Source organism: Canis lupus, chromosome 31 (genome assembly GCF_003254725.2).
Source record: "Canis lupus dingo isolate Sandy chromosome 31, ASM325472v2, whole genome shotgun sequence".
In the NCBI taxonomy this organism is placed as follows: Eukaryota; Metazoa; Chordata; class Mammalia; order Carnivora; family Canidae; genus Canis; species Canis lupus.
In genome coordinates, this window is record NC_064273.1 from 21060675 (window position 1) to 21130210 (window position 69536).

Genomic DNA, 69536 nt, shown 5'->3' on the forward strand with positions numbered 1-69536 from the left:
GAAATTTCAATCCATGCAACATCTCAGATCTGTGTTTCAGCCTCATAGATGACAGATTGCTTGAGTCTCTATCAGATCCAGTATTTTTCTCTCACATAGTTTAAATAATAGGTTGCTGCTTCAGATCAATATAGCAAGCAGATTAGGCTGTGAAGCTCAGAAAGATAAAGGCATTCTGGCGCTATCCATCTCATCACATAATCTTCCCACCATTGCTTCAAGAATTGAGTGCATGCCTTCATGAATATCAGATACATTCAATCATAAATTATGAGAATAATCGACAATATACTTAGGATTCTTCACTATTTGCTTTTTGGTACATTTGTTCACTTGTATCTTGTTTCATTCCTGTGATTTATATATTTCATAATGAATTACTGAATTTTTCTATTTTGACTAATATTACTAAGTATATACTATACAACAGCCATTATGTAAATGTTGGAATATAAGGATGAGGAAAAATTCGTACATGGAGAGAGATTAAAATCAAGAAGGGGCTGAGAAGCAAACATTAAATAAAAAATCATGTAAATAAAGGCAAAAATACAGTTCTGGTAAGTGCTAAAAGGACAATATAAGGTTCTGTAAATGCTCCTAACAGGGGGATCAGAATGATTCATGTAGCCAAGTGCAAAGTTTCCTGTCCTGATTGAATCGAGGGTTTAAAAAGGGGGATAAATGGTACATTAGTGTCTTCAGGCTACTACAACAAAGTGAGTGACTTAAAACAACAGAGATGTATTCCCTTACAGCTGTAGATGCTTAAAGTCTAAAATAATGTGTTGGCAGGGCCACCCTCCCTCTGAGTCCTCCTCCCTCGCCTCTTGCAACTTCCAGTGTTCCTTGAATTATTACAGCTTTACTTTCTGCCTTCCTCATCACATGGCATTCCCCCAGGTATCTCTATAGTCTCCTTACACTGTGCATGTTGTCTCTGTATCTGAATTTCCCCTTCTTGTAAGGACAGCAGTCATATTGGATGTGGGCCCATCCTAATGATCTCATCTTAACTATCTCTCCAAAGATCTTATTTCCAAAAAACAGATCACATTCACAGGTACTGGAGGTTAAGTTTTCAACATATCCTTTTGGAGGATACAATTCAACCCATAACAAATGAGGTAGACAGTATTTCAAGTGAAGGTTGTGGCTGGAGAGAACCAGATGCATTTGGGGAACTGAGGGAAGAGACTATATACTCAGATTAAGGAGAAACATGATGTGGTATAAATTTGCATGAAGTCACAGATCTGGAAGCCAAGAAAAATATAATCAAAGCATTTAAAAGGTTTAGAGAGCAGATGGCTTAATTTTTATATTACAAGGTAAGTTTGGCTTCAGTGCTTAGAAGACATAGGTGACTGGGTGTCTGGCCATGTTGGAGCATTTGATATGGAAAGGGTGAATTTGGGGAGACCAATTAGGAAATCATTAGAGTCATCCAGATGAGCAGCAGGTGGATGGGGTCAAGATACAGCTAGGAAGTAAATTTATAGATTTTAAGATGTATTGGTAAACTACATAAGGAAGATGGAGGTGTCAAGGTTGGCTGTCATATTTTTAAATTATGAAATAGAAATATGATAGTATTGTTTTGAGGTAGAGATTACTTTTTGGTAAACCATATTAAAGAGAAGATCATGAGTTAAAGTCTGGGTATATTAAATATGGAGCTTCTTGGAGAAAACCAAGAAGACATATCTTGTAGGCAGTTAACTAAATATGTGGAACTCAAAGGAAGTATCTGGAGTTTAATAAATTTTCAGGCAATCAGAATAACAAAGTAACAATTTTTATTTTCTATAGACAAGACTATGTTTGTCATTTGTTATTTAAGATTAATAACAATGGGGGCAACTGGGTGTCTGCCTTTGGCTCAGGTAATGATCTCAGGGTCCTGGGATCAAGCCCCATGTTGGGCTCCCTGCTCAATGAGGAGTCCACTGCTTCTCCCTCCTCCCCATTTCCGCTCCTCCCCCTGCTCATGCTCTTTCTCTCTTAAATAAATTGAATCTTTCAAAATATAATAACAATGTTATGAAAACCAATTAAAAACATTGTTAATTCATTTTTTATTGAAATAAAATTCATATGATATCAAATTAATAATTTTAAAATGTGCAGTTTGGTGGAATTAAGCACATTCACCATGTTGCACAGCACCTACTTCTATCTAGTCCCCAAATATTTTCATTTTCTCAGAGAAAACCCTGGACCATTCAGCAATTCTATACTCCTCTCTCTCCAACCCTTGGGAACCACCAATCCAATTTCTTTATCTATGGACTTAATTATCTGAATATTTCCCCAAAAGATCACATATTGTATGTTAATTTATATTTTGTGGTGTTTATTGTAAACACTAAGTAACCGTATTACAACTCAGAAAATAAAATTAACTTATAGCTTTTACAATCCCTAAAGGCTTGGTTTCATGTGAACTTAGATCAAATAAATCTAGTAAAAATAGTGTTACTTTATTTACAGCTAAGAACATACAGTTGAAAGACATCTCCTAGGGTGGAATTAGAAAGCGTCACCAAAATAAATCAGTTTAAAAATAAAATAAAACAAATCAGTTTAATTAGTTTCACAATATTCATATGATATATTTCACACTTAAGTAGTACTTACTATGACTCAATATTAAGTTCCTTACAAATATTAATCCTCCTGATCCTCATTTTTACCTTCTGAGAAAAGTACTATTATTTTCTATTTTATAGATGAGGAATCTAAGGTGTGAGGAGATTAAATAAATCACCTAATTTAACACAGCTATTCAGCAGAAAATCCCATCAGTCTGGCTCCAGAATCTATTGTTAGGGTGACATAACTGTTCTTATTTGCTGACTTCTCACTTTTTAAAAAGACTATCTATTACCAACAATTGCCATGGGACTTTTAGTGCACAGAAGTGATGAGAATACTTCCCGGTCCCAGTGACTTTTGGTTTGGCCTCATGACATATTTTGGTCCATGAAATGAGCAGATGTGATAACATGGTTCTGAGCACAGACTTTAAGACCCTCTCCATGTTTTTCCATCGGTTTTCTTTTTCTTGACACAAAATGTAATATTTGAAATGAGGGTGAGCTTTCAGCCTAGGGCTCATAACAAACAAACAAACAAACAAAAACATACAGAGGGGAAGAAAAAAACACGGCTTCTGACATGCAAAGTAAGAAATAAACAAAATGTTGTAATCTACCGTTGTTCATGGGCTTATTGTTCCTAACTAGCTAAGACTGACCATTGTATTTCTTGACCACTGTACTATACTTCCTTTCAAGTGTCTTGCTTATCTAGCAAAGATCAAAGTTATACTTATTTTTAAGTTATTTATTTATTTGAGAGAGAGATTGGGAGCACAAGTAGGGGGAGGGGCAGAGAAAGAGAATCCCAAACGGGCTCAAGCTGAACGTGGAGCCCAAGGCAGATCTGGATCCCACAACCATGAGATCATAACCTGAGCCAAAGCCAAGAGTTGGATGCTTAACTGACTGAGTCACCCAGGTGCCCCTCAAAGTTATACTTAAAACCCTGAACGATGCTTTAGTTCCACAGCATCATAACATCATTCCTTCTTGACAGTGGACATTGCTTCAGCCATTGCATTTTCTCATTAAAAAAATATTTATTTTCCAGATGCCTCGGTGGCTCAGGGGTTGGGCAGCTGCCTTTGCCTCAGGTCGTGATCCCAAGATCCAGAATTAAGTCTCACATCAGACTTCTGTGAAGAGCCTGCTTCTCCTCATCTTTCTGTGTCTCTCCATCTCTCTCTCTGTGTCTCTCATGAATAAATAAATAAATCTTTTAAAAACGTTTATTTTCAATGAACAACTGGGGTATTCTCTGACAATTTTAATGAAACTCCTTCATATAGAAGTCAGTCTTTCTTCAAAACTTCAATGTGCTTCAAATTTAATGGTGTTATATTTATTCTTAGATTTTATAAAGAATTTGAAAGTGGACTCTGTGATTTTATTATCCAAACCCAAATGTTTAGACAAAATCTTTCATTTTGCCCTGTCAATGGCATGCACAAGCAACTACGTTATTTATTAGGAATAGCTTATATTTTCTGTTTTTTGTTTTGTTTTGTTTTGTTTTTTCCTGTTCCTTTTCTTTCCCTTCAGAATTCTCTTTACTTTTTCTCAACAGTGGCAACCAGGGCAAGAACACTGTCTAAGACATAGTACAGATCCTGGCACATTGCAAGAATTTAATTGAGGTGTAAAGCATCGATTATTGAATTCTTTGTTAAATATATTAATACATAAATCAACTTATAAAAATGGGCAGGCACTAGGGGGCCTGAGTAACTGAGTTGGTTATGCAGATGACTTTTGATTTTGGTGCAGGTCATGATTTCAGGTTTCTGGGATCAAGCCCTGTATCAGGCTCTATGCTCAGTGGGGAGTCTGCTTGAGGATTGTCTCTCTCCATGTCATTTTGCCCCCTCATCTGCTCACCATATGTATGCTCTCTCTCTCTCTCTCTCTCTCAAATAAGTAAATAAATAAATCTTTTTTTTTTAATGGGCAGACATTCAGGAAATTTTATATTAAAATGGAAACTACAATGTGTGTCTGTCTCTTTTTGTTATTATACAAAATACTTATTCTCCACTCAGTTTCTCTTTTTCTTTCAGAATTTGTCTGCCTCCATTCTCTCATAGCTTTGCTTTTTCACAATCCCATTCGAATTAATACCCAAGGTGATCCACTTCCAGCATCCTTAATTTCTTCAGACTTCTGTGGTTTGGTTCTCATAGGGATCCATTTCTATTGACTCCTAAGTAAATGCTCAAGTACAGTCATTTTTAGTATTTTAGCTCTCCTGGGGGTGCGGGGAGGCTTTATTCCTTTTTCTAAAAAAAGTTTCCTCATCGATTACATATGTTTATTTTATTTTTTTAATAATTTTTTAATTTTTTTAAATTTTTATTTATTTATGATAGTCACACAGAGAGAGAGAGAGAGAGAGGCAGAGACACAGGCAGAGGGAGAAGCAGGCTCCCTGCACTGGGAGCCCGACGTGGGACTCGATCCTGGGTCTCCAGGATCGCGCCCTGGGCCAAAGGCAGGCGCTAAACCGCTGCGCCACCCAGGGTTCCCTACATATGTATATTAAATATCTATCGTAGACTAAGCTAAGTGCTTGGTTATTCTCAAAGGTATGTTTCTAGAACCTCTCTGGATTGTTGTAGTGCCATTTCTCTTGAAGGTTTCTACTTCCCATGATTCATGTAAATAACACTTTATGATTCATTAATGTTTGTTCATCTCGTGAGCTCCTTACCATCTTTAAAACTTCACTAGGAGGGGGAAAACAAACAAACAAACAAACAAACAAACAAACTTCACTAGGAGGAAGAGTTTTTTTTTAAGATTTTATTTATTCATTCATGGGAATGACAGACAGAGACACAGAGAGGCAGAGACACAGGCAGAGGGAGAAGCAGGCTCCATGCACTGGGAGCCCGACGTGGGACTCGATCCCGGGTCTCCAGGATCATGCCTTGAGCTGAAGGCAGCGCTAAGCCGCTAAACCGCTGCGCCACCCAGGGGTCCCGAGGTTTTTTGGTTGTTTTTCTTTAAAGAAAATTAATTACTGATTTCAAATTTAAAAACTTAATTTTTAAGAATTCCCAAACTAATGAAAGCATGAGTCACTAAGCAGAAATATAAATACAGTCTTCATTTTTTTTTTTATTTATGATAGTCACAGAGAGATAGAGAGAGAGAGAGAGGCAGAGACACAGGCAGAGGGAGAAGCAGGCTCCATGCACCGGGAGCCCGACGTGGGACTCGATCCCGGGTCTCCAGGATCGCGCCCTGGGCCAAAGGCAGGCGCTAACCGCTGCGCCACCCAGGGATCCCCCAGTCTTCATTTTTTTAAAGCCTGGGATATATAGAATGTTTGGTTTGGGTAGCTTAAAGGATAATGTTCTGAAGGAAGAGTTGAGTTGAAGGATAATATCTTGTTTGAACATTTTTTTATTACCTTGCCTCTAGATTAATACTGGGTACAATGTTTTTGAAATACCCAAAGTGAAAAGTGATTGCACCTTGCATTAAATAGTAAATATATACATGTGTGTGTTTAAATGTATATATATATGTATATATATGTAAATGTATATGTGTATGTATATATATGTAACTGAATTTATTTCTACACAACAATAAATTTTCCTAACCTCGCACTTTGTGGAAGAACAAATGTTCCTGGAATATTAGGTGAGTAAAAAATCATGTAGATATCTGAATTCTTTCTCAGTTGGTGACTTTTATTGCCATGTCTTATATGTTATGAAGTCTGAAAAGTACAAAGGAGCAAAGACTTAAGACTTAAAAGTGCAGTAAATGTGGCCTCTTGAGAGCGCAAAATGGTTACATGCTAGGTTTTGGCTCAATTCAGTATGATTTCTGCATACTCTCTAATATAGCTTCCTCTTAGAGAAATCTATGGTGCAGGAGTCATTCCTTTGTTACCTTGTTGCAGCAGAAGTTAAAACCACAAGTCTTTAACTATGACTGACTAATACGTACATTAAGAAAATCTAACTCCGGCCCTGGGTGGCTCGGTCATTTAGGAATATCACTTTTGATTTTGGTAGAGGTCATGATCTCAGGATCATGAGATTGAGTCCCGCAATGGACTTTATGCTGGATGTGGCACCCGCTTAAGATTCTCTCTCTCCCTCTCCCTCTGCCCCTTCTACCCCACAGGCCCTCACACTCTTTTGCTCTAAATCAATCAATCAATCAATCAATGAAACTCCAACGTTCAAGGAAAATGGTGTAGAAAGAGTGAAAAAGGAAATAAAGAAATCTGATTTATGAGACTTTCTTTTTATTTTCCTCTTCATTTATTTTCTATAAGAAATACATTCATTTTTCCTGTTGATCAGAACACTTGAATTCCCAGACTTCCTCCAATAACATTTTTTTTAATGATAGAATCTGCCAGGTTTTTCTCCATTTCTAAAATTATTGGCATTTTATTCCTACATAAAGACAAGCAAGTCATTAATTATCATCAACAGTGGATTATACTGAGAATAAACAAGCTTCCAATATGCAATCAAAGTCAGTCATCTATGTAGAATACAACCTATAATCAATCAGGACAGAGCCATTGTATAGAGCAGATCACAGACAAGTATAGCAGACATGTGTCAGGTCTATACAATACAATAATCTAAGATGTGCAGTATTAACTATTTTTTACCAAAGCCAATCCACTTACAGAAACAAAGGCAAATCTACTTTACCATATCATTTAAGTGATGACCCAGCTATAGAGCAGGGTGTGTACAAACCACTCAACCATTTCCAAAGACATCAGTAAGTCCCGAGGATATATATGCTCTGGAGGTGTCATGGTAGCACAGAAACTATTTAAGAATTGGTTTAGCCTTTTGATTTTCAGCCCTTGCTTTTATTAAGTACCACTTCAAACTGTAAGTTTCTCCTCTAAAGCTTATTGTCTGTTATGTTTTCTTTCCTCAATTTGATTTTATCTGCACGGTAGATTTGATTTATATTGAAAAAGATCTACAAAATTATAGAGGACCAAAAGTGTTTGGTTTATGAACTGTCTTGCAGGAACTCCCTCTTGCTTCTTTTGAATAATAATGATAACACAAAAGACAGATGGATTCTATAGTCCAGTGCTTTTGTTGTGTTGTATTTTATAGTCTCTGTACTGTACAATATATATAATGTTAGTAAACAATATTAACTCTCTAAATATTTGCATTCTTTATATTTAGCTTAAGTAGAGCTAGACAGCTGCTTTCTTCATTAACAACTACATTAGTGTTTCACAATTGTAGCCATGGAAATCAGCAAAGTACAAAATAACCCTTAGTTTGAAAAAAAATCCATACTACTTAAATATTAAAGGACTCTTAGATAACCTTTTTAATGAAGTATAGGATAAAAGTCAAAGAGGCAGATTTCCACAGCCCAATAAGAATGAATACAGTTATAATGTCTACAAAATCTTGGATTGAATATATGAGCGTATACTTCAACAAAATACTAGGAGTAAAATAAAATAACATTGTAAGAGTTTTCTCCACCCCACTTGGGTGTTAATGATTCTTTGTCCTATTGTTATTTGGGTTACCATGGCCATAAGCACCAGCTTTGTGGATGGGTGATCCCTTTATTCTGCTTATTCTAGAAAATTAACAGCATCCATCTCTCTTACATTTTAAAAATTAATCAGGGGAACATGCAATGATATTTTCAATAACTACAGTTATTTCCATCCCCTTCATACCTATGAACCTGAAAAATAATTATCCTGACCTATGAATCTGAAAAATAATTATCCTGACACCTGTACTAAAGCTATTTTTTTGAAGGCCAAAATCTCTTTCTCACTAACAAATCTACTAGTCTGAAGACCCATTGTACAGCTGTCATTCAGAGATGGGAGCACAGAGGTCTTGGTTATCTATGGAGACAGAAATGGGAGTTTGAAGCTACTGAGAACTGACTTGTCAGACAAGATACCAGAAAGAGGATACTCAGAGAAGGAGATCCAGAAATTTGTATGAAATCTGTGTAAAGCTCCGGCTAATCTTTAACTGATTATAAATATAAATACACAGGAAAAAACTTCATGAGACCAAGCAAAAACACCAAAACCAAAACCAAAACAGAACAAAAAAACTAAATTAAAAAAAAGAAATAACATCTTCTGAAATGGAGCTGGATAACTGTTAGACCTCACAAAAGTATGAAAGCTATTTATGTGCAAACTAACCAGCATGGAGAGAACACCTTCTACACCATAGATAATGAGTAATATTCCGCCTCACAATATTACACTGTTAGAGAATAAGAACTCCAGATCTAGAATAAAGGCAATTCTAGAACTGCCCTAACATGGCTGAAAAACAGGATTTTGAAAAGTATGGATTGTTTGTAAGTAAGGAAATGAACTGCCCATAAGAACCAAACTCATCACTTTATTAGATAAGGTGATCAAATGGAGATACTCCACATTAGGCATTCTTCATAGCTAACATGCAAAAATAAAAATTGTAAACATGGAGAAAATCAAGAAAATGGGACCAATGAATATGAAGTGGGGATAAATAGGGAATCTTAGTAAAAACATGAAAACTATAAAAGTTATCTGAATGGAAGTTCTACTGTTAAAATATGCATCATCTAAAGTGAAAAAAATTTTGGATGGATTTGACAACAGACTAAACCTGTAGAAATGAACTTGAAGTGACTTTGAAGATAGATCTTGAAAATATCCAACAGAAGCAAACAATGAAATGAAAGTTGGAAAATACTTGAACTTCTCCCCATCGATCTATGGGATATTATTAAGTGGCCTATGTGTGAATAGAATATCACAATGAGAGAGAAGAGAGCGAGAGAAATCATTAAAGAAACAGTGGCCAAAATTTTTCAAAGAATTGTGATAAACACCAGGCAACATAAACATACAAAGCCACCTCAAGGTCAATCATTTAAACTGCTAAGAACTAATGACTGAGAAAGAATATTGAATGTAGCCAAAGGAAAAATCTAGATCACATGCAGGGGGGAAATCATTAGGGATGACTCATAACTTCTTGTCAGGAACAATGGAAGCAAAACAAACAAACCAACAAACATTAGTAACAGCATCAAGTCCTGGAGAGGGAGGAGGAAGAGACTGACCTAGAATTCTATATCCATTCAAAATGGAAAAAACTCAACCTAAAATTCTATAGCCTTAAAAAAACAAAAGGCCAAAAAAAAATTTTCAAATAACAGATGCATGAGAGAATTTGGCACCAACAGACTTATTCTACAAAAAGTATTAAAGAAAGTTGTTCAGAGTGAAAAGAAATGGTATCAGATGGAAACGCCAAGAATAGCAGTGTATCAAAAATGATGAATATATTCAACTTAAATATCTTTCTCATTTTTTTAAAATTTTTAATATTTTATTTATTTATTCATGAGAGACACAGAGAGAGAGAGAGAAAGAGAGAGAGAGGCAGAGATACAGGCAGAGGGAGAAGCAGGCCCCATGCAGGGAGCCCGATGTGGGACTCGATCCTGGGTCCCCAGGATCAGGCCCCAGACTGAAGGTGGCTCTAAACCGCTGAGCCACCAGGGCTGCCCCTATCTTTCTCATTTTAAAAATTAATTTTTAAGTGACTCTTTAAAACAAATTAATAATGGCAAGTTTGGTGTTATAGAACACACACACAAAAAAAATACTTGGGAGAATGTCAGGACTAAAAAGGAGAATGACAATATGCTGTTGTAAGGATTTTATGTTGTATGTGAAGTGATAGATGATTTCAGTGGAGGTTGTGATAAGTTAAAGATATGTATTGAAAACTGTGCAGAAAGCGAAAAGAAAAAAAAAAAACTAAGGTGAAAGTATATACTAATAAGAGTAAACACATCAAATGTCCTGCTTGGCAGACCAACAGTTATTTGACTTTAAGATCTCAGAGGCATTCTACACACTAGCTTACCAGTAGGTGAATAAAACAAGTTTACCGGAGGCATCTGTTGGGCTTAACAAAGTTTTAAGAAAGGTTTTGAGGACACAAAACAAGTGGGAAAACAGAGAAACTAGATTCTGGAATCAAAAGCCTAGAAGCAATAAGAAGGATGTTTGTACCAATGCAACTGGAAGCCTTAAGGTTGTATTGCCTGACACCAAGAAGGAAAGTATCTGCCTCATGTAGGTAGTCAGAAATCAGAGTGTAGACTACCAGTTACACAGCTAATGAGTGAGTAGAAGAAAACCAGCAAGTTCTGGGACCGGCTGGCTGTGCTGAGAATAAAATGCTGGAGATAAGGTCAAGAGAATCTTAGGAAGGACTGAAGGTCATGGAATGCTATGTCTCTGGATACCACATTGTCTCTCAAACCAGAAATTTGACTAGAGAACAAGGTTATCTTCAGTTATAATTTTCAAAAAACAGATGCTCTCTTTCTCAGCCTTTCATACTGAAGTAATTACACAATGTTCTTTATATACAAAGAGCTACAAAGTATGAGCTCAGCGGAATTTCTTAAAAATTCATATGATTGGTGAGATAGGTCCTATTTTCCAAGATCATGTTTCCAAACTGTGGCTGAGAGTTTTCTGACTTCCTGAATCTGTCAATATGTGTGGGAAGGAATTGCACCTGGATTTTTTTTTTAAGTCCTCAGTAAACTGCTAAAGGAGCTGGTTCCAGAAATGGACTTCTTTTTTTTCCAGCTGAAGAATACATAAAGCACACTTTGGGAAAGAAGAAATATTTTAGAACTGAACATCAGCTGTACATGTTATTATAATAGAATGTAAAATTCATAATGCTTCTTTCATTCCAGAAAAAGAAAATGGCCTCTTGGCAAAAGAATGCATTTTGCAATCCTTAGAAAAGAGTTTGGCATAAAATATAATTCAACCACTATTTGAAAGACAAAAAAATCTCATTGAATATTGAGAAGTGATGAGAATATTAAGGTAAACCAATAGTAATACCACTTGTCTTTTCTAATTCCAGCAATCCTTGTGAAAGTCGGAAATATAACCTAACTTTGAACACATTATATTTAAGAAATCTGTTCTCATTCCTAAGATAAGTAGGGAGTACACAGGTAATCATTGTGCTTTGTTTTTATTAATCCTCAAATTTTATATGTATGTTTAATATGTTTAATATACTATCTTACATGAATGGCATTTTAAAATAAAACATCTTTAAAAATTAATATGCCAGAGGAACACCTGGGTGGCTCAGTCAGTTAAGTGTCTGCCTTCAGCTCAAGTCATGATCATGGAGTCTTGGGATCGAGCCCCGATTAAGGCTCCTTGGTCAGTAGGGAGCCTGCTTCTGCCTTTGCCTCTCCCCTCCACTCATGCTTTCACTCTCAATCTCTCTCAAATAAATAAATAAAACATTTAAAACAATTAATATGTCAGATATAAGGGTTATTTAGCAGATACAATTGGTAAGCTCTGCATGTTTCTTTTTTTTTTTAAGATTTTATTTATTCATGAGAGACAGAAAGAGACAGAAGCAGAGGGAGAAACAGGGTCCCTGCAGGGAGCCTGATGCGAGACTCAATCCCAGTACCCTGGGACCATGCCCTGAGCCAAAGGCAAATGCTCAACCCCTGAGCCACCCAGGTGCTCCTCTTTGCATGTTTCTTTTTTTTTTTTTTTTTTAATTTTATTTATTTATGATAGTCACATAGAGAGAGAGAGAGAGAGGCAGAGACACAGGCAGAGGGAGAAGCAGGCTCCATGCACCGGGAGCCCGATGTGGGATTCGATCCCGGGTCTCCAGGATCGCGCCCTGGGCCAAAGGCAGACGCCAAACCGCTGCGCCACCCAGGGATCCCTCTTTGCATGTTTCTGATGAAGGCTAGGAAGAGATTCATTATAAAAGGATCATCAAAAGTTATACACCTGCTTGCAGGGATATAAAGGAAACAAATTGGAGTTGTGACTCCTTTAGTGTAGAGCAGGTCTAGTATCCTGGCATGTGATACAATGTGAAACGGGCAGTTTCTGTGATGCAGGGAGGTGAGGTTGGCAACAACCAGTGGACTTCAGGGTGTGAGGGCATATCCTAGACGACCCCATCTCCCTCAGCAAGGATTCACAACACCTTCTGCATATTGTAACCCACATAAATGCTTCACTGAAGACTTAAGACTTTTCTAATACCCTGACCACTCCCTCCATCCTGTGTCCCTTCATTTTACTTTGTGTCTTTTGAGTTCAGACCTTATCAAGTGTATTTAGTTTATGTGTGTGCATGTATGTAAATTTTTTCTCTGGATATATTTTGAGTATTTAAAGTAATTTAGAAAAAAATAAAGGAATTTAGAAAGAAGATGAGTATCTAAGTAGTTTCTCTATCTCCAGTCCCCAGTGATAGATGTGTAAATGTGTACAAAGGAATTATCAGTGTAGCCCCTCATTATTCTTACCTTTTTTATTTCCTCTTCATGCCTGTCTTCCTTTCCTGGCAAGTTTTTTTTTTTTCTTTTTATCTTTTCAAATCCATCCTCCATGATGGCCCTCTCACAATTCTAATCCACAATGGCCACCCCTCTTCTGAAAAGCCTCTTGCAAAAATCCCTAATACCTTGTGTCTTAGCCCAGAGTGTTATAACAAATAACACAGATTGGGTCACTTAAATAACAGGTTTATTTATCTATCACAATTCTAGGACTTGGAAGTCCTAGATCAACGTGCTGACAGATTAGATTTCTGATGACAGCCTCTTCTTGACTTGTAGACAACCACATTCTCACTGTGTTCACATGTGGTAGTTCTTCCTCTCCTTATAAAAACACTAATACTGTGATGGGGACTCCACCCTCAGGACCCTATCCAAGCTTAATTGCTTCCAAAAGGCCCCATCTCCAAACGCTTTCACACAAGCATTCATGCTTCAATACATACATTTCAGAGAGCAGAAACATTCAAACCATAGCACCATGTAACGCACCACATGACACACAATATAAATATAACTGATAGTTAGAGATTAGAAGACATCTTTCCTCCTTTCACATGGGGCACTGGTAGTTGAGAGCACTCCAGTCATAGGCTCTCAGGCTGTTTGCTAATCCCAAGTCATGGTCTACGGCTGAGAGAAATATCATGCAGCAGGTTGTTTGGGTTTTTCTAATCACATATGAATTAATAATCTTGGCTCAAAATTTCCTCTTATTCTCAATGAGTGGATTTCTCTTAAGAAATACTTCACTGTAAAATTATTTCATGCAAGCTCACCCTAAAGAGATCTGTTCCCAATAGTTCTCTCCTTCTCATCTGTTCCACCCAATAACCAAAACAACAGAGATAGATGATAGATAGATGATAGATAGATAGGACATGTGTCTCTATAGCATTATGTTGTTCTACACTAGTAGTTACAGGCATACATATATGATTCCAATAGAGATGTGAATGAGCACTTTATGAAAATTATTAAAACATTCTGCAGAACTCAGATCTTGATAGGAGAAGGGGCAATCTAAAGAGATGTTTTTCATAATAAATTCTAAAATAGCACAAAGTAGAAAATCATGACCATTTCATCTCAATAATATTCTAGTAATTTGCAGTTGAAAAATCAGCCTCTCAGTCCCCACTGGTTTTTCCCCTGACTTTAGCTCTTGGCTAATACCATAGGCACAGTGGAGAATGCAACCCTCTGACCATTTCAAGACTCCATAATCACTTGGAAAAGAACTAATCCCTGAACTCAGCTTTTAGCGAGTAAATAGAAAAATCAATCTGTTTTAAAGGCTAAAAAACAACCATAATCTTTATGTGCTTTTCTCAACTTCAGCACAATTTCATTTATAATATGCTGGAAATTTCAGTGGAAAGGGTACACTTTATGAAGTAGAAAATTGTATTTTTTTATTTTCCCAGAATGCTCCTTCTATTACTAACCTCTGATTCTGTTAACCCCACTGTGATATTTGTCCTGCAATCGAGCCTATGAAAAGTATAATTTGGGGGGAATTTCATTAAGCCCAGCCCATGAACTGCCTCCTGACTTTTTCCTGCATGGATAGTGTTCCTTTCATCTTCTCTCCTCCTGGTGCTCACCTCCCATTATGTCTAAGGAGAGAAATTAGAATTGCAATGTTCTGGGCAGTGAAGAGGGAATTTTTTTTTTTTTCAAATTTCTCTTTCACACATTTGTGAATTATGCTGGGTTACCCCCAGACAAGGTTTTGAAGATTTTTTTTAATTCTGACTGTAGTTACATATAAGCAACTTTTATATAGAAAGGGAAAAGAATGATGATAGCCACTGCATTCCAATATGAAATTAAGAAATAAGGAATATATTCACTTTCTGTACTCTTGGAATAAAAATTGGGTTGGCATAGATTGTGATGATTTCACTAATGTGTACTTTCTCCAATCTCATCAGGTTGTATGTATTAAATATGTATGTTTTTTGTATGTCAGAATGTCATACAAAAGTTTTTTGAAATCCCCATCCCCAATTTATCTTCAATGATCTGGAGTCAAAGCCTCCCTACATCTGAGCCAAGGCCACCTCAATGTCTTGCTCAACTCATTAAAATAATAGTTTTCCCCCATGTGCCCTATTGGTTATGTTTTGTTTTCCAAGAGAAATTTAGTGACAACTCCCACACCCCACCTTTGGCTACCAGCTCACAGGCTTCCCTACCTACTTGGATGGCACAAGGCCTCAGAGAGGCTTCCCTCTAACCCATATGATTCCCCCAGACAGGCCCTACCCGGGCTGCTAGGAGTCTATATGTATGTTTGCTGAGGGTTGTACAAATCACGATGCTCAAACCATAAGCTTAGGAACTCAGTCCTTCCAGAAACCACCCAGACACCACTGGGGTCCAGCTCTTAGAGCCCTTGGGAGACTGACTGTGGGAGACATCAGATAATCCTTTGGTGGACTGTAACTCCTGTTACATGCAAAACTATCACCTAATGCCATAAACACTGTGTCCTCATCTGAATTCCTGGTTGTTTCCCTGCAGCCTGGCCAGGTCATGAAAGGTGATGAGACTCCAGGGAAGGAAAGATTTCTGTCTTGTTCCCACCCTTCATGTGCCATCAAAAATCTTGCTATTTTAAAAAAAAAAAAATCTTGCTATTGCTTATTCCTGTCAATTCAGCTATTGGCTAAATATAATTTCTACAAGTTCTTCCTGCCTGAACTGTTTAAATGCCATACCCATTTGGAACTCAGGCCCATTAAATCTCAGCTCTTCCTAATTCCCAAGCCTCATTTCTCACTACCTACCCTCATCATGCCATGCTCTTGTGCTCTCCTGTGGCCCCTCCTAGGTCCTCCTGTCTGCCAACTTTTTCTGGTTTCTGATCCCTGTGAAGGATGCTGTCCCTGCCCTGCTGGGGTAGCTCCATCTCACTCCTCTACAGGCATTACTTGAATCTTCACTTGCCTTGGAATGTCGGTTGGGAACCCTGAAACTTGTATGGGCTCCCATGCTATAAAATTCAAAGAACCCTACATTCCCATTATAAAACTCATTTTATTAACTTAATTGCCTATATTTTTGTGTGTGTTGTACTATAAGCTCCATAACAGATAGGACTGCATTTATTTTTCTTTGCTGTACTTTGATACTTAATTTAGTGTAATTTTATACTATACTGTTCAATGTATACTCGTTGAATGAACTGAAAGTGGCAAGGATTTTATTTATGTACCATTCTGCAAGAATTCAGCTAGGACGCAAACAAAAGTAATATGTACCTTCATTCCTGTGATATTTATTATCATAGTTCTAATTTATATTCCAGTGTTACTCTTCACACAAGCATGCTCTTCATACAAGCTGAGATATTGTTTGTCGAGTTTATCATCACATACCTCTCTGCTTACCAGTACCATCATGGAATACTCTAAAAATTACCAATCTTTTAAAATATGAAGTATGGCTGTCAGGGAGCCAAAAACTCCATAATTCCCACATCAGCTAGGATTCAAACAAGGAAGCAGAAGTTCTGAAAAGTGGGAAATGGGGAATGAGAGAAGTCACCAACCAATCAATCTGAGAAACCATATACAGTCATCCAGTGATAAGGAGCCATGAAGGATAATGTAAAACCTACATTACATTTACAATTCTTGTAAAACCCAAGAATTCTTTGGGACAGAACTGGCTGGTGAGCAGCAGGAAAGATGAGCTGGATACCAGAGCACTGAGATCTGAGGTTATGCTGGAATCTTCTGGGCTGTGTGAGTCTGTCACAACCATGTGACACCTTCAGAAATCAATGGGCAGTGCTTCACTTCTGCTTTCCAAATCTCACATGAGTATTTCTTCTGATCAACTCTGCCAAAACCACTTCAAAAAGGATGTTTATGGAAACATAGTTCCAAGTTGAAAGTATAATCATACAGCCTATCCTCTTTTATGATAGGTAAGTTTCAAGGTACACACACACACATTACACAAAGATTAGCTTGATAATCCTAAACAAAACAAACTTACAAACTTAGAAAAACTTTAATGACAAGTTAGCAGAACATTCACTGTTTAACATTGCTAAAATAGACATTTAATAAAATATTTTAAGTTGCTTATCTATGCTATCTGCTATTTCATACAAAACTACCCCAAAACTTGGTGACTTAAAAAAACAGCAATAATGTATTTGCTCACATTTCTGCAGTTTGGGCAGGGCTTGTTGGAATGTGGGAGTGTCAATCTGGGAAGCTCTACTGGGGCCAGAGAATCTACTTCCAAGACAGTTTACACACAGTGTTGGCTCTCAAGTAGAACTCAACCCAATGGGTGGTATTAGCCAGTACCTCAATTCTTTCACTATTTTGGCTTCTTCACAGCATGGCTGATGGGTTTCCTAAAGGGAGAATTTGAAGTACCAGTCCCTCAAAGATTTAAGCCTGCCACTGACACAAGTCAAATCTACTACATTCTATTGATTAAAGTAGTCACAGGTCCAGCTAAGATTCAAGAAGTTGAAGAAATAGATTCTAGCCACAGATGGATATTAGAGACAATCAGTAAACAATGGTGTAGGTATGCTTCCAAATCATAATATTTTCTCAATTTTATTAGGTAAGGATTAAATATATATATATGTATATATGTATATATATACATTCATGTATATATAGATATATATTATAGATATAGATAAACATATAAGTATATATATTATAGATATATATGTAAGTATATATGTATATGTATGTATGTATACATACATATGTATATATATACTTACATATACATAGATGTATATATATATTATAGATATGTGGTAATTAGTATTTCTCATCCAATAATTTCTAGAAAAATTCATGTGCACACTGGCCTTATACATGGCTATGCAGTTTTTCTGATTTCTGCTATAGTGGAAGGCAGAAAGGTGAAAAGGGTAAGAGTATGGACTCTGGGTGAGTCGTCCATGATTTGAAATCCAGATTTGACCTTAAACCAGATTTGACCTATCTGAGCCTCAGCTTCTTAGTTGTAAATGATGCTAATAATAGTACCTACCTCATATGCTTACTATCAGAATTAAATAAACTATACATAAATATACAGAAGTAGGGCAGCCCGGGTGGCTCAGCGGTTTAGCGCTGCCTTCAGCCCGGGGTGTGATCCTGGAGACCTGGGATCGAGTCCCACATCGGGCTCCCTGCATGGGGCCTGCTTCTCCCTCTGCCTGTGTCTCTGCCTCTCTCTCTCTCTCTCTCTCTCTCTCTCTCTCTCTCTCTCTTTCTCTCTGTATCTCATGAATAAATAAATAAAATCTTTAAAAAAATAATTTGCAAGTGCTATAAAAAGTATATATAAGTAAATAAGTAATATGTATATCATTAATAAGAATGCTTAACATACTACAAGCAGTATTTAGGCATTTGCTATCATTATTACTACTTCTTTTTTTTATTTATTTATTGAGACAGAGAGAGGCAGAGACATAGGCAGAGGGAGAAGCAGGCTCCATGCAGGGAGCCCAACGCAGTACTCGATCCCAGGTCTCCAGGATCACGCCCTGGGCTGCAGGCGGCGCTAAACAGCCGCACCACCGGGGCTGCCCATTACTGCCTCTTTCTATAAACCTTTCTTGAATTTGAGATAAATAATAATATGGCATGTTTATTAGGGAAATGTAATGGAAAAACAATATGACAAAAATGTTTTAATTCAAGTTAAATATCACTACATAGAAAAATCTAAAAACCTACAGAGACTGAGTTTTCTTTTTTGAGTTGAAACACAAGTGATATGAATATACACGTATAGATGTTTATGTAACATATATAGAAAGACATAAATCTAGTTAGAGCAGTGGGGATGAAATATAGAGATGTTTCATTATTTTTAGAAATCCTTGAGGTTTCCATAGTAAGACAGTATATTACATTATCAAATGCATTGAATCTAGTAACAGACTGCCCTGGTTCAATTCAAGCTTTAACATATCCTCCTTTCTTGACTTTGACTTTAGGCCTATGATGTATAATTGCTGTGTTTCCATTTCCTCACCTGTTAAGTAGGTAAAGTAATAATTCCTATTTCATAAGTTATTAAAATGTTGTAAGTCAGCAAATATATGAAGTACATAGAACACTGTCTATCAAACAGTAAACATACCAAAGCTATTATTATTACTATCATTATTATCTTTAGCAGCATTTGATTTATAAGACTGTAATACAATTAAGTATTAAAACTTTCACAACAGTCATGTAAAATGTGGACTCGTAAAATTTGTATTCTACTTTACATTTTTTCGTTTCATCCACTGCTCACATACACACACAACCAACACATAGAAACATTTTTTAACTATATCTTTTCTTTTAAAAGATTAAAAGAATTCAATTAAAAAAAAGAAAATACTTTGTAAATTCAGAATATTCCAATAACATTCATGGTTTACTATGGCACACCACCTTTGCATGATGCTGTTTCAAAATAAAATAAGATCACTTAAAAAATGAATTTGTCAAAATGGATGTAACTCACTGTTTCACTAAGGGAGAGGAATATTCTGTGTACTGTCATAGGATAAGGGCTACAGATTTTCCTGGTTAGTGAGACAAATGTTCAGGAAATCAGGCTATAATTTCCACCTTACTGTTCCTATTAAAAGTTAGAGAAAACCATACCCTACTTTAAATGGGGCAGAAATGAAAAATGCTTCTTAATTGTTAACCTTGGAATTTCTGAACACTAGGGAAAACCTAATAATGGAGTTGCTAATTAAGTTGAAAAACATTTTCTACAATCGATGGAATTGAAATATAAGGATAGCAATGGTGATGATAGGAAAAAGAAATCCGACAATGTCTTGTGTATTAGTCTGCTAGGGCTGCCATAACAAAATCACACAAGACTGAGTGATTTAACAAATTTCTTTTCTCATAGATTTGGAGACTTGAAGTCTTAGATCAATGTGTCAGCAGGTTTGGTTTTTCTTGAGGCTTCCTCTCTTCTTAGCTTGAAGATGGCTTTCTCATGGTGTCCTTACATGGTCTTCCCTCCACACATTCTCACCCTTAGTTTCTCTTAGTATGTCCAAATTTCTGCTTCTTATATGGATACCAATCATACTGGATTAAGGTGATCTTAACAGCCTCACTTAAACCACTCTTTTTAAGACCCTATCTGCAAACATGGTTACATTCTGAAGTATTATGGATTGGAACTTCAGCATATGAATTTTGAAAGGACAAAATTCAACATAACAAAATTTTAAGGGACATAATTCAGCCTAAAATTATGCACTTAGATACTATAGAACTCTGACCTACAAAATCTGTATTAGTGTAATCTGAAGAAACAAAACAAAAGTGTGTGTGTGTGTGTGTGTGGAAAGAGAGAGATTTTAAGGAATTGGTTCACACAATTATGGAGGCTGTAAGTCCAAATTTGCAGAGTGGGCCAGAAACTTGATCTGAGGAAGAACCAATGCTGCAGTTCAAGTCTGAAGGCTGTCCACTGACAAATTCCTGAACTGGCTCCCTGAACTATGGAGTTAGGGATATTATGATGGAAAAGGCCAAGAGGAAACCACTAGAATTGCTTCTACTGAGAAAAATAGTGAACCAAAACAATACTTTGTTCCTGGAGGGATTGCAGAGATTAGTGCCACTATCAAGGACTTGCAAGATGTAGGAGTGGCATTTCCCATCCCTTTTCCATTCAACCAGTCTATTTGGTCTGTGAAAAGACAGAGGGAACTAAGAGAATGACAGTGAATTATCATAAATTTAACCAACTGGCACCTCAAATTGTGATTGCTTTAACAGATGTGGTTTCATTGCTCAAAAAACTTAACACATTCCCCGTTACCTGCTATGTAGCTGTTAATCTGTCAAATGGTTTTTCCTCCAACACTTTTCATGAGAGTGTCTGGAGAAGCTAGACGAAGTTTACAAAAAGAATACAGAATGAATATTGGAAGAAAGAAGTTATAAATATCAGATATGACCACATAACCAATTACAGAAATGAGGACTACAATTATCATGAGTATTTCTCCCACATTTTGTTATGTGTGTGTTTGAATATGTATTTGATAATTAATAGGTGTGTGTGTGTGTGTGTGTGTGTATTTCTATACCTATATCTATATCTTTGGTTTTTTCTCTTATGTAACAAAATGCTTTGACTATAACATAGTATTTAAATATTGCAATATAGCATTTAACTTACAGTATACCAAATAGAAGAGTAAACATCACCTAAAAACTTTGTCCTCTTTGAGGAAAGAGTTAGTTCATTTTCAATTGCACACAGGATAGTGGTATCATGTTAGGTTGAAGTAAAATCTTGTTACTGTCTACAATTGTACCATGAGCGTGGCTTAACGTGTATGAGTGCCAAGTTGGCAAGGGATGGATTTGTGATGGTCCAATGTTATGTGTCAATTTGGCTGGGCCACAATACCCAGATATTTAGTCAAATATACTCTAGATGTTTCTGTGAGGCTGTCATTTGGATCAGAGTAACATTTAAATTTGTGGATTTTTAGTAAAACAGATTGCCTTCCATAATGTATGTGAACATCATCCAATCAGTTAAAAACATCAATAGATCAAAGACTGCTCTCCCTTGGACAAGAAAGAATTCTGTTAGCAGGCAACCTTTGAATTTGAGCTATATCACCCCTTCCCTGGTTCTCCAGCCTACCAGCCTACCAGACTACCCTGCAGATATTCAACTTACTAGTTATGTGCACCAGTTCTTTAAAATAAATCTCTTTAGGGGCACCTGTGTGACTCAGTCAGTTAAGTATCTGCCTTCAGTTCAGGTCATGATCCTGGAGTCCTGGGATCAAGTCCTGCATCAGGTTCCCTGCTCACTGGGGCTTCTACTTCTCCCTCTGCTATTCCTCCTACTTGTTCTTTCTCTCTGTGTCAAATAAATAAATAAAATCTTTAAAAAATAAAATCTCTCCCCCGCCACCGCCCCCCCCACATTGGTTCTGTTTCTCTGGAAAACCCTGACTAATATAATTGTGTAAGATTCCATTTGTGAAGTTCAAAGTTCTAGAACAGCAAAACTACTTATGATGACAGAAATGAAAACAGGTGTTGTTTTTAAAGTGGTGGGAATTGATGAGGAAAGGGCACAGAGGAATTTTTTAGATGATGGAAATGATCTATGTGTTAATAGGGAGTGATTTACATAACTGTGTATCTGTCAAAACTGATCAAACTGAATACTTAAGATTTGGGCATTTTATCATGCATAAATTAAACCCCACTTTTTAAAAAAATGAGAGGAAAAAGATCCTGCCATTGTAAGACTGCAAAAGGATACCACATAGTCAATAAAAAACAGGTTTTAAAAGTCTTTTTTTTTAAGATTTTATTTATTTATTCATGAGACACACACACACACACACACACACACACAGAGGCAGAGACACAGGCAGAGGAAGAAGCAGGCTCCATGCAGGGAGCCCGATGTGGGATTCGATCCCGGGTCTCCAGGATCAGGCCCTGGGCTGAAGGGCAGCGCTAAACCACTGAGTCACCTGGGCTGCCCTTAAAGTCTTTTTAATAACATAGGAGAATGTTCATGATATAATGTTACCTTTTAGAAGGCTATACAATTATGACATGATATTACTTTTACCAGGAGAAAAATTGCATGATTCCATATAAATTTTAAAAGAACATATAAAATAAACACAGGAAAAAAAACTATCAGTAATGACCTTTGGTGGGTGGGATTATTAATTTTACTTTATAATTATCCACATAATCCAATTTTCCAAAAGTTAATATATATTACTTTTGTAATCAGAAATAAACAATGCATTCTAAGAGTAATATTTTACAGCATATGTCCTGTTCTCACTAAAATTGCATTGTATTAGTTTTTGATTGTTCCTATAATAAATTGCCAGAAAGGGGATTAAACCAACACTCATTTATCATCTCACATTTTTAAATGTCATAAGTCTGGGTCACCTTAGCTGGTTCCTCTTCTTTGGGTTTCAAAAGGCAAAAATTAAGATACTGTCCAGTTGAGCTCTTAATTAGACTCTGGGGAAAATCTCCTCTAAATTCATTCAAGTTAGGAGAATCTAGTTCTCCTTAGCCACAAACTGTTATCCCTGTTTCCATGCTGGCTGCCAGTTGAGAGCTGCTCTTGATTGCTGGAGATGCTCTCTGGTCTTTGCACATGGCCCCTGCAGTTCAGAGCCAGAGACAGCACACAGACCCCTTCTCATTCTTGGAAATCTCTAGGTCTTCTGGGGCTACATCTTCCTCTTGCTTTTAAAGGCTCACATGATTAGATTGAGCCTCCACCTAGATAATCCAAGAGAATCTCTGAATTTTGAAGTCCTTAACTGTATTTATTTTAACTTTTGATTAAAATTAAAAAATAGGTTAAGCTACAGAGTATTATTACTTTCAGGGATAGAATTTAGTGATTCATTAGCTGCATATAACACTCAGTGCTCATTACATTAAATGCCCTCCTTAATGCCCATCACTCGATTACCCCATCCCACCACCCACCTCCCCTCCAGCAATCCTCAGTTTGTTTCCTAGAGTTCAGGGTCTCTTATGGTTTGCTTCCCTCTGTTTTTATCTTGTTTTATTTTTCCTTCCTTTCCCCTATGTTCATCTGTTTTGTTTCTTTAAAAAAAAATATATATATATATATATTATTTATTTACTTATTTGACAAAGAGAGAGAAAGCACAAGCAGGGGGGTTGGCAGGCAGAGGAAGAGGGAGAAGCAGGCTCCCTGTTGAGCAGGGGGGCCTGACAGGGCACTTGACCCAGGACCCTGGGATCATGACACCTGGGCTGAAGGTAGATGGTTAACCAACTGAGCCACTCAGGTGTCCTTTTTGTTTCTTAAATTCCACATATAAGTGAAATCATATGGTATTTGTTTTTCTCTGATGGACTTATTTCATTTAGCTTGATACCCTCTAGTTCTATCCACGTTGTTGCAAATGGCAAGATTTCATTCTTTTTGATGGCTGAGTAATATTCAAGTGTGTGTGTGTGTGTGTGTGTGTGTGTGTGTGTGTATGCCACATCTTGTTTATCCATTTATCTGTCTTGTTTATCCATTTATCTGTTGAAGGCTCTTTCCATATTTTGGCTACTGTGGACCTTGCTGCTATAAACGTTGGGTGTAGGTGCCCCTTCACTGTACTTTAAATACATTCATGAAGTTTACTTTACAAGGTAATAGAACATGTTCTCAAGCCCCAAGGGTTAGGACATGGATGTCTTTGGGGAGCATAAGTGACCATAGTCTATCTCCCACGTGCACCGTGCACTACACTAATAACAAGATACATTGATTGCACAGCCCAGCAGAAGACTCTCCTTTGTGCAAGTACTTGGTTAATTGACCAGACCATGATTCTTGAATTTAAAAAGAAAACTAGTTTTATTCTTACAATAATAAAAATTGCATTATACTAAAACCTTGGCAGAATTAGTCAGAAGTAACCTTTATGTATGTATTATCTTCATGCTATTATTTTGTCAGATAGCTTCAGTTCATGGAAACCACTAAGTTTCTCATTTATACTTTTTGGCATTTCTATATTTCATGTGTACTTTTTGGTGTAAGGCGTTTGGTTTTACAGGGTACCTCTAAATTGTCAGTAAATGGCCATAATTTATTCATTTCCTTGGAAAGATACTTGTTAAGTGTTAACTATTTACCTCGTCAATTCACTTTTGAAGTGAGTCACAAAGATTGTACAATCAATCAAGGAAACAAATAACCCTGGAAATAGTTTGTTTGTTTTTTTTTTTAAAGAAAGTTGATATACAAAAGGACTATTTAAAAAAGTACTAGAGTAGGAGAACTGCAATGCATAAGGAATTAATGATAAGCTAACTAATTCCTCCCCCACAAAAGGTACCCATCCTAATCCCTGGAACCTGTGAATATATTGCCTTTCATGGTGAAAGGGACTTTGTATATGTGAGTAAATTAGGAGTCTTGAGACGGGGAGACTTTCTTGAATTATCCAGGTGGTTCCCATATAAACACAAGAATCTTTATAAAGCAAAGAAGGAGGCAAGAGGGTCAGAAGAGATTTGATAAAAGAAGCAGAGATCAGAAAAGAGACCAGATGCAGTGATGATGGCCTTATGGATGGGGAAGGGACCGCTGTCCAAGGAAGGCAGACCACCTCTAGAAGCTAAAAAAAGACAGGAGAATCCGGAAGGAACCAGCCCTGTTGACACCTTGACCTTACCCCAGTGAGACTGAGTTCTAGCTTTTTTTCCTCCAGAACTTAAAATAATTAGTTTGTGGGTATTTCTTATTGAAGTATAGTTGACATGTAATATTATACGAGTTTCAGTCACAACATAGTGATTCAATATTGATATACATTATCAAATGATCACCATGAGGTCTAGTTACCATTTGTCACCATACATTAATTTCACAATAGTATTGACTATATTCCCTTTGCTGTATATCCTGTGACTATTTTATAACTGGATGACTGTCCTCTTAATCCTCTTCACATATTTCAGCCCCCCCACCCCCAGCAACCATCAGTTTTTTCTCTGTATCTGTGAAACTGTTCTTGGTATGCTTTGTTTTACTTCTTAGATTTGTGGGGTTCTGTTTGTCTTAAGACACCAAGTTTGTGGTAATTCCTCGCAGAAACAACAGGAAAGTAATGTGAGCAGTAACCCAGGGTAGTTAAAGTCCAACTGCTACTCTGTTCGTTTTTTTTTTTTTTTTTAAGATTTTATTTATTTATTAATGAGAGACACCGAGACATAGGCAGAGGGAGAAGCAGGCTCCCTGGAGGGAGCCCGATGGGGGATTAGATCCCTACAGGATCACAACCTGAGCCAAAGGCAGATGCTCAACCACTGAGCCATCCAGGTACCCCGCTACTCTGTTCTGTAGAAAATCAAGATTTTACACCTTGTTGACTTTTTTTCAGGGTTTTCCTGCTTTGTTAAAGTAGTGCCAAACAGTACTCAGGGCCGTTAGAACACATTTAACAGTTGTCCTTGCCCCTTGCAACCCCCTAACAAAGCCCTAATCTGTCCTCACTTCTCCATTTTCATGACAAGCATCCCAGTGTCAGCCCCAAGTGCTCTCCGCAGATAGCTTTATGTCCCCGAACCAGAATCCTACTCCTTCCCTAAATTCCATTTTTTGCACAAAGAAATCTATGCAGAATACACATCACATGTCTCACTGCCCCTGATTCCCCATCCTCCCCCAAGAGCTAAAATTCTCTCTGGCATTTTACACTCCACCAAAAATAATAGCTGTGCAATAGGTCCTATTTACTCTCCACAACTCCCCTCTACCCTGTCATCTTTGCTCCTTTACTCTGGCCCCAGAAGCCACGGTCTCAGGGCCTTTATGCTGCTACCTGTTCTTTCTGCCTGGAATATTCTGCTTCCTGACATTCCTGGGCTCTCTTCTTATCCAGTAGATCACAGCTTAAATGCCACCTCTTCAATGTTATCCTATGGCTATAGGATAACTGTTATCCCATCACCTTATTGTAATTGTCTCCATAGCACGTAATACCATCTGTTTGTTTATTTGTTCATTATTATGTGACTTTGCCCCTCACTAGAATGTAAGCTCTGTGGGTCCACAGGCCTTATTGGGTTGTTTTTTATCACTGTATTCCAAGTGTCTAGAGTAGTACTAATGACATTGTGGAAGGTCAATAGATATTCATTAAATAGATAGATGTTAATGAATGCAATACCACACACATACACACACACACACAGAGCTTCAATCAAATCTACTCAAGTGTGCTGGTCATTCTCCAAATCCATTCTGCACACAATCCTTCCCGACCTGCTCTGTCCAAGGGGCAGATGAACTTTTGCAGCATGACCTGCCTGCTTCCTAGGAGACCTGATGACCCAAGTAATCTCCAGACACTTCTGGACTTCTGTGGGCTGTTGGTGGAGCAGTGGAAGCAAAAGGGCCCCTTGAGAAAGACTAGAAGTTGGACTCAGTCTTAGACCTCATTTACCTGTTATAAATCATCTTGATCTTTCTTTCAGTCGACAGAGCTGCCATCCCACTTTCTTGAACTTTTTTCTCACAGCAGAGAATCTTCGTTTGGCGGGGAGTGGTTCTCTCCAATTCTTTGTTCATGTCTTTTGCCAATTTCTTGTAAAACTTGCATATCTGATATATAGATCTCATGTTTCTACACATGTTGGGAAATTTCTTCTCTGAAGTGACATTACATGTTCTGATGCAAGCAGTATTTGAAACTTCAGCAGAAGCTTCTGGATTTCACTTTCAAACTGGGACATTTTCAGACTGCAGACACTTGCCTGGTTTGAACTTGTTAATTTTCTTGTAAGCTCTTCATTCATTTGACTTTCTTCACACAAGTTTCGGGATTCTTTGTTTTTAGTTTTTGTTTTCTCTTTCATGCCTTTTAAAAGACATATTTAATTTAATATCATGAATGAGACTCTTTACTTTTTAAAAGATTTTATTTATTTATTCATGAGAGACACAGAGAGAGAGAGACAGAGACATAGGCAGAGGGAGAAGCAGGCTCTCTGCAGGGAGCCCAATGTGGGACTTGAGCCCAGGACCCGGGGATCACACCCTGAGCCAAAGGCAGGTGCTCAGTCACTGAGCCACCCAGGTGTCCCATAAATGAAACTCATTTAGATCCATTTCTGACTAACAGACTGAATGGAAGCCATGTTCTACTTCCCTCTGTTTTTCTACTTCCCAGCTCCTGACAGCCATGTGATCTCTCACAGTGTCAGGAAACATCTAGTCTTCAGCATGGTTTTAGCCAGAGATTTTAATTGTCTCACCTTATCACTCGTGACCTGTTTCACTCATGCATTTGAGTGTTCCTTCTCTTTCCCCCATGTTCTTTGTGTTCCCATACTTTTTCTTGCCTCGTACCATTTCTTGGTTGAGCAGTTCTGGACTTTGCTAAAGATGAGCATTTTTATTCAAATCTTTATTTTCTTTTTTTAAAAAAAAGATTTTATTTATTTATTTATTTATTTATTTATTATTTATTTGAGAGTGAGAAAGAGCATGAACAGGAGGGATGGAAGAGAGGAGGTGAGGCAAATGGAAAGGAAGAAGCAGACTCTCCACTGAGCAGGGAGCCCAATGCAGGACTCGATCTTGTGGACCCTGGGATCACAACCTGAGCCAAAGGCAAATTCTTAACCATCTGAGATACCCAAGCATCTCTCAAATCTTTATTTTCTTCTAAAATTGTTCTCCACTGTTTTGTCATGTCATGCTTTTACGATATCATTAACATCAGTCACTTGGGAGGGTTTACATGGCTTGCTTTCTTCTGTCCTTTGTTAAGAAAGCTGATTATCATCAGATGAAGTTTTGTTCAGAATTTTAAGTGTCTGTAAACACAGAACTTGTGGGGATGCCTGAGTGTCTCAGTGGTTGAGCAGTCTGCCGTCAGCTCAGGGTGTGATCCTGGAGTCCTGGAATCAAATCCCACATCAGGTTCCCTGCGGGGAGTCTGCTTCTCCCTCCGCCTATGTCTCTGCCTCTCTTCTCTGTGTCTCTCTTGAGTAAATAAGTAAAATCTTAATAAATAAATAAATAAATAAATAAATAAATAAATAAATAACACAGAACTTGTAATATGGAAGGACTTGCCTCCACCATAGGTGACTTGAGAGTTTCAATGACTCCTTCTAAAGGAGACCTGGGACTTGTCTCAAGTGTTCACGCATTATCAATAGAGCACTTGAAAGCTGCTCCAAGACTGGCTGAAAAGACATCTCAGTGGCAGGCAACATATCTTTCATGGCTCCGAAGGGCTTTCTGCAGTTTTGCCTCCAATTGCCAGTGTCCAGCATGCTACAGGTGACAGCATGGGACCCTGCCATTTTTTGGTGTCTAATGTGTACAGGTGCTCAACAACCAGGGCAATCCAGTTGACTGGGGGGAGGAGGACGGCAACCAGGTTATAGAAAACAGGGCTTCCTAACTTTGTTTAGGTCACTGAATGAATAGAAAATTATGTTACCTATACAATACATCAGAAGAAGTGGAAAGGACTGATTTCAGCCTGGAGTTCCACCATTCTAGCCCCACCAGGCCCTACAGCAAACCTAGCAAGTCAAAACAATCCCAAACCATACCCCCTTCCGTGCACACAAATCTGTCAGGGCATGGTGGTAGGGCCACTTTCATGAATGAGGCCCATTCTCTTGATTTTAGATTTCCTCTGATTTTGCTTACAAAGTTCCCAAGTACCTCCCTTCTCTGAAGTCTCCTCTCCTTTGTGTTTAGTCAAGGCAGGGGCAGAGGATAAAAGTTGTCCCCTTAGCTATTAACTAAGAAACCTGCATTTCAATCATAAGAACTCAGGAGAAGTTAACTAGAAATGGCAGTCTTACAATTTCATGAATTTCCTGTGAAGCCAGTATGTCCCTGTTTAATCCAAGTGTTCCTGGAAGGGGCTGGCTTTCTCCTGGAGTGACACAGTGACCCAGGCTCTTTATCCCATTTTTAGTACATGCCTCCCAAACTAGTCTGGGGGACAGTCTCTAATTCACCAATTCATCTTCAGAAGTGTACCTCCACCCTCAATTGAATTTTTTTTATTCTTTATATGTTCCTAAAATTATGGTGTGCTTTCAATATTCCCATTTTCTTGACTCTATATTTATCTTTCCAAATCTGAGAATCAGTTGCTTCTGTTCTTGGATGCCTAATATCAACTATGGAAGCACTATATTGTAAATTGCCAGGCAAACAACAACAAAAAATACCCCTTTATTTTAATGATGTTTTAACAAAGCCTTAGCATATTATTTTGTTTTACCTTCAATGAAAGTAATCAATGGTGCATTAAATTTTTTACAATGACCATGATATTTCAGAAATAGTGACAAGCAGTCATTATGGTGCTCATTCAGTAGCAATGCAAAAATGCTCTTACTACACATTTTATAGGTACAATTTCACTAATGTTTATCAAGCCTTCCAATTTTTTAATTCACCAATAAGGTTAGAAAATAATAGGTCTTCTATATTTGCCATTCACAAGTGTTGCTTTTCCGTCATTAATAAGAGAAATGAGACATTTTAATTTGAAAATACCCAGAGTATTTACCAATAGGTATAAACATATAAAGGGCAAGAATATCTTCAATAAGTAGTATTTCACTGGAGTAAAGACTATCATGGGACAGCCATAAATGATAAAAATAACAAGGGCTCAAAGGGAATAAAACACTATCAGAAAGTATGGAAAGGAAGGGCAGGGAAAAGGAAGGAAGGAAGGAAGGAAGGAAGGAAGGAAGGAAGGAAGGAAGGAAGGAAGGAAGGAAGGAAGGGAAGGATTCATTTTGATCTACAGAGACCCCAGCATACTCAACAAAAAATAACACAACTAGTGTGGGAATATAAACATGATTGGATATGAGACTTCTGAAGTTGGAAAAATATAACCTAAATTCTTCAAATCCTTGCTTTTAATAAAACAGTAATTTTATTGAATTACTGTTCAACTGTAATTTTATTACTGATACCTGGGTGACTCAGAGGTTTAGCACCTGCCTTTGGCCCAGGGCATGATCCTGGAGACCTGGGATCGAATCCCACGTCGGGCTCTCGGTGCATGGAGCCTGCCTGCTTCTCCCTCTGCCTGTGTCTCTGCCTCTCTCTCTCTCTCTCTCTCTCTGTATCTCTCATGAATAAATAAATAAAATCTTTAAAAAAATAAATAAATAAAAAATTAAAGACCATGACAAAAACATGATGATTGAGCAAAGCTAAATTCACTGTTTGTGTGTAAGAGAGATTTCCACCTTCAGATGTGCCAATAGTGTTTCAAAAGAGGATATTTAAGACAGGACATTTATAAGGTTTAGGGACATGATTTTGAGCAACTTAAGGCTAATTTTTCAAGGTAGAGAACTGGAATTTGGGTTTGGGAAAGTTCACAAGATGGTAGTTTAAGGCTTGGTGGACATAGTCAAATGCCCTGGGTGAGTTTGATGAGCAAACTATTACATTAAAAAGACAGCTTTGTTCCCAGATTAGCAAACTGTTTGCTTGAATAATTTGGTTAATAAAAATTTTCTAACATAGTGAGATTATTTACTGGTTTTCAGTCTGGTATTCAAACACAAGAATTTCCTGTAGCAAACCATTGATAAGTTGACAGGTGGTCTTATTTCTCTCTCTTCGTCCAAGTGAGATATTTGAGTAGCCTCAGTCCAAACTACTTCTCTCAAGCCTCAGCTGTCCCTTCAGCCATGACAACTTGTCCAATTCTCAGAGTTTTCAATTTCCTGAGTCAACTTTCCCATTGCGTATTCAATGTCTCCTTTTGATAAACACCTCAGAAAAAAACAAATGTGGTTGTCTAGAACAGTGACCCATATATTTCTTATAAACCATGGTTTTGGATTTTTTTCAATGGTTCTTAATTTGGTTTTTGATGATATTGCCATTACTAAAAGTCTACAATGAACTGTCATTCACAGAGAGAAGGACTTCTAGTACACATACATGCGTACACATACATGCGTACACATGTGTTTGTATGTGTGTGTGCATGTATTTCAAGTTTATATTAAAAGGTTGCATTTTCAAACTTACTGAAGAAAATATATACACCCTGTAATATGAAATTTTATAATTGTCTGAATTGTTTGGAATAATTTGTGTCAGAAAAAAGAAAAAGGTGCTTTTGTCTATCTCATGAGAAAGTCCATGTGCTTTTTAGATTCCAACAGGGGTGAGATAAATCATATACACTTATTTGGCTTCTGATTTGCTGCTTCAAAAAAAATGCTAAATATATCTTTCTCTTCAATTCAAGTAATTTTCCTTTTGGATGCATGCCATTAAAAAAAGGTGAGTAAAAACAGAACGTACTTGATGAAGACAGAATATGATGAGAGCTACCAATTTGGAAGGCATTGACTGAAATCTAATTTTAAAATGTAAAATCAGAGTAAGAGCCAAGAAAAGATCATTTTCATTTCTTTATATGCCCAACAAGTTCATGATTGTGACTTTATTGAATATTTAATGCATCAACTTCACTATTTACCATAGACTATTTTGAGAGCAGCTACAGCATCTAAAGATACAAAGCATCAAGTAAGTATGTGTCGAGAAGCCCTAGATGCTATTATAAGCATAAAGCAGAGATTTACCCTGGATATTCTTCACCCTAACTAACCCTTTATTGAAACATTGAAAGCCTCTAGTGTTTAATTATAGATTTCTAAGACCTGTTTGTAACATATGGGCGAATTAATATTTTTATAAATTAAAAAATACTTTGTACAGGAAAGCTTTGTGAAGTCTTCTCAGATTACATTTACTTCCATGTAATAAGCCCTTTACTTTAGATTATTTTAGCATTTATATATTTGGATCAAAGCCTCTATAATATACTTAATGGTGAATTGTCTTAAAGTTATTTTTCCATCATTTCCCACACATATGTTGTCTTTCTCTAGTTAGGTTGAAAACTCCTCCAGAACTAAATGTCCTCTGTGGCCCATTTTTTCCTCTACACTGAATATTATATCCCCACTTTATGAGTCACTCTTAAAGGACCAGCTTTTCCTTTAAAAATCCTGAGAGAGTGAGTTCATAGATTGGCATTTTACACTTTTAAAGAACATTCTAAACACCTCACAGCCTTGTTATAGAGCAACTCTTGGGGTTCCTGCCACAGAAAAATTATCATAAATCAACACTGCAAATGCTGGTCTGTGGACACATATAAGTGTCAATCAAAATTTTATGCCGCCTGACAAATAGAAAGAAATAAGGAAAGAGTAATAGATTTTCATGACTCTAAGGTCTGAAATGTAAAGGGTTCTGCTTTATTCTAAGATTATATTCATTAAGTGGTGATCTTAAGCATCACTCTCCAGCAAAGTATAGCAGCTAATTTCTCTTCTGACTGGTCAGTTAATACGAGCACCATACCAGGTGCTTAAATTTTGCATAGAACCCAGGGAGTGAATTATGCTTTTATCTAGTAAAAGTTCTTTCTTCTATGAAACAATTGGCAATATTAGAGTTTAGTTATTTTCTCTGTTTTTTTTTTCTTAAACACGGACTTAGTTGAAAAGCAAAATTGACAACCCTTTCTTAGTCCTCTCTCTCTGTAGCACAAAAAATAATTTTATAAACCAACAAAATCCAAAAGCCTGGGAGCCACATGAAACTCCTTGTTTCACCTCTCTAGGATCCCTTCTTTACAAAAGTAATGTGTTTATTGCCTAGCTTCCAAAATTTTATCACATTGTTCAGTTTTCATGCTTGCATAGTGTCCAGGAAATTGAACGGAAACAAAAGGTTTCAAACTCAATTTCTTTGCAAAATCCTAGTTGTCTAGAATTTGACATAGGAGTCATGCCATAGAACAAAATGGAAATAAGCACAGCTACTAAAAATAAAACTCCATCTGTAACTTTACACTTTATGCACCTTCTATGTACACTACTTTAAATGTGGCATCAAAAATTCCAGGTAGTGAGATTATGTTGAAGCATATGCTAATTTCTGCCTTCAGATACTCATAAGCATAGCTGTGCTGGTATATTTAAGGCAAAATATATTTTATTATCAGGGAATATATTATCAGGGAATCATAAAATCTTAAAGTCATCTAGCCTAACTGCATTAAGTTTGGCCACAATGCCTGTATTTACTTCCCTGGCCTTATTTATTATTTTTTCATGTATAATACTAGAATGCCCACCACCTCACATGGCTTCCCATTAGTGCCAAGTGTTCTAAGACTCTGCCAGAAATGGAAGCTAGCTCCTCATCTATCGGCAACATCTTGATCTCTGGTTTGTCCTTAGAGTGACACAGATTGCATAGTTCTTGACCACAAATATAATCACATTTTAAATATCTGGAATACTATCATGTCCCTTGTAAAAGTTAAAGTCTTTTGGAAAATCTTCCACCAAGAATTGTGAGCCCTTACCCTAAAGCTGGTTTCTGTTCTGAACCCCAAGCAACGGAATGCGTTCTCCGAGAATGGTTTTAACTGTCAGTTTTCCTTGCAAAATTCCAAACCACAACCTTGCTTATGCTTAGGCTATATATTTCTGAGAAGTAGGACTGGATCATCTGCCTTGCCTCGTACATCACATTCTTATTTGTTGGTTCCTTTTAACTCATGACTAACACACCTGCCTGTAACGTATAAATCTTGTGCTAACTGCCAAAAGGTAGGATAATCTCACTTCAGGATATTTCAAACCCTTCATCTTTATTGTTTTGCCTTGTTTCTGTTTACATTATTGTCTTACCAACTTTAATGAGATATAATTGACACATAACACTGCATAAGTTTTAAGTGTACAACATGTTGATTTGATACATTTATATAAACCCTTTAATTTTCACTTTATTTTTTCCTTCTGTTATCAATCTCCATTATTCTCTTACTATCCCTATGAGATGTAATTTATTTTGGGATATGATGAAACCTCGAAGGGGAAAGTTATGCTGTCCTTCTATCTAAAGGAATGTCTTTAACAGAAGGCCTGTTATGACCAGTTGCCTATGGATCTTTTCAAACATAGCTTTTGTATGTGTAATCATGTACATGTTTTTATTTCCACATAGTAATACATTATACAAACCATTTTATACCTTTTTTACTATTAATATTTCATGAAGATGCTTCCATACAAGTACATACAGAGTGATCTCATTTTTTTTTCACAATTTGTTACCATAATTTTAACTACTGAAATTCATTTAGGATATTTATGATGTATTGCTCTGTCAAACCATGCTGAAATCACAGTATTCCAAATACTGTGTGTGTGTGTGTATGTGTGTGTGTGAAAGTTATAATTTATCTATACAATATAATCATAGATGTAGACTTTCTGGGTCAAAGATTCATATCTTTTTTTAATTTGTGAAGTAATGTTATGTTATTAATATAACAAACATTTTTTTTAATTTGATTAACATATCTTGGTACCATTCTGATATTTAAATAATATTTATTATTATTTGGTGTTTGTAGTCCTATATCAGTATAGGTTATTTTCTATCCTTGTCAAGCAACTAATTTGGAAATTTGTGATTCCTGATACTGTTACTATTCCCAACTTGCTATTAATGGAGTAAATCACTGAAAAACCTTTCAAACTAAAAGTGAACTATTTGGGGATGGGCTAATAATATCACCATAAGAGGTTAGTGGAAGTAGGATTATAGCAATAGCTGCACTCTTGTAAAGCTCAGAGACGTGGTTAGAAACTCACATAATGAGAGAATTTGTAGCTACATCAAAGAAGGGTGAAAATCTTATTCTTAGTGAAAATATTTTGAATTGTTAGGTAAGTCAAATCTCATAGGAGACCTCAAAAAGTGATTGAAAGAACAAGCAGAGCTGCTTTTCCTAAGAATAGATTCATTTTGTGTTTTGATTTCCATATAATCCTAAGAGGAGGAGCTGGACCAGTGTTTGATGTTGATCGTGTTTTAGCTCTAACCATTCTCCTTTGTTTCTTCTCCCATCCTCTTTTCATAACCAGAGCTTCTGCCAATCCTTCTGCTTCTAAGCAGTTTCTTTTTATTTTGTCAATTTGAAGAGAGAGAGAGAGATCACTGTACCTATACTGACAATGACTACACTTCATGGCAATTTCGTTTTATGTGTTGTGCACTCATCCAGGATGAAATGTTGGTAGAATTTCAGACACTTTAGCCAAGACACCAACACTGTGGGGTGATGTAAGGGCAGGAGAGCCTTAGCCTTTGTGAATTTCTTCCTCAAACTTTCCCTTCAATCCAACACCCATGTTCATTTTATTTCCTAAATAGCCCTCAAATCTACCCACTCTGTTTTCGTTTCCACTGTTTTCCATGGAAAACCTTGTCATTGTCTTCTTTCGTCTTCACTAACAAATCTCCCTGAGTCCATACTGGTTTCCTTTCTACTTAAAATGCTCTGGTGACATTCCTGTGCCCTGAGAATAAAGACTTACTAAACTAAAGGCCTTTCCCAGTAAGAAGAAAGCTGGAGCCCATCCCAGCCCCAGCACCACCACTCTGATTGCTCTGATGTGGGCTGGGGCACTGGGGCAAGATGGCCATATGGCTTCTTATTTAGGACAATTCATTACCTACCAGGAGTGTCTCCAAGTGTAGACATTCCTTCCCTGGGTGTTGTGGTTTAAGCCACAAAAAGTGCACCCAAGATTGTTTGACGTCTGTCCCTTCAAGTGTCCATAATGCTGGGACCCAAGGGAGGTAAAGGCTTTGTGGTCAAGCCCTGTGGCCTGGCTTGGTCCTGCTCTGTTGTTGAGGATGTGCAGAATGTGCTTTCTGAGTGCACAGTCCATGACAGGACTGCAGGCATTCATTTCATCTACTCTAGAGAAGGCAGGCAGAGTGGTCAGGCTTTTGTTGAACTTGAATTAGAAAATGATGTAAAAATGGCCCTTAAAAAAGCCAGGGAAAGCATGGGATACCAGTATATTGAGGTGTCCAAGTCCCACAGAACCAAAAGGGATTAGATGTTGAGGCACACCAGTCCAAACGGTGTCAACATCTCCAATGACTCTTTGTGTGGCTCCAAGGATTCCCATTTGAATGCACCAAGAAAGAAATTGTTCAGTCCTCAGGTTGAAAATTGTGCCAAATGGAAACACATTGCCTGTGACCCGAAGGGCAAGTTTACAGAGGAAATCCTTGTGCAGCTTGCCTCTCAGGAATTAGCTGACAAGGCCCTAAAGAAACATAAGGAAAGAATTAGGCACAGATATAGTGAAGAAAGTGCTCAAGAGCAGTCAGGAAGAAGTTAGGTCAGACTTGGATCCCCCTCTGAAGTTCATGTCCATACAGCGGTGGAGGTGGGAGGGTCTTATGACTGCCCTGGCACAGTCAGGGGGTATATTGGCATTGTCCAGCCAGTGAACCTGGAGAAGATGAGGTCTGAATAATTAAGCCTGCTTAATAGTGCAGGCTATGGGGGCAACAAAGAGTACTGCAGCCTTAGCAATGGCTACAGCTTCACCATCCATCTGTTTGGAAGAGACCTCAGGTTCTGTCTCTCGGGGATGTATGATCACAGATACAGAGATGGAAGTTCACTGTCCGTGGTACCACTGGACGTTGCGTCCACATGACAGAGCTGCCATACAAAGCCACAGAGAATGACATTTACAAATTCTTTCTCTTCAAGCCTGTGAGAGTCCACACTGGGATTGTCTCTGATGGAAGAGTGATCAGTGAAGTGGGTGCTGAGTTTGAAACTCATAAAGAAGCAATGCAGCAATGTCCAAAGACCTGGCCAACATGCAAAACTTATAGAGAGCTTTTCCTGAACTCCATACCTGGAGCTAGCAATGGGACATCTAGTAGCCAGATGATTCAAGGCATGAGGACATCAGCCCCGTCCACTTGCAGTGGCCTCGACAGCCAGCACTGTGAGTGGCTGTTGAGAGGCTGTTACTTTTATGGAGGCCAGAATAGCATGGGTGGATATGACTAGTTTGGGAGGAGCATTTTTGAGTTATTGCAATCAAATTTTCACAGGCAGCCAACAAGCAGTGAAAAGCAATTATTACTCTAGAGGAAGCTGTAGGGACCCATTTTGCACCGTGAGTTGTGAAATCTGGATTTAAAAAATCACCTCTTCAGGGTTTTCTCATGTAAACTTTCTTCTAGCATGTGATAATGAGTAAACTAAAACTCCTTTCAGCTTTTCTCAATTAACATCTTGGTGGTGTACTTCAGAGTGCTCCTACCTGACTTAAAGTGGTTTTAAGTACATTAAATGGATCCTTTTGTACCACATCCCTGTGGACACCTTGGTAAGGCATGCTTTTTTTTTTGGAAAACTCAAGGTGTTATATCCCTAATTGAAAGAGGAACATTTCTCATGTTTGTTTGTTCTAGTTTATTTTCATTTCAAATCTTTTAGGTTAAGTTGAAGCTTTTAAAAATAAGTTTGTTTTGAAAATTGAGACACATTGCTGATATTGTAGGAATTGGTGAGGCCTTGATTTAAACCTTGCTTTGTAGTGTGATTTCCTTTTGAGTATATTTTCCTAAGTGAAATTTGTCATAGTTTTCATTACCTGTTGTTTTTTCTTAAAGATTTTTTCACATACACAAAAAATTTAAATAATAAAATAAAGCCTAAACTAAACTCCAAAAGATGATCTTCTATACTGAATAATCTGGTCACTGACCAACTCTCCAGCTTCATATGGAACTACTCTCTCTGTCTTTTAATTCCCAAATCTCAAGGCTTCTTTAGGGCCTCCTGCTACTTCAAACTCAAATACGTAAGAAGGTATCAGCAAAAATGGCTGAGTCAAGACTTCCAAAATTTTTTCTCTTCCATAAAAGAAGTGGAAAAACTCACAAAGATTTTCAAAAATTAACTTTTGCAAAACTCTGAAAATTAATAAGATACTTTTAGTAATTCAAGGAGTATGTATTCAGGAAAAGTAATGGATTCTTGGTAAGAACAGCAAGCATTATAGTGACTTAATATGCCCACGTTGCATTCACCAGGTTCCAGTTCTGAGAAAGTCTTGAAAATAAACAGCCCAGAAACATGATGAAAATCTGCAGTCTTGTAGCCATTGGAGATGGCAGAGTGGGATCAGAGCTCCTTCAATATCTTATTCCAGAAAATGATTATTTAATTATCCAGTCATTCCCTGGAAGAACCAACCCCACTTGCAAGTCTGTCTTTAACTAACCTGACTCCGAGCACCGTGTGTGAAAAGTCGTTGCCCCAGTGCATTTTGTTTTTGATTTGTAAATCTTTTCTTTTCCTCTACCTCATTTACGATACAACTGCATAAAGAAATGATTATAAATCTATATTGCTGAACACATGGTGCATAATAATGGGATTTGTATGAAAATAACAGTACAAAGGGAAGCAGTGGGTAATGAGTTATAGAAAAGTCAAGTTTTTATATATAATTGAAATTAAGTTGATATTAATCCTAACTAGATTGTTATAAATTAAGATATTAACTGGACTCCTCAGAGCAACCACTAAGAAAATAACTCAGTAAAGGAATATATAAAAACACTATGATATGATAAATAACTCAAGTAAAAATGAGCAATTTTTTTCAATAATTTCTCTAAAAAAATACAAATGGCCAATAAACACACAAAAGGATATTCAACATTACTAATGATTAAAGAATGAAAATCTAAATGACAATGAGTTCGTATCTCCTATTTTCTAGGATGACTATAATAAAATTGAAAAAAGCTACCTGTAGTAAATGTTGGAGAGGCTACGGAGAAAATGGAACCATTACACATTGCTAGTGGGAATATAAAATGGTATCACCACAGTTTGGTAGTTCCTCAAAAAGTTAAGTATAGGGCTACCATGTGATCCAATAATCCCACTCCCAATTATATGCCCAAAAGAATAAAAAAGAATGTTCCCACAAAGAATTGTACACAAATGTTCATAGCAGCATTATTTATAAGAGCCAAAAAAAGAAATAAGTCAAATGTCCATCGCCTGATGAACAGGATAAACAAATCCAAACAATTAAATATTACTTAGAATCACAAAATATTATTTAGATTTATAAAACATTATAATTCATAAACAAATGAAGTATTAATATATGTATGCTACAATGTGGATTAACCTCAAAAACTTTATGCTTAATGAAAGAAGCCAGAGACAATGGCTCCATATTGTATGATTCCATTATATGAAATGCTCAGCATCAGCAAATCCATTTTGACAAGGTAGATTAGGGGATGCGAAGGGGTAATCGGAAGTGACTGGTAAGAAACATAAATTAGGGTTTATTTACGGGGTGATAAAAATGTTTTGGAATTAGATAGTAATGATAGTTGCACAATCTTGTGAGTATACTAAAGACCACTGAATTGTATGCTTCGAAAAGGTAAAATCTCTTTTTACTCTATCTCAATTAAACTTAACTTTAAAAATGTGTATTATACCTCAGTTTCATAGCACTTGTCAGTGTTGTATTTTTATTTCATTTATAATCATTTAAAAATGCTTTTTCTCTTACTAAGCTATAAGCTTCCTGAAGGCAGAAATCTGATCTGTTTTTGATTAGTGTTATATACTCAGTGTCTAATTCAATGCATTACTCATAGTAAGTGCTAAATAAATAATAGTGTATTATGGAATACAACTGTTCATAGTGAATAAAGGTGATATGGCCCCAAACAATGTCTGGCAAATGGATCAAAGGCAAAAAGACTGTATGTTCAAGCTATGGTATATAAGATTCGCTTACATCAATCAAGTAGTACAATGTCTTTTCATCTCTGCATCTGATTCAGTTTATAGATTAATAATCTGCAATTCACTTTCACCTATAATAAATGCATTATTTAAAATCATTTCACTTGCGGTGCCTGGGTGGCTCAGTCAGTTGGGCAACGGAATTTTGATTTCTGCTCAGGTCACAATCTCAGAGTTGTGAGATTAGGCCCCACATTGGGCTGTGAGTGCTCAGTGGAGAGTCTGCTTTGAGATTCTCTCTCTCCTTCTCCCTCTTCTCCTCCCCTCCTCATGCTCTCTCTCTCTCTCTCTCTAAAATAAATAAGTGAATATACACAAAAAGTTAATATATAAAATCATTTCATTTGCTCAAATAGAATTTAGACACATAATCACAGGCTTCAGAAATGGATATTCTTTTCAAGGAAAAAAATAATAGACTAGAGGGTCTGAAAGTTTTTAGTAAACAATGTTAATGCATATAGAGTGAATATAATAAATGCAAAAGAGGCAAAATTCTATCATTTAGACCTGAAATATAAAATTTCTATAAATAAAAGGATATTGCTAAAACAAATTTTTGCTAAAACAATTTAAAAACAAGTTTGAATGTCTTATTTAATATATTTTTAAAGATTTTATTTATTTATTTATTTATTTATTTATTTATTTATTTATTTATTAGAGAGAGAGAGAGAGAGCCAGAGGTTGCAGGAGGAGCAGAGGAAGAGGGACAAGCAGACTCTGTGCTGAGCACAGAGCCCAATGCCAGGCTTGATCTCAGGACCCTGAGATTGTGACCTGAGCCAAAACCAAGAGTCAGACACAACCTATTGAACCAATTAGGAGACCTTTATTCAATAAAGGTCATTCCGCATTTGCCGAATGAAAACCAAAGCTATTTGTATTAGAAAAAGAATACATACATTGGCATTATGTTGTTAGCTAGAATGTTATCCGTTCATATAACTTAGAAGATCTTGATATAATCTGAAAAACGATGCAGCAAGGAGACAGTTTCTGAAAACTGATTGGGTAGAGACTCATAAAAAAAAAAAGTAGAAATGTGAATCTACGCACTATCAAGTTATGAGCCAGGTGAAACTGTCTGATCTGGAGTAGGAAAAAAAAAAAAAAAAGATATCAAGAAAAGAACCACGGCTTCTTTTTGACTCTCATGCTGTCACCTTTCCTCTTTCTGCAGACTCTAGGAATATTCAGCATGTGCAAACTGGGCTCCAGGAAGAACAAAAGAAACTCAGACAGATAAAAGTAGTCAATGTATAAGAAATGTATCTTCCTGCAAGAGAGAAGTTTTGTACTGGGGTTCCCAAGGATTCCTATGACAAGTTTCTGAACACAGAGGGGATATTGAAACCCAGTTGATACTATGACATTTCCCGTATCAACAGCTACTAAAGGAAGCAAAGGACATTCAAAAGACAAGTCATTCTTCACTGATGAACTTCTGGGCAATCTAAGGATGAGTGTTTATCCCCACCACCAAATTTGTGAAGGCCTAGGGTAGACACTCTCCAAAAGAATCAATGAAAAAAGATTCTGGGTTCTGAGTATTAAGAGCAAGGAGTTGAGGAACTGAGTTGTCAGACATCTAGGGTCATATGTTTTTCCAACTTTTTTGAAAGGAATTTAAACAGAAAAGTTCAAAGAACAATATAGCCACAACAACGCTAAGATGAAAAGGTATTTGACATCACCGAAAACAGGCTTTCTGGGTTTCATGTTGTATACATTCACTTTTGTTATGATATAAATTTTTTTATTTTTTAGTCGGCTTTTTATAACTCTGTCAAAACCATGCAGGAAGAAAATAAGCTGCCCGCTTCTGTATGGTCTCTATGAATCACTTCCTAAAATGTTGGGAAATCCATAAATTCATTTTAAAAAGCTATCATTTCTAGCAGTCATAGCAAGTAGTTTGCACGTAGTAAAGAACAACATAGTCTCCATCCTCAAGGGATTGCAATATAATGGTGAGCCTAGAATATGGACATCAAAAAACAAGGCATTGACCTTATTAATAACAAGTCATATTGATAGAATATGCCCTTAATATGTATGATGTGATGAGAAGGACATTTCACATCTGTGTTCTCCTTCCCCAGAATCCATAATCCTGGTTTAAAAACATCAGGCAAATTCCAACTGAGGGGCATTCTACAAAATACTGACTAGTACTCCTCAAAACTGCCAAGATTAGAAGCAAGGAAAGTCTTAGCAACTGTCCCAGTCAAGAGGAGCCTGAAGAGACTGAACAACCAAATGTGAGGTGATGTCCTTGACAGACCCCTCGGAGAGAAAAAGTGCACCAAGTAAAAACTAAGGTAACCTGAACAAACCATGGACTTTAATTCATAATAGTGTATCAATGTCAGTTCCTCAGTTATAGCAAATATTCCATGCATAAGGTAAGATGTAAACAGGAAGACTAAGCATGGAGTATATGGGAACTATGTATCATCTCCAAAACCTTTCTGCAAGTCTAAAACCAGTCCAAAAATATAAATTTAAGCACATAAAGCAAAGGAATACATAAACCCTGTAAGAAAAACTCAAAGCCATAAATCTATGTGTAGCTTTTCATCTAGACTTGTGTTAATCAGATATCATCTGGGGTTGCTGTTACTTGAAATTTGTCTTTAGAATTATCTCCACTAACCAAACCCACTTTTTGTGCAAAACCTACTCTTGTCCCAAGATTTCTCAACATTTCCAGGCAGCTTCAGGACATCTGGTTAATTCTAGTTGCAAAAGTCCTTTTCTGATCAATCACTGATATTATTTTGGTTTTTCTCCTGTGACCAATTTCTTCTCTCCTTTCTGCTAAAGAATTCATATATTCCCTCATTCACAAATACCACTAAAACCTAAAAGTCATAGACAGACACCCCCTTACTCACCTCCCAAACTCCCACCCAAAAACTCAGCAGTTTCTAGAGGAGGAAGCTTGGATAAAATTAGATTGGTTTTTGTTTATTTGTCTAAATTGTTTCAATAGAGAAGCCCCTGGAGCAAATGCCTATAGTATTATATTCACAATGTTTGTATAGTACAGGTAAGTAACACTGAAAGTACACAAATGATCTCTTCCTGCTCTTTGGATAGAGAAGGTCATGAGGTTTCATGTCAGTAAATCAGTATAACCTGGGGGCCATACCAACAATGAACTCAGTATCTTTTCTGTAACACCCCACCACCACCACCACCTACCAACAGCAACTTTCTGTTAATCAGCGTCCTGGTGGGAGGTGAGTCTTCTCAGAAAACAGACTATTTAAAGGCTTGAGAACTAAAAATGGATATGGTGATAGGGATCAACAAAACAGGGAAGCCATTGCTTATCCTAGGCCTAAAGGGGCAAGGAAAGGAAGCAGTGGTATCGGATCCAGGTGTTCTCAAGGATATTGAGGTTTTGCAGAATCCTGTCCTTGAAGAGGAAAGGAGGAGGATAAATAGGCTGCATTCTTTCTCCTTCTTTCACCCACTCTTCTGCAAGTGCTTCCCACTGACCAAGTCCAGCTGGAAACGTAGAAAAAAAAACTCTACAGGAACCATTCTTCTGTGGCACAGAGCAGGGAGAGAAGAGCAGAGGATGGAACCATGAACCAGCACATGGCCTCACTGTAAATACCAAAAGCATTCGAATACAACAACCTTTATTAAAAATTGCCAGCCCTCTTCTTAAGAATGTATCTTGTATCCTCCCATCCATCCAACTTATTTCCTCTCATATCATCACTTGGAAACTTTAGCTTTCTACTCTCTGCTTGCTTCTAGGCCTCTACTACCTTCTATACCACCAAAGAGCGATTATTGAGTGGTTCTCCAGTGGCCATTTCTTCAGGTTCTCTTCTTCTATAGTAAAGACATAGCTGTGACTTAGGAATTTCTAACTTTCTTGCTGCACTCTAGACTCTGGGAGAGGAGGGAAAGAGTAATAAAGTAAAATAAAACTCATTCCCCATCCACTGGAACATATACGTGACTGCTATCGATTTTACCTTTAAATATTTTTCTCTGTTATGTTGTCTAATGGAGAAAATTGAGCAAAAGCATGAAGACGGAGATAACTGTGCAAATGTACTCCAAAACTAACAATTGATGAGACCTTGGTATTTTTAAATTAAAAAAAATAAATTGGGCAGCCCGGGTGGCTCAGCAGTTTAGTGCCGCCTTCAGCCCAGGGCCCGATCCTGGAGACCCGGGATGGAGTCCTGCATCGCACTCCCTGCATGGAGCCTGCTTCTCCCTCTGCCTGTGTCTCTGCCTCTCTCTCTCTCTCTCTCTCTCTGTCTCTCATGAATGAATAAATAAAATCTTTAAAAAATAAAATAATAAAATAAAATAAAATAAAATAAAATAAAATAAAAATAAAAAAATAAATTAACGAAAAATAAACATCTACTATAAAGCATTGGTGATGAGTTGAATGAGCAAAGCAACCTAGAACTTACTAACTTTGTATCCCTATTATAAAGGAAAATGTTTTAAAGAATCATAGTAAGAAAAAAAAAAAAAAGGGATCCCTGGGTGGCGCAGCAGTTTGGCGCCTGCCTTTGGCCCAGGGCTCGATCCTGGAGACCCAGGGTCGAATCCCACGTCGGGCTCCCGGTGCATGGAGCCTGCTTCTCCCTCTGCCTGTGTCTCTGCCTCTCTCTCTCTCTGTGTGTGTGACTATCATAAATAAATAAAAATTTTTTAAAAAGAGAAAAAAAAATAAAGAATCATAGTAAATCATATGCTACCATGTGATTAGTAACCCCTCCTTTTTATAATGAAAGTATTAGTTTGGGCAATATTAATTGCTGGAATGAAAAGAGGTTTATTTCCCACTTACCTAATAGTTATTGGGCCATAGATGCATCCATTTACATAAAGACACAGGGACCTAGATTCTTTCCATTTTGTGGCTTTGCTATTCCTTAGAGCCTTCCTGTCATCTCATTTGGGCAATAGAGGGAAAAATCCATCTTTCTCACTTGGAACCATAATTTCTTCCAAGAAGCAATGGCACAAAACTGGCATACAGCAGTCTTCCATGCCCATTCTATTGGCCAGAACTCATGCATATTGTCACATTTAGCTTTAGAAACTAGTAAATGTAGGTTGGCTATGTGCCCAAGAAGAGGAAATTGATTTTTGGTGGATAGCTCTATTACAGAAGGGTCATGAGAATGAATACTTAAACATTTAACAGTGTCTGAACAATCATTTCACCTTTTGGTATTTAAAGTTAATATTTTTATGAAGTTAAATATGACAAGATAAAGTAAGCCTCTGTTTATATACGTTAATTTAAAATGTTCATGTTTAATTGGCATAGATTGAGCAAAATAATGTATCTTTACTTTAACGATTGGGAAGCAACTGGGACAAAATGTCCTACCATATGCTATTTTCCCATTTGGGCTCATCCCAGGGAAGCTGGGTTATGAAGCAATATCGACAATTACAATAACAGAATAAAACATAAAAGAGCATACCTTTATTTCTACCTATCTAGATAAAATAGTTTATTCTCTTAGTACTTCTGAAAACTAGAATAAAATTTCTCATCATTAATGAATTACCTTCAATCATTTAATTGGGAATAATCAAATATCTCTGCTAAGGAAAAGGAAAGAGTGAAATAGCCAAGCACTCTAAAGTTCAAGATTAGTAACCAATTCCTCTTTATACTTGCCTTACTTCTTGTTTAAGTAAGAATCATTAATGAATCAACATAAAAATCAATTAAGTTTTATCTGTTTTTTAGTAATATAATCAACTTCTACTCTGCTTTTCTAGGTCAGGCATTGTGCTATTTGGTGATCATAGATGTCTTATTAAGATGATAACCAAGGGGCAGGTTAGGTGTCTTACTTCAGCTCAGGTCATGATCTCAGGGTCCTGGGATCAAGCCCCAAACCCCACATTACCAGGATCCCCGCTCAGTGGGAGTCTGCTGGTCCCTCTTTCCATGTCCTTCTCCCTCCTCTTCCTCTCCTCTCCCTTCCTCTTGCTTTTTTTCTCTCTCTCTTTCAAATAAATAAAATCTTTTCTAAAAAAGATGATAACCAAAAGCTTATAGTTTAGTAATTGCTAATAAACTTTTACTATGTGTGTTGTGCCCAAGATTGCGAATTCAAGAAACCACCAAGGAGCTGACACTGATGCAAGTACACGAAGGTTTATTTACAAGCTCGAGCTTGGGTCCAAGTATACTCCACACAGCAGAGCAGGGGCTTGGACCCCAAAGTGGATTATAGCTGGGTTTTTTATGGGCTTGTCTAAGGGATTTTCAGAAGAGGTGGAGGAATTTTTTTTTTTTTTTTCCATTCCAATATGGGAGGAAAGGGTGGGGGAGTTTCTTAAGATCTGATATGGGATTCTCTGAGCTCTGTTGTCTTTCTGATATGGGAGTTCCTGCTGAGGGCATTCTGAGCTTTGTTCTCATTCTAATATGGGGCTTAACTGAAGTAAGGTAAAGTTCAGCTCTTATTCACAGGGGCCTAAGATGGCTGTACTTATGTTAATGCTAAATTTGAGGTGGAATGGCCTTAATTTTTCTCGGCCTCCACAATGTGGTTATTCGATCCACAAATATCCTATGGAATAGGTGCTATTACTCCCATCTTATAGTAAGAACATTTAGATTCATAGAGACATCAAACAACTTCTCAAGGTCTAATGATTGAGTTAGGACCCACACCCAAGTCCCTGGTTCATCCCTCTACTACATGTGACTACTGTTGCATTCTATTTGAAATGCACTGTACTTGAAACTTCAGTGTGGCCTGTTTTTTTTTTGTTTTTTTTTTTACCTTGTCTAATTTTAAATTTATATTTTCTACTGTAATATTAAAAAACAGTACTCATTATATATGTAGTCTTACTTCCAATTTCTAATATTGTATGTTTTCCTAGCAGGGCAAGCATGGTGTATTTTTCTTTAGAGTGTGGGGTTTGCTGACCTTTTCTAATGAGTAAACAGTGCCATCTTCTGTCTATGTTCTCATAAGCAGGTGGAAATACAGTCTGGAAAGACTAGGCTAGCAGAGATCCGTGACAGGAAGCAAGGAATCTGGAGAGTTTATCATCTTGGCAATATGTAGCACATCTTTGAACACTTGCAAAGAGGCTAATTGTTTGAAAGGCCTCTCAGGGCAGATTCGTGTGAAAAAAAAACACAGTTCTGTGTGATTAATTATCTGAAACCTTTGGATGTGGAAGGAAGAGGTAGGAGGCAGGAGGGAGACAGAAATAGGTGGCAAGTGGTTATAATGATTCAAGGTTGACATCATTGAAAGAATAAAGTAAGCAATTCTCTCATTTGTTTTATAATTAGTTTATTCATTCCCTTCCATATCCACCTTCAGAGAAATGTGCTTGATGTTTGTCACAAAAGAAAAAGGAAAAAGATAGAGGTGGAATAATATATTAAATCCTTAAGATTTAATACTAGAAAAAATACTTTCTCTCTCTGCATATTAAACACAATTGTCAAAACCTGGGCACACGTGACAGCTTATATAAATGTGAAAATCTAAGTTTGGACATTCGGCCAGGAAAACATGTTTGTTTTTGGTTTTGTTTTTGTTTTGCAGTTTTTAGGTATTTGTTTGTTTGCGAATCTATGCTATTTTGCAAAAAGTATTTTTAGTCTCCTCATACTTTCTAGCCATCTCATGAAAGAAAAAAAAATAGGTTAAGTTTTATCAAGATTTACATGGGTTCATTTAAATATTTCTATCTCACAGTGCTTACCTTTCAGGAATCTAGATGAGCTTTAAGCTTTAGGAGTAGCAGCTCCTTTCAGAAATGTTTATGATGAGGGCTCCTGGGTGGCTCCTTTGTTTGAGAGTCTGCCTTTGGCTCAGGTCATAATCCTGAGGTCCTGGGACTGAGTCCCTCATCAGGCTCCCCACTGAAAGCCTGCTTCTCCCTCTGCCTATGTCTCTGCCTTTCTCTCTCTCTCATGAATAAATAAATAAAATATTTTTTTAAAAAAGAAATGTTTATGATGTTAATCATGTTAACTGCCCACAATATAGTTGTTCTTCTAAGAAATTGGAAGAGATGGTGGGAACCCCCAAGGGAAGTAACTAACATTGCTGAAGTTCTCTTAGTCTGGGGAACTCCAGACAGTGATAAATCGAGAGCATGAATGAAAGGCAGCTTAAATCCATATCCGAAAATTATGGCTTCTGTGAGGATATTGCCCTCTATATCATAGTGCATATTCGGAGATAAAGCAGGGACAATGACTATGTGTGTGTAAAATAAATGTATAATTAGAAATTTCTCCATATTGCTCAATTTTGGGCAAATAATTATAATCTACCTCTTTATTATGTCCATCTGCTTTTCTCAGTCTTTTACCAAAATGATGTAAAGTGAGTTTTCTTACTATGTATGAGGTTAATTTTCATTATGTCAAGAGTTACTCCAAAGATTCTCCAAATCCCCAAACACATTTCAATTCATTTGAATTTGGGTTTTATGTGATGCTGCAGAGTGATCAGTGCTGGACAGAGGTGCTTGGACTTTGGGGGCTTAGTGAAATTAACAGACAACTTACTAACATGTCTCCAAGAAAGCTGGATATCTAAGATTTGAAATGTTATCGAATCTGAAGAGAATCTTTCATCCAATGCTGAGTATTCTATATGGGCATCCTTAACCCACTCCTAGTTGTCCCCTAATATCTCATTCTATTCAACATTAGCCAAGAGGTATCACACTTTGACTTTATGTTAAACACATTTTGGAAAACCCAGTATTACCTGTTTATTTGAAAGTCAACACAAGAAACTTACCTTTCTAGATTGGCATATCTATTTCTATAGATTCATTAATGTGAACATTTAATTATTTCTGTTTGCAGGACAGTCATCATGTGATACCACGGGCATAACATGTCAGCATATGATGTGATTACACTGATCTGAAAAAATGCATGTATATATTCATTTCTCATTTCATAAAACTGCAATACTCTCTACAATTATTTTTCTTTTAAATGAAGTCATTCCCTAAGCATACATAATGCAAATCATTATGAAACTCTTAATATCCTGTTGCCTCTCTCTGGCTGTTGGTGAGCAGGAGTAAAGGCAACAAGGGTTCCATTTGCTGCAAACACTCCAAATGTCCTTACACAGGTCCCCAGGAGAATGAAATTTTGTCATTACTCCGTGGCTGTGATGCCTTGTGATGGAAAAAACCCAGGGTACATGCCACAATATGATTGAGTAATTATACTGACCAGTGTAATTAGGCTTGAGTTTTAACCAGAAGCTCTCTCAAACATATGATAACCTTTTCATACATGAGTCAAGTTTGCTCTCCTGTGAGCTCACCTTTGTTCATGGCTCTGGCCCATCCTAGTCACTTCACAGGACTTTCTCCAAAAGGCAGCTCATTAGACCACTTGTGGTATTTTTTCTGACAACTGTTTATGCTTATATCCAACTTATCCTTATCTCCAATAAGTTTGATATATATAGATTGGATTATTATCTCTTGTGTTCTTATAGGTAAGTCACTTATATGTGCATTAATTTCCTAAGGCTGTCATAAATAAATATATACATTTATTTACTATAATAGCCTTAAGGTAAAAGTCCCATGGCCAGGGAAACTGGGAGTAGTGTTGGCATAGCTTCAGTCTTTGCTGACACTTGAACTTTACTGAATTAACTTCCCTTGTGTGTTCTTAACTCAGCTTTGTCCTGAAGTCAACAGAATGAAAATGACCATTTTCCATAATTCTACCGATACCTTCTCCTCTCTCTCAGTCTCTTGCTCTTTCTTTTCCCTCTCCCCCTTGGTCCATCTTTCTCTTTTTTTAAATGAGTAGCTAGTATAATTTCTCCTAAGTATTCTAATTAACTAGCCTCATTTCATTTCCAATTAACCTTAATGACTTTCCCGCTTGCTAGAAAATATACTCATCCTTGAATACATACAGCCCATTCAAATGTTGACTCTATCTGTTACAGGGTTATAGATTGTAAGCTTCTAAAGTATTCTTCCTCTCTGAAATTTGAGAAAAGTGGAAGGTTATATATTACCTTTTATAAAAATAAAAGTGTTACCAACACCTAATAAGATATAGCTCAATAGACAAATATGTTGAAGAAAGTAAGTGATACATCATAGACTATAAGCATGGGAAATCCAGAGATAGTTGGTAGTTATTAATTTTCTAGTGAATATAGTGGTTTTTTTTAAAGCCTTTTTTTTTTTTTTTTTTTTTTTTTTTTTAGTAATCTCCACATCCAACATGGGACTTGGACTCACAGCATGAGATCAAGAGTCACAAGCTCCACTAACTGAGCTAGCCAGGCACCTCGACATATTTTTGAACCACTCTTACATATCTTTAATTTTTTCTTCATTACGTCACTTTGACTAATGTATTTGGGGACAAAGTTCCCTCATCTTTAGGCTGCCTTGGACTCCTTCTCAGGATACCAATCAGTAACTCATCACAATTCATTCTACCTACAGTTTTCTAAGTCAAATAATAACAGTTCTATTTATTGATGGGTTGCATATATTAACAACTCTATTCGATGATAATACACACATATAATCCTATCAATGGCCTGGGAAGTATTAAGAAAATTTTTTTTTAAATCTTTTATTTTTTTATTTTTATTTTTTAATTACTTATGATAGTAACAGAGAGAGAGAGAGAGAGAGAAGCAGAGACATAGGCAGAGGGAGAAGCAGGCTCCATGCACCGGGAGCCCGACGTGGGATTCGATCCCGGGTCTTCAGGATCGCGCCCTGGGCCAAAGGCAGGCGCCAAACCGCTGCACCACCCAGGGATCCCGTATTAAGAAATTTCTTTATGAAGAAATAGATATTCCAGTTTATTATAGTCCAAGCAGAGAGGTCAGTCTACCTCCCCAATATGGTGCAAAGCAGAAGCATAGTTGAGTTTCAAGACCAGGTATGCTATCTGACTTTAATGTTCTTTCATGTGCATTAAAATGGCTTGAAGACCACATATTAATTCTCCTCTTCAATAACTTTTTCCCTTAAACTATTCTTCTTTTTAAATAAGCATAATCTAGGGACTCTTGCAATCCCTCCATAGAAATCAGTAGTTGATATTTCCCATTAATCTCTGCATTAAAAATAACAAATTCAGAATTTATTTGAATTACATGGTCTCGATACAAATGCTAGTAAAGGAAGCCCAATGGCTCACACACAACATAATGCCTGGGTTTAACATTTTATCTGTCTTATTTTTTTATTTATCCTACATTACTTATACCTAATTAGTTTGATACATATAAATTACTGTGTTTTTATTAGTAAGTCATTTATGCATGTATTATTTGCTAGGATGGCCATAATAAAATGACACAAACTGAATGACTTATACAATACAAATTTATTTTCTCACAGTTCTGGAAAATCATGGTGCCAACAGTGTTGGTCTCTCCTGCGGCCTTTCCTGGGCTTGCAGATGGCCACCCTCATGCTTCCTATTCACTCACATGCTTGCCTTGCACACATGCCTCCAAAATTTCTTTCTGTGTCCAAATCTCTTCTAGTAAGGATACCAGTCAGATTGGATTAGGGCCTACTCCTATGACCTCATTTAACCTTAATTACCTTTTTAGAGGCCTTACTTTCAAGTACAGTCACATCGTGAGGTGCTGGGAGTTAGGGCTTCAATACATATATTTTGGGTTGGGGCAGCACACAATTCAGCCCATAACAGTTTGCATAATCAGAAAATTATAGCATAGAGTATTAAATTTCTATTTGTGTAAAGAAGGAAAATATTACTGCAGGTTTTGAAGCAGTTCAAAGAAGGAGGTACAATTTGATCTGGTAGTCAAGTTTGCAGTAGACAAACAGAAGATAGGTGATTTTTTTCATGTCAGGGAATATTTCGAATATGTGAGTAACATAGATGGAATATGAGAAACACTACTATGGCAATGAATAAAAGTATGCTGAAGCCAGGAAGGCTGGAACTAGGGATGGCAGGAGTTTTAATCAAAGAGAAATAACCACTGGTTTAACAAGATACGTCTGGGGAGTTTGGTAAGTTACAGCTACAACCTAAATGATAAAGAAAAAACTTGTAAGTCTAAGAATAATCACTCCAAAAGAGATTGAAACCAAGTAAAGCAAGTTAAATAACAACAGTAGCAGGAACTATGAAACCTATTGAAAAGACCTTATCATAAGCACCTCAGAATTATTTAAGAATTTGATGTTCCACAAGGAGTGGGAAGGGGTAGTGGAGAAAGCTTTCCAGTAAAGAGTTTCAAGCTTTCCAGTAAAGAGTTTCAAGTGTTTGTGGTGTAAAGCTTTCATGGGGATGTGGGCACAGCATCAAAAGCATCTCTCTTGTCCACAATTAAATCACTAACACTCCACTCCCCTACCCTTTGAGTTTCTCCCCAACTCCATAGTCTCTTTTCCTTTTATTACTTTTCTACATTTAGAAAAAGGAAGACCATTCATTTTGAGTCTTTCACAGATTTATTTGTTCTAATTGAGAGATTTCCAGTCAGTGGGACTTAGAAGCTTGAAACTGGAAGTAGAAGAGAGAGAGAGAAAAAATAAATATACTCAGTATTTGTCATTTCTTTTTACACTTCTTATAGACTTGTGCTCAACACTTTGTACACATTTTTTATCTTGTTGGCTTGCCTCATTGTTAACACTCTCACCTCTATACCTGGCTCTGGCTTCTCATCTCCAGGGAATAAAAAATAAGCATAAAAATATATACACACTTTTGGGTGGGGAATTGTGAAATTAAATTAATGGATTTGGCCTTCATTATTCTGTTGAAAAATACATTTTCACAAATGGAATAAATTTCAGTCTTTATATATAGTTGAGAATTCATCCTGATATGCTTAAACTGGAAAAGGAAAAACATAGGAAGAAGAAAATTGAAAGGACCTAGGATATTAGCATCCTGTTGAAATAAAAACAAAATTTGGAATTTTTTCCTCCTACCTATCAAAACATTCTTATGAGGCAGGCATTAAGTAGCTGGGTAACTTTATTAGTTGATGTCATTTTAGAAGAAAAGAAGATATGAGTGACTTTAGCCTGGGATAGTCACATAGAGGAGATCATTAAAAAGATATTTGATTATGCACAACCTATAAGTGTTCACTCTTCTAACATGCTTTTTGTGAAAATACACCAGCCTATGGGGACTGTTTGAAATTAAACAGTGGTTCTTTGGGAATAGGAAGGATTTAATACCCAGTCAGAATCCCCTTGAAGGCTGCTTTGGGCTTTGCCTGGGGCTTTCAGGAAGGAGCCTTCAATAGGGAAGACCTGCAAACCTAGCATAAAGTGCCCATTGAACTCTGAGGAGACGATTAACTCATTTAAAATATCTCTGAAGGAACTTTCCAGAATTTTGGAAGAGGAAAACTACCTAGTTTATATAGTTTTTACTAACTTCAAGCATCCATGATATCCTTTCTCTGGAGCAGAGTCAAAAGGGGTCATTTGAGCAGCAGGCGTATTTGGCCATCCATAGCAGTCTCCCCAGAAGATTACTTTGCCCTCCTGATAAGAGTTCTTTGTCTAGGGTTGAGGAGTCATTTTTAAAATTCCCATGGGGATCTTTTTCTCACACACTGAGAAGAGACATTAGAGTCACAGAAACTGATTTTATACTGTTTATGTGGAGTCAAGTATGTTCAGAATTATACATTTGATACTCTGTGGAGTGAGACTTGATGAAGTTTCTGAGGTCTTCACTTTATATTTGCAACAATATTTTGAACCGCGGAAGAGACAAAATAGGACCAGTCCTCCTGCCCCATCAGATATTATTTAACAGCCCCTAAAGCTGATTAACTCACTGTAAACTCTACTGGAGAAAGAACTGGACTCACCTGCTTCAAAAGGGTAATCACAGAAAAATGACAGCTGGGATAAACAAGTTGTCTGAGACAGTAGAAATGATTGCATTTTTTCTCTACTAAAGACAACACTGGTGAGTTTCCCCTTCTTGGTATGAAAAAGATGATTTTTTTTTCATCTATATTCTAGTCAGTAACTATCCCATCAACCAAAAAGCCCAGAGCTTTTGCTACAAACTTTGGTGACATTTTGACTTTCGGCTCCTACTGAGATGCCAACAAATTTTGTTTAGAAAATTGACTTTCTCATGATGAAAACCCATGATAGAAAAGTGAGGAAAATATTGTTTTTCTCACCTGAGGAACATCAGCATAACATTTGAGGCCTCTGACTTATTTGTGAAAACCATTACTCTGTTCTGCTTGGTCATGTCTACAAGGCTAAAAATTATGGCCAAATACTTTTAATTTACAAAAAGAATAACATTCTTTTCTTTTTGAAGTGATTTATTTATTTATTTATTTATTTATTTATTTATTTATTTTTTGCTTTTTTTGAAGTGATACTTTGCATATGAACTTTAAAATAGTATAGATTTGTAATTTGTAAATTTATTATTCTTGCTTTTTCCTGCATTGAAAAAACTCCTATATATTCCTGAAATATATAACACATATCTTTAGTAATTAAAGTGTTTTGAAATACATCAGAGTAAAAGCAGTTTCTGTACATATAGAACGTGTCAGCATCTGCATAGTTTTTTTAGCATCTGCATAGTTTAAAAAGAAATATTACCCCAGCTTTTATATAAAAAGAACAACACTTTTTTGACATTTAGATTTTCTAAAATAACTTGAACAGTTTAGATTTTAAGTATTAGGTATGAAAAATAGAAAAACGCTGCTCACGGTTGAAGCTTTAAGACTAGAGGATAAAAGTTATAAAATAAATGGCTCTGAGTTACAATAAATGTGTGACTCTAGAATTTCAACTCTATTGGACAAGGAACTTTACTTTGATACCCTAAATTAAAAACATATTAAAATCTTTAGTTGGCTTACTTCATCATGTTCTAGGTATGTTTCATACTGTTTTAAAAAATTAGCCTTCTTTTTACCCTTGACTCCCATAGAGCTATCTTCCTATTTCCCATAATGAATCAGGGTTCTTAAAGAATTTTTCATATGTTGTTTCCTCTTTCTGATTTTGCAATCTCTCCTCAACTCATGCAAAACTGATTTCTACTGCTTCCATATCAGCAAGAAAGGCTTTTGAAAAGATTGTAATGTCCTCTATGATGTTCATTCCAATGTGGCCTTTTCAAGTCCTCATCTTTCTTGATCTTCTGCAGCATTTGACATGGCTAATCTTCTTTAGGAAAAAAAAATATATTTTATTTTACATTTTATAAGAAAACACCTTTTGGTTTTGCTCCTACCATTCCAAGTCTTTAACATCACCTAAAGATTTACACGATTTTGTTTATATCACATCTCTGAGTTCACTCTGCATCGAATGCCATCCTTAGTCACCACGATCCAAACTTGCTTTTTTCCTTTCTGGAATTCACCACATTCTTTCTCAACTTAGATTGTTCACAAATATATACTAGACTAGAATATTCTTCACCACATTGTCCACATAACTAATTCCTTATCATCTTTAAAGGTCAACTTAAGTGACTGTAAAGGAAGACCTTTCCTGAATTCCAATTCAAAATTAGATTCTATCCTATTATCACATCTACTCATAGATTTATTTATTTGTTTTTTTTTTTTGGTAACACGGAAAAATAATCCCTTCCATTCCTGTATCCCAGCACCTATCCTATTACATAGTAGGTACTCAGTAAATGTTTATTGCATGCATTAAGTATAGATGATCTCTACTTTCAAGGAATTTGGAATCTAATAACGGATATAAACAATAAAATTTGAATTAAAATGTATTATACTATTCTATTAGAAAATATACAGGATACTTTCTGACCCACACTTGATGAAATCCAAAGTGAAAACTAAAGGATAAACATAAATCAGTCAAGCAAGAGGTGTAGGTAAAAAAAATGTTTCATGTAGATGCAAATAAACATTGAAAGAGCCAATGGCAGAGCATATGAATAGCGTGATTAAGCCTTGGGTATATCACTACCCTGTATGTGGTAAAAGCTAGCCACTGAAAATTGTTTATCCTTGACATTCTTCAAGGAATGAAGAATGGTATGGTACTATCAAGTCTTAGTCCTATGGAGAAAGACTCAGAAGAGAGTAAGCAATAACCAAATATGCCTGTACCTGCTACTTTATGTCAGTGAAAAAGAAAAATACTATTGATTTTTTTAATAGAATACTTAAATACCATTTACCTACACAGTCCACAAATTATGAATATATTGTGTTTCAAAACTCATTTGCAAGTCAGTTTGGATATACCAACACATACAGCAACTAGTCATATCTTACTTTACCTAAGTAGCTTTTAAATCATTTAATAAATAATTGTGAATATCATATATCTAATGCAAACTGTATTAGAAACAAAGTTTGGTGCATTACATTAATTAGCTTATTTATATTCACCACAACACAGAATGGTAGATAATGTCATCATTCCTTTTTAAGGAGTGTGGGAAAGAACTTAATTAATGTGCTTAAAATCACAGAGGTTGTAAGGGTCAAAACCAGGATTTGGGCTCAGAGTTGTCTCATTCTAACTCTTCTGCTCTTGTAATGCCCGCCATGACTCCTTAACATAGTTGGGTCCTAACTCTCGATAACTGACACCAAAAAAAAATACATCTACCATTGCCCCCAAAACAAGAGTGGAGTGTCCAATGATATTTGTCATGAATTCTGGACAGACAGGGAGAAAGAAGGAAAAGTTAGATTCTTTGGGAATCCAGTGTACTTTTAACTAGTTCTGTCTTTTTAAATTGTTCTCAGAGGGTGTTGTTGGAAGCAGCAGCATTGGCATCATCTAGATCTTTTTAGAAAATGCAGATTCTCAGACTATATCTCAGGCATGCAAAATCAAAAACTCTGCAAGTACTTCAACAAGCCCTCCAAGAGGATCTGAGATGGGCTAACGCTTGGGAATCACATCCTTAGGTCATTTATATTTTGAGTCTAGTATTTTGATGAAGATAGTGTCATGGGCTCCACAAGTGGGCAGAGTTTGGACCATAAAAATTATCTAATAGAGTCTCATTTCTCATATTTTCAAGGTATTAGAAAACCAAATATTTGCAAATTGTCTATCAAAGAAGTATTATTGGGGCACTTGAGTGCTCAGTGGTTGAACATTTGCCTTTAGCTTAGGTCATGATCCTAGAGTCCTGGGATCAAATCTTGCATCAGGCTTCCTTTGGGAAGCCTGCTTCTCCCTCTGTCTATGTCTTTGCCTCTGTTTCTCATGAATAAATAAATAAATAATTTTTAAAAAAGATAAGAGAGAAGTATTAGTTACATAACTAAGTCACAGTTCTGAATTTCCACAATGCCCTCTAGCAATTCACACTCTCTTAGAAACTTGTGAATGTTTGGGGTGAGCAGGTTGGGAAGGGTTGGGTTAGTGGAAGAATGAAATGTGGCAACCATATCATGATGGTTTTCCTAAAATATTAATTTATAGGCTATCAGCTTCAGATTTTCATAATTCAATCTAGTATTCCCAACTTCATAATCCTAATTATCCAAGTCAATTAGTATCTTCCTCAATGAATTTTAATCCCACAATGAGAGAAGAGTTTCAAAGAAGGAACATCTGTGCATGTAACTCTCCCAAATCTCATTTTTTCTGTCCTCTTTTCTAAGCATCTTTAAAAGCTATTTATCTAACATTTCTTTTTAAGAGATCGTTAAAGCAGAATTGAACCTTTAAAAGGTCAATTTTTGTGGTACTTTCATGGAACATTTGAGATAAAAATAATGGGAGAAGCAAGTTAAAAAAACATACTACTCTAGTTTTTGTTTTTTCTTTTTGTTTCTAAAGCATGTGATTGGTAGAAGTGCTTTCCTTTTGAAAAATTATTATATCTTGTTCCCTTGCTTGTCCACATGATGTAGTGACTGTTTCGATCAGGTTGAATGTATCATCTCAAGATGGATTTAACTCCAATCAGATAAATTGGAATGGTAAAAAGCAAGAAATTACTGTAAATCTTACAGTACATTTGCTTTTTACATTTACGGTACATTCCCTATCTCTTTAGGGAACTAACTACTCATTTCCTTGTGTTCTCAAAATGTGGCCATTTAAGGCAACATAATTATAATAATTTTGCCAGCATTTCCTTCCTCGTGTACTCATTAACTTAGCTGGAATGGAAATTTAATAGATACCACTATGAATAGAGTCACACATTTTATATGTAAGTAATTACAAAGTTAGAGCAAAGTTATAACAAAAATACTATACCTATTTACCATTTAACTTGCTAATTAATTAGTAGAATTTAGAGTCAGGTCAGCCTATAGAGCAAAAGTATACTAACTAAACTTAAAAAACATCCTCAGAATTTGAATTTTTCTTTGATTCTAGGATCTGTTTGTCTTTCTATTGTTGAGGTAGTGTTTAAGGTTCAGGAAATATCTTACCTCACCATTCACTATAGCCACAAATAAACAGAAGAAAAAAATACATATAATTGTTTTGGTAAGATTATTATTGAGTGAACTGATAGATTAATGAATGAATAAATTAATATATAAAATACAATAAGGGGCAGCCCTGGTGGCTCAGTGGTTTAGCACAGGCCAAGGGCCTGATCCTGGAGACCAGGGATCAAGTCCCATGTCGGGCTCCCTGCATGGAGCCTACTTCTCCCTCTGCCTGTGTCTCTGCCTCTCTCTTCTGTGTCTCACATGAATAAATAAATAAAATCTTTAAAAATAACAAAATAAAATAAGTAAATGAATAGTCTTTCTTTTAGTCCAATTTTTCAGATATTGACCAGGACTACCCATACTCTCCTTCCCAAATGGCAAGCCGTTTGGTCATCTTCTTTTAGGCACTTTTCCTTTCTTATCTGTGGACCAACTGTCATCTTTCTTAACAGAGACTGCTAATATCCCTGTAACACCTCTAAGATGACACCAGCATTTGGTAGATTTTCTTGTGTGAATGATAGGACATGCCCTCAAATTCTAGAAGTGTTTGCTTAAAAAATATATTTAATCCTTTGGTGTTTACTTTTAGTTTCACTGAGCCAATGATTATCTTAAGCAAGCTAATCAATTTTTGTAATGGCTGATGAAATTAACAAGGCATAAACTAGCTCTCAATTGTCTGTACAGTAGAATAGCAAAGATACAAATAATCTGAAAATTAGATAAAGTCAAATATGCTATCTTGTACTGTAACTTTTGTCCAGAGATGTGTCTTAATTTTTTCATTCTTCCTAGGCCAATAGGCCATAGAATAATTTCATTTAATTGTAATAGATCAACTGATTTTGACTAATATTAGCACCAACTAATGAGCACAAGATATACACTAGATTTTTAATGTTTATATCATCTTTATGCAACTAAATTAGGGCCAATGAAAGATGTTAACAATTTTTAAGTAAATACTATAATAGGGAATAGTTACTGGATGTGAAATTGCAATATTCTACAGTTAACAGGACAAGTATTAAAACAAATTTATCTTCCACGGAAAGCAAAAAAAAAATCAGTATGCTAGCAGTATGTTGGCTTTTATAATGAAGCTATATTGATATTCAATATTTTTATGGATAATCTACCAACTGAAATATCTAAATAGGTAAGTTAACTGCATTTATTGATTTCTCAGGAAGGTTCTGCTCCTTGTGACCTTAGTGATCACCACCTTTGTCATACTTACAAAGGTGCATTTACTATCCACATTTAATTTAATATGGACAGTGTCTTTCTGTTGGGTTTAATGATCTTAATTTTATAAGTAATAAAATCGGCAATCAGAAGTATTAAGTAATATGTCTCAGGACACATAAGTACAAAGTCGCAAAAGCCATGACTTAAACACAGGTCTATTTTACAGCAAATATCTCATGAAGTCCTACACAGTGTATTTGAGGCGTTCACTTCACAGAGGCCTTACTGGTTGCATTCATAACCGACAACACTGATGCCTTGCAAAGATGACTACTGTGGATATTACTTTCGGGCACACTTCTATAGTCTAAAATAAGAATGTAGTTTCTCAAGCATGGATAGAGAGTGACTTCTGAATTCCTCTGTATGGCAACTTAGCCTTTGCTGAGGAATGGTTCTGGGCACTTTTTGTCATTTTTCTACATTTTCATTGCCAAGTGTATCTTTTGCAAAACACTGCAGGGTTTTCCTCTTGCCACAATGCAAATGTTTGCCTCCTTTTCTAACGTTAATTTTCCTCACCTACTTCCAATGTACTCTAAGATTTAGAAATGAAATACTGCCTGAAGCTTTGAGATATATAATCGAGTTAACTTTATCCCACACAGAACCTGTTCTCCAGGGTCCGCATAATCTTTCATATCTCTACAGTCCTGTTGCCGATCCACAGGAATGAAAAAAGAAGCCAATTCGGGAAAGAGCTGGTTCAGGATGTGCAAAGGGCAAATCCCATTAGAATGGATTTACAATTCAATTACATAAGGTCCAAGGTACTGGGCAAATTATTGAGCATATTATTTTATTAGAGCAAAATTTCACTGCATTGAGAAAAGAAGTTATTAGCTAGACCTTGAAAAGACAGTTAAAGATCATTGTTCTAACATGATTTGACTTGTTTATAAAGTATTTCCTAAAGCTACTTTCATCTGTCATAGATTGTTACAAGAAGTTTCATTTTAGCTTTTCAAAAAATAGGAAATTGCTAAATAACAATGGGGAGCCTCATGTGTATATTTCTGCTGAGCAGCGACTACATGTGTTTTAATTTGTAAGTCTATGAATACATAGCATTTTCTGAAAAATTACAACTCAACAGATGACGCATAATACATCAATATTTTATCTCAGTGAATAGAACACTAATCTCTATTCAAATTAATTTTATTCAAAAATTTCATACAACAAGGATTTTCTATTTATCAACATTCTTACCAAAATGTATCCAAGAAATCAGTTGAGAAAGAGGTAAGATTGAAAAGGCAAAATAGTAAAACAATATTTGGAAATTATAAATAGCATGGTTCATATTTACAGTTCAAGTTTGTTTCCTTCATTTAAATGGATAGTCTTCCAGTTTAGGAAAAAAACAAAAGACATACAAAAGGATTAGTAAATCCTTGAAGGCGTTGTGTAGATATGTCTTGTGAGGAATCACATCACATTATATATGGAAATATTTGACTTCTAAATGGAGCTACTGCCCAATTTTGAAATGAAGCCTTATGATTTTTTAGAGGCCTAGATAAGGAACCTGAAACTCCACATTGACCTTTCACTCATGATGTAAATTTTGAATTCTTTTATCATTTCTTATGGTTCTTTTCTTTCATTCCTTCCACAGAGGAGAGTTAGTGCTTTCCCTTCTAGTCTTTTCAATGAACTGAATATCAATTCTTGCTGTACATTTATTCACTCACTCAAAGAATCATTATGAGCTAGCCACCTTCTGGCACTGATGACAAAGCAGTGAACAAGAAAATCAGGTACTGCTCCCATGGAGCTTTGCAGAGAGGCAGGGAAACAAATAATAAATGAGTTTAAAAACTAATCAGAGGAATGTGATAACGATTGGAAATACATAAAAGGCTTTGCTAAAAGACAGAAAAACTAGTGATGATTTTGGCTTTGGTTTTAAGATTTTATTTATTTGAGAGAGAGAGCACAAGGGTGAGAGGTAGAGAGAGACGGAGAAGCAGACTCCCCACAGAGCTAGGAAGCCCGACATGGAGTTCATCTAGGAACTCCAGGATCATGACCTGGGCCAAAGGCAGACGTTTAACTGACTGAGCAATCCAGGTGCCCCTAGAGATGATTTTGAATTCAGCATTAGGTAAATTCTCCCTGGGAAGATTGCATTTAATCTGATGCATGAATTTTATGAAGGTTCCACAAATATTATAGAGAAATGGTCAATGTAAAGATCTAAGAAGGTATATGAAATTGGGACATTTAATAAAAGAAGAAATTCTAGTGTGGTTAGGGCGTGATGGACTTGACCTCGCTGGGCTTCATTTATATGGCACAGAGGAGACCATGACAAATTAAGGAGAAACTGCCATCTTTAAGATTAACTACCTCTCAGTCCCACACTACTGCTTTGGTCCACTGTTCGACTATATTTCCCAGCCTCTTTTGTGATCAGTTATCATCACATGTCTGAGTATAACTGGCAAAAACATGCGTATAAATGGTTCATGCCATGTTCAGGTTTAACTTATAAAGGTGTTTCATGTAATACTCCGTGTTCTTTCCCCAAGCTTGATTTATATATTTTTTAAAGATTTATTATTCATGAGAGACACAGAGAGAGGCAAAGACATAGGCAGAGGGAGAAGCAGGCTCCCACTGGGGAGCCTGATGAAGAACTTAATTCTGGGACTCTGGGATCACACTCGGAGCTAAAGTCAGATGCTCAACAACTGAGTCACCAGGAATCCCTCCCCAGCCTTGAATTAAAAGTTATTTGGTGAAGCAGACTGAGCCACAAAATGAAAGGAGTTTGTGTTACTAGTTTACTGTGACGGAAACCCACAACCTCACCAGAAAAGCTGCTTTGAACAACATGTAGACAAAAAATAAACCACTACTGTGTTAAGCCACTGAAATTTGCATGTTTATCTGTTATAACAGCTACTGTTACCTAAACTACTACAGTGAAGCATTTGGGTTTTACTCTAAATGGCAACAGAATATATCAATAGATTTCATATAGTATACTATAAAAATTCACATATTTTTATAAGTTTTATTTATTTATTTATTTATTTATTTATTATTTATTTATTTATTTAAGAGAGAAAGAAGGGGCAGGGGAAGTGGCAGAGGAAGAAGCAGACTCCCTGCTGAGCAGGGAGCCCAATTCCAGGCTCCATCCCAGGACTCTAAGATCATGACCTGAGGTGAAGGCAGATGTTTAACTGACTGAGCCACCCAGGCACCCCTAAAAGTTCATATTCTAAATATTTTCTTGATAAGTTGTAGAGAATGGATTGGAAAGAAAGAAGAAAAAAGAAAAAAAAAAGAAAGAAAGAAGAAAAAAGAAAGAAAGAAAGAAAGAAAGAAAGAAAGAAAGAAAGGAAGGAAGGAAGGAAGGAAGGAAGGAAGGAAGGAAGGAAGGAAGGAAGGAAGGAAGGAGGAAGGAAGAAAAGAGAACAAGCAAACAAGTTAGGAAGTTAACAGAATAGACCCAACAAAAGATGGCAGTAGCTTTGTTGAGGCTGGTAATCTTACAGATGGAGGGAAATGAACACATTTTTGTATACTTTGAGGCTAAACAAGCAGATTTTGCTGATATATTGGTGGAGCAAAGAGAAAGAAATAGAATTTCCAAGGATGCTTCTAAGTTTTTATTTTAAATTTATTTAAATAATAATTTTAAAAAATTAGAATTTTTTTTGACTTACAGAAAAGTTACAAAAATTGTACTGAGAATATTGGTGTACCCTTCACCCAATTTCCCCTGTTGCTAACATCTTACATCACTATGGTATATTTGTCACAACTAAGGAATCAAAATTTGTACATTACTATTAAACGCTAAACCTTATTTGAATTTGACTACCTTCTTCCCTAATGTCTTTTTTCTGCTCTGGGAAACAATTATATTTAGTTGTTATTTTCTTAGCCTCATTAGATGCACACAAATTTCTTATTGTTCTTTGTTTTATTTACTTATTTGTTTGTCTTTGCCGGTCAGAGTTTTGAGATGTACGAGTCAGGTATTTTATAGATTGTTTCTTCATTTGGGTTTTTCTGAAAACTTTCCCATGGTTGGACAAGGGTAATGACTATTATTTTTAGAGGGCAATCATAAAGATAAAATGCCATTCTCATCATATTATATCAAGGGTATGTACTAATGACTTTTCATTGATCATGTTAACCTGATCACCTGCCAAGGTAATTAGCCAAATTTTTTTCCATTGTAAGGTTGCCTTCTCCTTCCCATATTCTGTTCTTTGTAGACAAGTCGCTGAGCACAGCCCATACTCAAGGGTGGAGAGGATTGGTCATTTAAGCTCCATCTCCTTGAGAGGAGAATATCTATCTAAAGTATTTGGAATCCTATACAGAAGAGTTGTCACTCTTCTATATGTTTGTTTATTCTCTCATTAATTTATTAATTATTATGTACCATTAATAAGTATTTATTTTATACTTGGGGTATAATTCTCTACCACTTTATTTTCTTCCTCACATTATACCAGCTTTGGCGACTGAGAGATCTTTCACATTGGTTCCCATATCCCACTGACAAGGCCAATATTCTTGTTGCTTGATGATATTGTTACTTTTTGTCACTACAATGTGTGCCAGATTCATCTTGTATATTCCTGCCTTAGCTCTAGAATCAGCCATTTCTCCAAGGATCCCTATTTTATTTTATTGGAGAATGAATTTAGAAACCAAGACCTAGACATTCAGTGTGTTCATTGCTGCTGAGTTTTCAAGCTCGAAGACTCTCTGTGGATATAAAAATTTATGTATGTAGACTAACCCATGTATATATACTTATCTATACTTATGTATTTATCCATCTGAATCTATATTAAGCCAAACCTGAATTCCTGCTGATAGCTGAGACTCTAATTTAGTACTGCATTTTTATTCTAGCTTCCCTCTGGCTAATCTGCAATTTCCCTTTCCAACAGTGAGAAACCTGACACCCACCATCTGTCATCCATTTACTTATTTGTTTAATCCCAGGATTTATGTACAACAGTTTCAGAATTATCAAATTATCAGCCTGTACCTCAGTGAGAAACAACTATACCAACCGGAGTAGAGTGTTCATATGTAATTCCTTTTCACTTTAGCCTCCCAACTTCCATTCCAAACATGATTTTCCAATGTTACTTAAGTTAACACCTTAACCCCCACTGTCTTCAGTGAAGATGTGTCATGTGATTGTAATTATAGTTCATTCTTTTGCCACAATCTGCATTCCTTCCCAGTATCCTCTGACATTCTGGTTGAGGTCTTTATTTTTTTTTTAATTTGCTTATATTACATTTACTCTTTTAAAAAAAGATTTTATTTATTTATTCATGAAAGACACAGAGAGACAGAAACAGAGACAGAGGCAGAAACAGAGGGAAAAGCAGGCTCCATGCAGGTAGCCCGACATGGGACTCAATCTCGGGTCTCCAGGATCGTGCTCTGGGCTGAAGGTGGCACTAAAATGCTGAGCCACCCAGGCTGCCCTAGATTTACTCTTCATTGTGTGAAGTGCTCTAGGTTTTTGACAAATTTATAATGTAATGTATCCACTATGAGGACACCATACAGAATATTTCCAGCATCTCAAAATTCTCCTGTGCTTTCCCTCATCAAACACAACCCTTCCCTCCCCAAGGCTCTTGACTTGGGCAACCTGATGAATTGTAGTATTGTCTTTGAAATAGGGAAGACTATGAAATTATTCAGTTTAGATTTATTGAGTCAGATGGACTTTCATGACATTCAGGGTCAGGAAGTCATCATTGTACTACGCTCCTGCCATGACTAATTTACTCTCTGAATTTCAGTAGATGTGCCCTGGATGTTTCCAAAAGGGTGAGGTGGAAGAAGAAAATTATTGAGAGAAAGTACAAAAAGTTAAGTGAAATATAATACATGGCTTTTCTTAATTCAGAGAATATATTAAAACGTAGAATGACTATACTCAACGTCTGCAAGAAGGTAGATAAAATTTGTGTGAAAAATTAAGCACTAATTTTAAAACTCACTGGTTTCAGAGTCCTAAGAGAGAGCTCCAAACAAGCTTGTGCAGTTTTAATTGTCACTCATCATATCTAAGCCAGTGTCACCTATAAAAAAGTGTGCATTATTTTAGATCTACTTACCTCAATTAGCTTATTAAAAGATAGAGAACTTGGGATACATTTTAATTTTTATAAAAATAGGTTATGACTTTTAATTGTTAACCCTATTAAGAAACAGAAACACAGATGTTGTAGTCACTTGTAAACATGGATAAAACAATATTTTCCAGCGAGGACATCATATGGAAAACAGTACATATTAGCAATGTATATGATGTTTCAGACTAATTCTTAAAGAAGACAAATTATCTGTAGCAGTTCCCAACTGAATTCTCTTGAAAGCAGCAATTTTTCAAAAACTATATATTTTGGAAAGGAGGAAATAGCATCAATAGTATACTTAACTAAATGACTAATTCTCAATTTTACCATAAGCAATTCAGGTCTTAAAATTAACATTTGCAAAGAAGAAAAAAAAAACACAGATGATTTAGCTTCAAATTTTTCAAGGAGAAATATTATTCTTGACTTAATCTTCAAAACCTGACTCGTGATATTGACAGTATTAAGCAAATGACTTGTAATTCATGTGCTATGTGCCCACATTTGTGTGTGTGTGTGTGTGTGTGTGTGTGTGTGTGTGTGTTACATTTTGGAGACAGAGTGATTTTGTTGATAGATCTGGGATATAGAGCTGAGGGAGGGAGCTGCATGTACCTCAACCCTCCCACTTATGGTCCACAAACTAAATACTAACTTTGCTTGCGATCTGGCAAAAGTGGAGCCAAATAAATACAATGCATGTAAGTAGTGGTAGTTGTGACTATGTGGGATGTCAGGCCACCACAATTCTCCCTGGCATGCTATAGGGATGAAGCCATTGCAATAGGCCTTTTGTCCTTGCCCAACAACAGAAAAATGATAGAAGTTTTGTTAGAAGGTACCTTTTTATATATCATTTTACATACAGTACGCATATCCCAGTGAGTGAGAAAAAACTTTGTGATGTTTCTAGGTAAAATATAATAAATTAGTCAGCAATGCTCCATGACATATAAAACATATAAAAATATCTGAACAATATTAGGTCACACTCAAAGCACATGTGAAAAATCAGAAGTGTATATTATTTTTTTCCACCATCAGAATCTGAAAATTTAAAGCATTATTTCAGTGATAGACGCAGATGTTACAATGATTAGTTTGAAAATTAGTAAGTAATTACTGGAAATAATTTGTAAAGTCTATGTAAGATTGTTGAATTATATGTATATAGATATTTGCAGCTTGAAAAATAAAATTACTGTTTCCTAAACCTTTCAGCCTCACACTACACACTGCTATAAAGATAAACAATCTCAGAAAGTGCCTCATAAACAAGTTAGCAGTAAAAGAGCTTCTAAATAAGAAGGTGGGATGTTGTAGCTCTAGATAGCTCTAGATAATGGCAGGAGGACAATATACTTGCCAATATACGTGCCAAATTCTGCAGCAGTCTTCTGACCTAAACTTACGGAGACTGGCAGTGGATCAAATGCTGGATGGGGAGTTAAGAAGATTGTCACTTCAGTCGCACATATGTGCCAAGGTTCTGTTGCCAAGAGGAGCCTCTATGTTTAATGAATCCAAGAAGAGAAGGGAAGAAAGGAGTGTCCTGACCATTTGTCCTAATTAAAGATAAAATGGGACAAACAAACAAACAAAAAAAAACAAAACAAAGAAAGGTTTTCATCATTCCTAATAATGATTTCTCAGCAAGGATGGTCTTGGAAGACTTCTTTTATCCCTCATGGATGGAATTTGAACCTCTTGCCTCCTCTGTCGACGGGGCTGCTATAGACTGAATGTGTGTGACCCCCACAAATGTCATATATTAAATCCCAACACCCATCGTGATGGTTTATAGGATGTGGGGCAGGTGGAAGGTGATTTTTATTTATTTATTCATGAAAGGCACAGAAAGAGAGGCAGAGACATTGGCAGAGGGAGAAGCAGGCTTCCTGTGGGCAGCCTGATGTGGGACTCGATCTTGATCACAACCTGAGCCAAAGGTAAATGCTCAACCACTGAGCTACCCAGGTGTCCCAAGGTCGAATCCTTATAAATGGCATGAATGACCTTATGCCATAAGAGACCCCAGAGAGTTCCCCCATCCCTTCTGCTATGTGAGAACACAGTGAGAACATACCCCTTTATGAAGCAGGAAGTGAGTTCTTACTAGACACCAAATTTGCCACTGCCTTGATGTTGGACTTCTAGCCTCTGGAACATGAGAAATAAATATCTATTTTTATTAAACTACACAGTTTGTACTAGTTTACTCCAGAGTCTGAACAGACTAGCACATGGGCCTTCCACCTGGTTAGCTTCTTTGGACACAGACACAAAAGACATCTTACCATCAGTCCTGACACTAGGATGGGATATAACACGCAATTTTAGTATTTGAACATGACTATAACAGCCTGATGTTTTTCCTTCCCTATCTGTTTATTCCCCTGAATCATTGGCAGCTCCTAAATAAATGTTATATATTACAAATATCTGGCCCTTAAGAAATGTACAGGAAATAAACTCTGGTGGAAGAATGTAGATCAGTGTGAGTGGGCTGTGCCCTCAAAGAAGCTGTTTTGTAAGGCACAAGATAAGTAGCCAGATTTCTGTAACGGAAGAGAGGCCTAGAAACAGACCCAAGTCCAACTCTGAACAAGCAGATCATAAAAAATGCATTCCAATTATGGAACAAATAACCAATTATTCAAGAAATAGTGATATGACAGTTGGGTAACTCTTGAAGACAGAACTATATGTCATCCAGAGTGGGTTCTGAAATCAGACTCCGGACATTGTGAGTCCTATTTTTGCAATCTATTTGCTTGGTGATTTTGGAAAATTATTTTAGGTCATTCTGCTTCAGTTAATGCATCTTTAAAAAGAGGAATCTAATCTACCAGCTGAAGAGATTGGCAGAGTTTAATGACATTCTATACATATACACATACTTAGAAATGCACTTAACCGCAGTAAATGTGCCATAAATGTTAAATATCATAATTATTAGAACTATCAGAGCCACATATTTAAATGGATCAATGTTACATGTAAATATTTAATACAATAAAATAAAAGTTTTATCTTAGAATGAGGAAAGTTTTTCTAAAGATGATAGGAATCATATCACAGAATATGATAGAAAAATAGAAAAGAAAGGTAGGCTAATAATATTCTCTTAAAAAATATTCTCTTAGAGTTCTTGAGATTATCACAATAATAATACTATAAGGTTTTTAGTAGGTTGCACAGGTAAGTCGGTGTCTTGTCAGTGTTCACTTAAAATATAATTTGTGAGAACTGGAAGAAAGGATGAGACAAAGGTGATAATAAGAAAAATATATTAAAACCAAAGTGGAATTTTTTACAATCTAATAATGGCAGCAATCATACGGAAAATTTTAAGGAAGAAGACACATATGGG

General features: G+C 36.5%; 1 pseudogene; it reads left to right on the plus strand.

The window, feature by feature from the left end:
* Window positions 1-36265: 36265 nt before the first annotated feature.
* LOC112661883 (heterogeneous nuclear ribonucleoprotein F-like) lies at window positions 36266-37527 on the plus strand (annotated as a pseudogene).
* Window positions 37528-69536: the final 32009 nt, after the last annotated feature.